This window comes from Emydura macquarii, unplaced genomic scaffold (genome assembly GCF_026122565.2).
Source record: "Emydura macquarii macquarii isolate MOO-44397 ecotype Brisbane River unplaced genomic scaffold, CSIRO-AGI_Emac_v2 contig_2617, whole genome shotgun sequence".
Taxonomy (NCBI): Eukaryota; Metazoa; Chordata; order Testudines; family Chelidae; genus Emydura; species Emydura macquarii.
The window spans coordinates 165,360-226,307 of record NW_027132754.1 but is presented as its reverse complement, the minus strand read 5'-3'; the positions used below and the strand labels follow the sequence as shown (position 1 = coordinate 226,307).

General features: G+C 55.6%; 1 protein-coding gene across 1 annotated transcript; it reads right to left on the bottom strand.

The window, feature by feature from the left end:
* Positions 1 to 7,872: 7,872 nt before the first annotated feature.
* On the bottom strand, positions 7,873 to 15,132 carry ASF1B (anti-silencing function 1B histone chaperone). The gene is made up of 4 exons (XM_067563795.1): positions 14,947 to 15,132; positions 11,140 to 11,255; positions 10,156 to 10,332; positions 7,873 to 9,529 (listed from the first exon to the last, which is right to left on the bottom strand). The coding sequence occupies exons 1-4, from the start codon at positions 15,053 to 15,055 to the stop codon at positions 9,332 to 9,334; spliced, it is 600 nt and encodes a 199-aa protein (XP_067419896.1). The 5' UTR covers positions 15,056 to 15,132; the 3' UTR covers positions 7,873 to 9,331.
* Between the last annotated feature and the right edge of the window lie 45,816 nt (positions 15,133 to 60,948).

Below are 60,948 nucleotides of genomic sequence, written 5' to 3'. Positions count from 1 at the left end.
CTCTGACTCTCCAACATGTGTAAGGAGCAATGTGCCTTTGACATGATGCAGGTGGCACCCACTGGCAGGTATTTCCCAGGACAGGATCACTCCATTTGCCTGACCCCCCACCTCCCCCCATTTCAGATAACACTCGAAATATCCCCCTCCTCCATGAACCAACTAAAAACCTCTAGCTTCATCAAAGAGCCTTTGCCAGGGATCTGCTGGCACCTGTCTGTGTTTTGAGAACGCATCTGTTTAGTTCTTGGGGTTCCCCCCCCCCACAACACCTAGGCATGGAATTTAACACACATTGAGGAAAATACTCTTGGGAGATTCCCTTAATAAAACATCAGCCACACCAGATTAACAGCTGATCTTACCTCCCCTCACCCGCCTCGCTTCAAATCACTATTCAACGCACATAGGTGTCACTGAGGGCAGAAATTTGCACTGCTGATCCAGGAAGCTGATTTACATGGGCAGAGAAGTGACAGTAGCAGCTTGCTGCTACAACTCCCTGTGCAAGGTGCAGTACTTCCACCTAAGCACTGTAGAGCTCTATGCATGCTGCTGCTGAAGTCATTGTAGAATCCAGCTCCCCTTCCCCTCAAGAAAGGCAGGTCCCATCGTCAAAGCATGGGGCTGTGGATTGTCTGGGTGGTTCTCTCTGCCTGTGCTGGGCCCTCGCTCCCAGCTGCAGCTTGGAGGTGCTACTGCAACATTAAATGAATTGCTGAAGTTGGACTATTTCAGTGTCATCAACTCTTATTTTATCATGATGGGCAGGACACAGTGGGTGGTTAAAGCCCCAACTCCTGGACTCATGGGATTATGCACAAATCTCAGCTTTTAGTTTCTAGCCTTCAGAGCTGCAGCGAGGTTGAAAAACATGACCCCTTAAAGACTCAAAAACCATAGGAAAAACAACGAACATCACACACTTTTTATTTTAAAGATGATCTCATGGGGTGTTTCTAAACTAAGCTCACCCTTTTGAATGCTTGTAGTTAGCAATACCATTACCTTCTTGCCGCTTAGTCCCTTGGGCTTTCTAAAAGCAGCTCCTCCATTTAACAGAAGCTGCAGCTTTCCAATAAGGGGGCTGGTCACCCTCCCACATAGGAGAAAGGTTGGGAACAGGCACAAAATAATAATTAAAAGAAAAGTCAGACCACTGAAATATTGTGCTTGATGGTAGACGTGACGTTATGTCCCCGTGGCTCTCTCCCTAACCCCTTCCCCTGCTCGGAGCCTGGGAAAACCATGCCCTGATCTAAAACAAAATTGATTGCACACAGAACAACCTAGGAGGCAAATCGACTTTTAGATCAAGATAGCAAACCTGAGCAGCTGTTGTAAGGCAGCATAGCTCCACTGACTTCAGCAGAGGCACAGCAGTTGAGGATCTGGTCCAACGGCTCCAGTGGAACCATGTCTGATTTACAGCAGCCATGGATTTGGCCCAGACTTTAATAGGAAATGAAGGTAGAAGTTAGACGGTTTAACCTCAAAAGGGGATTTTGCAAAAGCTCTGAATTGATTCAATTTTGAAACATTAAATCAATATGAGATGGGTTTTTATGAAGCCTGCTGGAATGAAAGCAAGCTCACTGTTTTCAGCAGATCCCTGCGGCCGGCGGAGATCCAAACAGAGCCTGCGCTGGTGGAAGGAAGCGAAACAGACAAGAAAGTATGACCTTGTGGGTTACGTTTACTGCCGCAGGGTGAGGGACAAAAGAGTGCAGCAAACTGCACCACCTGTGATAAGAAAGTTTGAGCTAAGAGACACAGGTGCGATTAGCTCAGGGCAGGCCATCTGGGCTTTATAGACATGAACTGTAGCAGTTGAGGTACATAAAGTTTATGCTTTGGGGGCATACATCTCACTCTTCAAAAGAGCTCTTCCCGCCTTTACTGGGAATGGGATAATGCCTAGGAAGCTAGACACACAAAGACCATCCCTAGAACAAGAAGCTTACAGTCGATCATCATCAGCATCGGAATGACACAACAAACCCCACAAAATACCCTCAACAAACCCCATAGCCCAAACAGTGTTTTGACCCCACACTGGAAAAGAGCTAGACTCTATGATGCCCACTAGGGACTTTACATGAAAGGTGCTCAGACCCTACGCTGCTGGGTGGCTAGTGATGTGGTGTGAGATTGAGACAGCGATTTCATGCAATATCCTCACGATGCCTTATTGTATTACGGGGGATTGGGGTCATATGTAACCTCGGGGGGGGTGCGGGGGAGGATGTGACAGAAGCAAGGCCTGGGAGTTCAAGACTATTACAAATGGGCCAGACACATATGGTCTTTGGGGACTAAGTTTTAAATGGATTTCCTGGGGAAAGTTAATGCAAAATTCCCCTACTCCACTTATGCAAAAACCCAGCTTTCTGAAGCTGTGCTGTGGGGAAAGGGGCACTGTCTGCTGATTACCTGTCCCAGAAGGCCAAGACCAAAGGGCCAAGCTGTGAAAAGAACAGCTGATTTGCCCAGCCTGGGTTCTGGATCGACACGATGGATGAAAATGTAACCATTGGGGAAAAAAATCCAGTTGGGGGCTTTGAAGGATTAAAACTTGTCAGTGCCCTCGGCTGGAGCTGGGGTGACCTCGGGTGAGCTTTCTAGCATGCGCGTAGATGCTTTTTTTGTTTTCTCTGTAATGCTTTTACCTGAAGAATAAACATCTTTGCTTAGGAGCTGGATGGTAACTTGCACCTGGGGGCAAGACACTGCTCACCAGCCTGAGAGAGAAAACAAAGCACAAGTGCTGGCCTGCTGGGGCTGTTTGGGTTGCAGTGTAACGCAGGGAGCTGTGAAGCCTTGAAACCTCTGGTCAGGAGGGAGAGACGTGGATCTCCTCCCAAGAGAGGTGATGGCTGAGAGCCAGAAGCCTAAAATGGGGGCCCTTAGTGGGCCATGGAGGGGGAACAAAGCCCCAGTTGCCCTGAAACTGTGACTTGGTGCACGGAAAGCTTGTAATTCCACCAAGTCATCATTTTAACGAGGGGGGCAGGAGGAGGGAGAAGCAGTTCCTGATCCTGCTTGCAGGGTAGCGTGCTCTGCAGGGGAGCAACCTGCTGTGTCTCTCTCTGGTTTTGGCATCTTGTGTGGTACGATTCTGAATGCTAAGACATAAAGTCACGGTAGATTGGAACCTCCCAGCAAGACTATTTAGGTTTTCATCTCATCCGTGTGTGTAAGGTGGGAAGATCAGTGTAAAACTGCAAAGAGAGATAGATGTCTGCATCAAACTATCACCTACATAAAATATCACCCCCTACCTCTGCAATGGCACCTTTCATCCATAGAGCGCAAAGCCCTTCGCAAAGGAAGTTTTCCCCATGTCACAGCGTGGGAAGCGGAGGCACAGAAGGGCAGTGACTTGCCCAAGGTCACCCAGAGGCCAGCAGCAGTGCGGGGAATGGGACCCAGGTCCCCTGTGGGGCAGAGCTGTGTCACACTGCTGGCTACGAAGCAGGTCAGCTTCCATTATAAAATGAGATAGCCCGACACAAAGGCACCCTGCCCGGCAGTTGCTGATTGCCATAGAGCCCTTCAGAGTGTTTTCAGACTGACCCACGGACAGGGAGCTGCCTGCCAGAAAAAACGGGTGATCTCTTTCTATACAATGGAGGAAGCAAGCCTGTAAAGTTGATCCTTTAGGTTGGATTGGGGGGAGGGGTGGTTTCTGCCTGATTTTCACCTTGGGAATATCATTAGTGATATGGCAGGAACAGTTTGAGGCCTCAATTGAGATCAGCACCTCATTGTGCTAGGTGCTGTACAAGCACCTGACCCTAAAAGCTTCCTATCTAAACAGGAAGAACCGAAGGTGGGCAGGGAAACAGGAACACAGAAGTGACATGACCAAGATCACACAGCGGGTCAGTGTCAGAGCTGGGAAGAATCTCCTGCTCTCCCACTCTAGTGACTGCTACTGCTGAGATGAGTCCTCCAGCAAAGACCTGTGGGAGTGTGGCAATTTCACAGCCCTCACTGGGACTGCGTGTTGAATTCTAACAGAGAAGTCTTTTCTCCCAAGTCTTCATATGGTCCTAGAGTCACAGAGGCATTACAAAGTTTTGAGCAAGGGGGGGAAAAGCCACTTCCTCTTCTAACTCGGCTGGTTGCCCTAGCGTGGCTTCTGCCATTTGATGTTCCTGGCTGTTCTCTAGTTGCCCAAGAGCCTTTCAGGAAAAATTAGTCCGACAAGGCCTGCTTTCCTCATGTAAAGAGAAAAAGATCGTTCTGGCTATCTAAAGATCAGGCAGCAGAAACAAAATAGAAGAGGCAGCAAACCCATTCACCTCTGCTGTGTGGTTCAGCTTTAACGCAGCAAAGGGCAACACTAAACGGGCGTTCTGTGGTACTGAAAGGTGGCATGTTCTGAACTGATCAGAGGAAATACTCCATTCCTCCCCACCCAGCCCAAGCGATCCGGGGAACTTCCTGCCACAGGATCCTGTGGCAGGATCTTAGCAGGATTATTACTACCTGAAAGATCAGACATTTATGTGGCTAATGAGACCATCCAGAGAGAGAACAGACGATTTAAGCAGCAAACAAGAGATCTAAATCCTCCCAGAGTCGTGAACCAGCCTCTTAAGTCTTGCAACTTCAGAGGATGCTTTGGTTGTGCCACCAGTGCAGGGTAATTCCACCTTCCTCTTAGGAAGCTTGATGCTGGCCTCTGTCAGACAGGAAACTGGGCTACATGGATGTGGGTCTGCTCCCATGAACGGACTCAGGGAAGGAAGAGATGCAAGCAGAGATCTCGCCAAGAAGGGGAAATGCACTTTCCCTCCCTTGCTGGGAGTTCCTGGCTGCTGCCTGCCAGCCAAGGCACAGACAAAAGAAATTGCAGTGTGGGGGACTAGGCTCCAATTGGTAAACAAGCCTTTGATTAAGGGCTGAGGCCATTCTTCCTGTGCCGGAGGGCTGGTTCAGCCTGATTCCCATTAGACTAGATCAAAACAAACAGCCAACACAACAAAAGGCAGCAATTTTCCTCCTCTGTCAGGGCTTGGTAGCTCCTGGCGGCTGCTCGTTGAGGACCTGCTGCAAAGCACAGCATGGGCAGTACGAAGAACAAACTCCCATTGACTCAGGCCCTCATTGTCTCGATTCATGGACATTCTGGGGCCATGGCTTAAGTGAAAGATTGGTGCAGGGAGGGAGCCGGGCAGAGATCAGAGAGTAGGGATTTGCAGGCAGGGTGCCCCTGCCCATCTGCATCATCCCCCAACCTCAGCTGGGAGAACTACAGCTCAAGTTGCTGTCTCACAAGCCATCGGTGTTCAAATCTCCACTGGCCTTGGTGAGTCCTCTGGCAAAGAGGACCTGCTGTTTCACATGCCCCCCCCAGAGCACAAGAGAGCAGAGGTAAAATATGGCGCCTCTAGCAAAGAGGCTGTTAATACTTGCTTTCCCCTTTGCAATTCACTTGTAAAGGGGCTGCACTCAATATTAGCCAGGCAGGGTGGTAGCTCCTGATCCCGCTTTGCACAGGGAGACTGACAGCCAGGAACTGAATCTCATCTCCTGAGTCCCAGCCTAGTGTCTCAACTGCTAGTCCATCCTTCCTCAGTCCTCACACACGCTTCCCTGGAACGACATCCGGGCAGAAGGATCCCTGCAGAGGATCAAGGCCTTCTTTCAGTCTACAGCAATTGTCCGTCAGGAGCCAGAGTGATTCGTTAGTTCTGACGGCAGAGTAGATAATTAAGCCCATCTCAGCTCCTGCTGCGATATCCGATGCTTCAGAGGAAACAGACTAACCTTTTTAAATACACTCAGCTAGTGATCTGTTGCTGCGTAGATGGTGGTACAAGTCTTCTCCCTTGCTGGAAAACAAGCTTGTTAATTGCAACAGGAAATCCTGGGGGGCGTGGGCGTGAGTGATTGGAAAGATGTACGAGGAGGAAAAAAAAAAAGCATGGAAAAAATCCCTCCCACAGCCACCCAAAATTTTTTTTTTTTTTTTTTAACAGCTCCGGGACTAAAGTAAAGTAGCAGCAAAAGCTCCAAAAATCCTCGAGCACAGAAAGTTGAGTCACATTTACTGGAGTCAGCCAGAGCTTTAATACAAAGGTGACCTTGAAAGGATTTTTATGAAGTCAGGCGTGTTCCTTTTTTTGATGGAGGAGTCAGGCCCGAGATGTTGGAAATTTTACTGCTTGTTTTTTTTAAGCCTTAGTAATAATCAGAAACACTCGGCTGGGACTTCCCCTGGTTTTGACTGAGATCAGAGGAACGTTTGTGACTTAGCCTCTTGAGAAGGAGGCTTCAAAAAGGAACGCTTCCGTCACTGGAAAGTCATTGATCTTCAATAAGTGTTTACAAAACACTGAAGGATTTAACAGTTTAAAGGTCTTGTCTATGCTGGGATCTCATACCCAGGATGAAATGTTGTTCTGACCATGCACTAGAAAGCTGTTTACTGTTCTGTGTTTGTACAGCACCTAGCACGACCGAACAAGATTGTAAGATGTTCAGGACCCAGACCATCTAGATTTAAAAGTAATCTGGTTAAACTGATGCCAACCCCTAATGTAGACACCCTTAAACCAGTTTAAGCCTCGCTCAGGCAGGTTTAGCTGGCACTGGTATGTTGCCAAATTAAGCTGTGCATTTCCATTCGAGGTGTGCCCTGGTTTAATGATCCATTTCAAATCTGGTTACGCTGGTGCACCTTTCTAGCATTGCACCTAGCAATCATGTAAACCAGTGTCATCTGGGGATGGGTCACCGGCACAGTCATTTAGTGAGACGAGGTAGGTGAAGTAATACCTTTTACTGGACCAACTTCTGGTGGTGACAGAGAAGCTTTCAAGTCACACAGAGCTCTCTATATGCTGCGTGACTCAAAGACTTGTCGCTCTCACCAAGAGAAGTTGATCGAAAAAGATATTACCACACCCACCTTGTCTCTCTAATATCCTGGGACCGACATGGCTACCCCACCACTGCATATGTTAAATTTAGTCGCATTTTTAAACTCCCCGTGCACTAGTGACTGCACAAAACCCAGCATTAATCTGCCCCTCAGACATGATTTGCACAACTGTTTTACACCCCTGTACATCACAGCTATACTTGAGGTTTGCACCGGTGGCAGCAATGCCAGTGTGTACCTTCAACTGCTCACCCTTCCCTCTTGTGATGAGCCTTTTGTCAGTTCTCTCATCAATCAGAGTCATCCTGCCTAGGCAGGACCGGAAACTTCAGTTGGGAGACACAGGCAGAACACACTTAACTGCTGATGGATAAAACATATAAGAGGGCATGTGTGCCCAGTCCTCTGCAGGTTGCAATAGTGTGGAGCCTAGCAGCCCCAACAGAGATCGGTGCACAGAGTATGAGACAGCCCCTGCCCCAAAGAGCTCAGTCTAAATAGGCAAAGGGTGGGAGGGGAAACTGAGGCACAGAGGGGGAAAGGGACTTGCTCAAGTTCTCAGAGTCTATGACAGGACTGGGAATAGACCCCCGTGTCCCACTTCTGTGTCCCATCCACCACACCCATTCGTCAAACTCTGCAGGTTGGCAACCCCGTATCTGAAGTCAAAAATGTTCACGACTCCCTTCCTCTCACATTTACGAGAAAGAATAAAAAAAACCCACCCGTGATGATAATGCTAAGTGTGCATGTGTGTGAAGAAGCTGGCAGGATACTTGACCTTGGAAAGGACAGGGCAGTGGGTTGTCAGGGAATGAGATGCTCTTCGCTTAGACTGCAATGAGATTTTCAATGGCTCGTGACCCCCACCCCCAAGGGTCACGACTCACCGGTTGATGCACCGCATTGGACCGCGCTGCCCCTGAAGTACTCTGCTGGCAAAACTCGGCACTGATGCTGCATTGTTTGCGCCAGTGCACGAGCCAGCAATTTTTTCCAAGAGCTTTATTCCTACCTTGAATTAAGAAATTTTCAATAGTTTAAAAAAAAAAAAAAAAAAACACCAAAAAAAACCATGTATGCAAATAACACTCCTACAACATCAGAGGGAAACGGACGAGGTCAGAACAGGGCACTTCGGAACAGGACAACTAGCAATTCCCCCAAATAATCTACAGGGGAGCTTTTCTCCAGGGGAGGCTGGTGGAGGGTTCAAGATCCTGGTTGGACTCGAAACTGGCCATTTACTCCAGAGCACGCGCTATGGTACGCGGAGCAGCATCGCCATCCCACAGCCCGTTACTGGGGGAAGCATGCTCCATCCAGGATCAGGCTGCAGCTGTTGCCATAAGAATGATGGGTCAGTCTAGTGGAACAGACACGGGTTTCCTAGTGCAACACACCAGACCAGCAAGTGAGGCCAGAGGGGTGTTAGCAGAGGCTCTTCTGGAGGGGGAAGGAAGCAAGTTGATCCATCAGGACGGGTCTGATTCTAATGCAGCTGAGACGGCTCTTTGCCATGCAGTGCTCAGGCACTTTGATCACAGGGGCTCTGTATGTTGGCACCCCAGGAAGGGCTGTGTACAAGAGAGGCTGGAGCGAGTTGTTCCCCGGTAGGATCACGATGGCAGCGAGACCTGTGCCAAGGCTAGGATGAGATACTGCCTGATGCCCCCTGGGGGCGATTCAATCCTCCAGCTGGAGGGAGCTGCTTTAGTTACTGGGAGGTTCCCAGGAGGAGGATGCCCCAGGCAGCAGAACCAGACATGCCCACAAGGCAGAGCAGTACAGCAAACCCACAGTGGGCAGCATGGGGCTGGAGGTGAGAGGACGCAATGGCTGCCCAGCTAGAGACAGCAAAGGGGGGGGGGATGATGGGGAGGCGGCGATACCAGGTAGGTGCATGTCATGGCTGCAGCAGCCCAGGAAGGAGCAGGGGCGAGGATGGTTCCCAGAGACAAGCCAACGGAGCTGGCTCACATTCTCCGTGAGCCACTCAAACCCTGCACACCCAAGGGGGCTGGAGGCTCCCTGAGCTGGTGGCCTGATGGCGGGACTAAGAGCTTGTCTAGGGTGATTCCTACCAGCAGAGATTGGTGCAGAGACAGAGGAAGCGGAGATCCAGCTAGGAAATGGCCTGGGGAGAGGACAGCTCCGATTCCTGCCTAGCCCAGCTGCAGAGCAGGTACACCCAGCCTCAACAAAGATCATTCCCTCTCACCCCCCAGCAGGCTACGGGGGAAGGGCTACAGCCAGACTCCATTGGTTAGGGAGAGGCATTAACCCTTTAGTACCGCGCTAGAACATGTCCAGGTTTCCCCACTGACTGTGGTACTTAGTACATGGATGCAGCCCCCTTGAAGCCAGTCAGATCCCCCTTCCCACGCAGTGGCTGTGTCCTTGGGCTCCCGTGTCCGGGTCTGGCCGTGTCCCGGATCACATGCAGTCCATGGAGTTTTCAGGCAGGATACCAAGGGCAGCGCCCGGCCCCTTGGCAGGGGTGCAGCTGGCAGGTAGCACGCCCGCAGGCTCCGGGTCCATATTCTCGATGTCCTCCACCTGGTCGCCGGGGCCGTCCCAGTTGATGTGGAAGCGGGTGACGCGGGGGTTGGAGGCCAGAATGTTCCTCTGCAGCTAAGCAGGGGGAGAAGGGATCAGACAGCTGCACGCGACTACTACTGCGGGGCTTGTTTACCCAGCAATCTGGGGGCTAGAGACATGTAGCAACCCCCCAGCCTGGCTTGGACAACCCTACTGGGAGAGAGAGACAGACTCTGGAAGATTTCCAGTCACCCAGCTGGCTGTAGGGGCCTTTCTTGGGATTTCATGCTATGGGGAGAGAAGCGGGCCACCCCCCGCCCAGGGCGTACCCGGGCCTGAGCCAGCGGAGGTGGGAGGACAGGGCAGTGCTGGGATATAACCAGGACTCTTTCTTAATAAATGTCTAAGTACCAGGAGCCTCACTGTACAGAAGGGGAAACTGAGGCACAGAGAGGGAAGGGAACTCGAGCCTCACCCTTTCCCTAGCCAGGCTGCAGAGACCAAGAGCTTGAAATGCCGCACTAGGACTTGGCGTGTCGGAGAGTTCCCTGATCCCAGCACTCCCCACAGCCATGAGGAGCCAGGTCAGACCAGGGCACTGCTCTAGCAAGAGCCTCTTTGCCCAGAAGGCCCAGGGTTCCCCTTGCAAAGGCCCATGGACAGGCAGGGTGTGAGTCAAGAGCCCCCCTGCCAGCAGGCACCCGAGGCGCTGCTCCTACCTGGGAGAAGTCTGGCTTGAGGGGCGGGTTCTCCCGCAGCTCGGGGTCCGTGTACTCGTTGTTAACGTAGTAGCCCACGCGGATAAACTCCTGGCCAAGGTACGTGCAGGTGATGAGCACCACCGTCACCCCCACCGCATCGCTCTCAGGGATCAGGGAGGGGTTGGGGGCTTCCGCCTGGAAAGGAAGCGATGCCCGAGGGGGAGAGCAGAGAGCAGCGTTAAAGGAGGATCAGAGCTGGTCACTTCTCAGAGTTTAAGGCCAGAAGGGACAACCAGTTCGCCTGGTGTGACCGCCTCTCCACTGTCTCACCCAGCCATGCCCATCACCAAACCTAACAGCCAGGATCAGACCAAACCATTATAGCCCTCCGGAGCCTCAACGGTTGAATGCCACAGGGGGAGACCAGGAGGCACTGAGGTGCCAGTGATGCTCAAGGCCCCCCGCAAAGACTGGGAGTTGATTTATTGAGATCCAACCAGACGATCCTAGCAGGGAACCCTGCTCCACGCCACAGGGGAAGGTGACAAACCACCAATGTCCCTGCCAATCTGATGGGAAAGGGAGAGATTTCTTCCCTACCCTGCACCTGGCAATCAGCATCACCCTGGACACAGGAGCGAGACCCACCAGCCAAGCACCTGAGAACGAATTCTCTGTACCACATCAGGGCACCAGCCCACCCTGTCCACAATCCATTTCCGGCTGTGGTCAAACCAAAAGGCAACCTTAAACACGCTAGGGAAACAAAATTACTTCTGGATCCCCCCAGGTTCCCATTGCTGTCTGGGGACATCACACTCGGAGGGGTCTTCACTACCATAACAAGGTGTTCCCGCCTCCCCAGCCACTCATTTGTGCCCCATACAAAAATGCTGCCACAGACTAAGGATCCCAAACTGCTCTGGTTGCATTTCGCCCATCCAGTCGCTTCCTAGCCTCAGACCAGGCCTACTAGCCCTGCCCACTTCTCCCACTGCTTACCTCAAACACAAACATGTGCCTCCCAGCTGGGACGGGCCCCACCAGCACCGAGTCCAGCACCTGGTCATACTCCTCGCTTTCCGCTGAGCCCACATAGATGATCTTCCACTCCAAGTCTGAAAGGGAAGGGGAGTGCAGTGAGAATCGACAGCAACACACCATGAGGAGCCCTGGGTTAACGCTGGGGGGACCGACACCGCTCTGGATTTATGCCAGCATAGCCGAGCACAAACACCCAGATTTACACCAACACAACCATCTGGCCCCGACTTTTGTGTTCCACGTCAGTTTCACCAACCAGAACTTAAATGATCAGTTACCTCACAACCACCTATAGGCTCCAGCCCCATTGCGGTGGGCACCATCCAAACACGCTAGAGATATCATCACAAAGCAGACAAGACAAAGGAAGGATTATTATGCCCGCTTTTACAGATGGGAAAACCGAGGCACAGCATGATTAAGTGACTTGCCCAAGGTCTAACTGTTTGTGGAATGGCCCAGAACCAGATTCTGATCTCCTGAGTCCCAGACAAACACCTCAAACATGAAACCATCCACTGAACTGCAAATTCCTTCCCTTCCTCCTGCCAACCCATTGCTTCGAGAGATAGGGATCAAAAGGGACTCCCAGAAGGTAAGATCCTGTAGATGGCCAGCAAGAGATGGGAGACTATTTGGCACCAGGCAGAGTCCCCAAGAGGTATAGCCCCAGTGGGAAGGGGGACAGACTATTATGAAGAGCAGATGTTGCTCTTTAAAGCTCACGATAGATTTAATGATGTTGATCCACAGAATTTTAAGCATTTTCTGCACTCAAGGCTGCACCAGTTTACAGCCAGAATGCTTTAGTTGCACGCCCCCCATCTGTCTGCCCGGTTCCACTGGTTGTCTCTCGTCTTCTACTTAGATCAGAAGCTCTTTGGGGCAGTTCTTTTTTGCTGTTTGTACAGCGCCTGACACAGTGGGGTCCTGGGGCATGTAAACTCCCACGGGCGTGCTCTTAATTCCATTTAAATTAAGACTAACTCTGTCTTTAAATCAAATTAATAACCAGTGCTCCTTTGAGTATAGGCACCGGCAATAGGGATGCTAAGCTGTCCATTCAAAGAGATGATTTCAGCTCCGAGCAGGATCCGCCTTCTTTTGTCAAAGCCTGCTACCCAAACCTGAGAGGCGCTCAGGCGTGTCTAAGCTGGAGCCAATGCCAGGCCTATGCCCTCGTGCACAGACATCAAGCTAGAAGCATACATGGGAAGGGGGGAGAAGGTAGTTTGCACTTCCACACCCAAGGGAAGCGTGTCATGTAACATGTAAATACTTCCCAGGAGACTGGATCAGGGCAGCCTTTGCTCGTCAGAGAGATGCCACACAGCACAGGGAATTCAGATTAAGAGGGGCATCCAGTGTGTTCAAAACAAATCAGAAACCGCAGCTTTTCACATACAGAAGCTGTGAAATTTACAAGAGAAGGGATGTGTTAGCCAGAGATTACATAACAGGCTAGAAGCCCTCCTTCTCGAGAAACAAACTGCTGCATATACCCTCAACCCCCAGGAGCTGTAGTCCCCATTCCAGAATAGAGTGGAACGGGGGGGACACGATCCCACGTGAGCCCTAAGAGTGAGGAATTTCAGTCTAGTGGAGAGCCATTCCCCCCTCCCTCCCCACAGTGCGCCAGAAAGCGTATCCGATTGATTCGGCAGACAGATGTCCCAGAGAGGCGTGGCCCTTCCTGTCTGGAGAAAGATCCCCCACCAGGCAAGCTAAAGAGTAAGGCAGGTTATGCAGTGCATGATGCCACCCATATCTGGAGGACAGCCTTGGAGAGGCTGGACAGTCCAACGGCTTGTCAGCGCTACCGCTCCCTCCCACTCAGCAGGGCTGTGCTCAGACTCTACAAACAGCCTATTTTCAAAGCATAAAGCCAGCGAGACGTGCCAATTTCTCAGCCCCAAAGACAGCGGAGAGATTTGGCTGCTGCCACTCCACAGCTTTGATACCCCCTGAAGTTAAGAAGCTCACAGCTTAGGCCATAAAGGGCTTTGGCAAGCTATGCTTTCGTGACAAAACCGCTCTGCAGTTTGATGTCTCATATTCGCATTATCCTAGCGCCCTTTGGAAAGTTTCTCTTCAACCCCTGGCCTCCTTTCTTCGGAGAGAGAGAAATCAGCTTCCCAGAGAGACCTCCGAAGAGCTCAGATCTCTTAATACAATGGTTCTAAAACTGCAATCCAAGGGCCCTTTTCCCTGATGGGCTGTTTTAAGAAGCGGAGGGGGATTAGGGTCTTTTGGATGGGAAATCTTAGTGTGGGAGGGCACACAAAGAACTGGAAACAGCACTGCCAATTTTCTACCTTTCAGAGCCATCACTTCACTGGGTTAAGTGACATCTCATTCACATGTTTAACACTGGAAAACATTCAACCAAGGAAAACTGATCCAGACTAGTTCTGGCTACATTACGATATGCAAAAGGCAAACATTTCTGCCCCCAGGAGTCTCCAAACCAGAAGGATTTGCTGGCCACAGAATCCAGCTGTGTGGGGCCTGATTTTCAGAAATGCTGGGAACATATGATTTTCACTCAGCAGCAGCACCTCTGCTAATCAAGGCTTAATGCTCCATTTAAGCCTTGGTGTTTATACGAAGTGGCACCAACCAAGCAGAACTCCATCCCCCATGGTTTGTTAAAATTCTCATCTCCCCTGTAAGGGGCCTGGCTGCGCCGGCAGAGTTAATCAGGGTTAATCTGCTCGGTCATTTTAATGCCCAAGTGCTCTCTGCAGCCTGCTGAGCCAAGATCTCGAGATCATCAGATGCAGAAGAGGAGGGGGGAGGTTCAGAGCAAAATGTTTCCTTCCCAGGCACTCGCTTTCACCTCCCACCCGCTTCCCCAGAGTGGCCAGGTCAAGTCCTGTCCTGCCTAGGCATTTACACCACTTCTGGTCACTGAGGCCTTGGAATGCAGGACGGCTGCTAGAATCCAGCCCACCTCTTTCCTTTTAGTAGCACCCAGCACTTCTATGGCACCTCACATGCTTCCTGCTTTGCTTTGCAGATGGTAGCCAGTTAATCCTCACCAACTTCTAGGAGGGCCCGGCAGGTATCAGCTCCCGCCATGTTAGGGAGCTGGGGAAGGGACTTGCCCGAGACCACACAGCACGTCAGTAGCAGAGAACAGAACCCAGAAGTCCTGGCTCCTGAGCCACATGTGTATCCACGCTCCCCCCGCACCATTGGGACTGAGGGGGGCAGGCTGGGCCCATGTCTGGGGTGATGGCCTAATCTCAGCACCAACCTCCAGCCAAGCACCTGGGATCTGTCACCAACCCCGGGGCAGCCAGGCAAGGCCCTGCCATGGACCCGCCGCAACCAGGGGGTAGGCAAAAGCCCGTCCCCTACCCGCAGCCAGCGGGGGAACCCCCGATCCCTTCCCTGTGTGCGGGGGGCAGGGCGGGGGTGTCTCCTGGCCAGGGCAGAAGGGGAATGAGGAGAACAAACCCCCCAGGCCCGTGAGGCAGGGGCCGGGCGCTGACGGGGGGGGGGCTCCCAGACCCACTAGTGGTGGCCTCCCCCCCAGGTCTCAGGGCCAGACCCCCCCCCGCCCGAGAGGGGGGAGGCAGCCGGGGGTGCGCAGCTGGCAGGGGCTGGGGGTCGCTGGGCCGTGACTGGGGGAGACCCAGGACTGGGACAGGCCGGGGGGAGGGTCACCGGAGCTGGGGGGGGAGGGGCTGGAGGCTCGCGGGGGGAGCGGGCCAGGATGTCCCGGCGCGGGGGGGGGGTCCCCGGCCGACCCGGACTCACCGTGCGGCAGCGCCTCCCCGCACTCGAACTGCACCTGGAAGCGGAGCGGGCGGCCGAACGGGCTCGGGTTCTCCAGCACCGACACCCCCAGCACCGACACGCGGGACATGCCGCCGCCGGGACCCGAACCCGCCGTTCGGCGCCCACAAAGCCGCCCCGCGCGCCGCGCCTGCCTGCTGCCCCCGCCGCGCGCACCGCCGGCCAATCAGCGCCCGGCATCCGCCCGCCTCCGCCAATCCCCACTTCCGCCCGCCAATCACCGCACTTCGCGCCGGGACCAATCCCGGCTAGGCCCGCCCACTTCCGGCCAATCGCCACGCCCTTCCCCACATTCGCCAATCGCCTTCCCCACTCTGTCCCTGGCGGGATCCGGATGCGGCCAATCGGCGCCCGCCTCACATTCCGCAGTACCAATGAGCGCGGGTGCCAGTTTTTTGAGACGTGACACAGGCCAATCACCAGCAGGGTCCCTCGGCCAAGGAGGTGGGAGGAGAGCGGGACTCGCCAAAAGGGCGGCTGAGGCAGAGGGGGCGGGGCCTGGGTGGGCAGGAGGGGCGGGGCCATGGGGCCGTAGGCTGAAGGACTCCTGGACCAGGGGATCTTCCGGTCCGTTCCCAGGCACGTGGCGGAGAGGAAGGTGAATCGGGGCCAGTCACGTGGAGTCACCCGGGGCCGGTCATTCTTGGTCAGCCTGGCCGGCCTCCTGCGCCGAGCGCCCGGCCCAGCGGGGACGTGACGTACCATGACTTCAGCAACGCCCGGGATCCTCTCCCAGCGTGCTCCCGCCAGCGAGTCACAGACCCGGGCTGGCTGAATGGACAGAGAGCGGGCTGGGTCAGCGGGTGGTGATCAACGACCCCGTGTCTAGCTGGCAGCCGGTCACAGGCGGAGTGCGCCAGGGGCTGGTCCTGGGGCTGGTTTTGTTCAATGTCTTCATCAGTGATCTGCAGGATGGGGTAGATTGCACCCTCAGCAAGTTTGCAGATGACACTAAGCTGGTGGGAGTGGCAGATACCCTGGAAGGCAGGGATAGGATACAGAGAGACCTAGACAAATTGGAGGATTGGGTCAAAAGAGATCTGATGTTGAACAAGGACAAGGGCAGAGTCCTGCACTTAGGACGGAAGAATCCCAAGCACAGCTACAGACTGGGGACGGGCTAGGCAGCAGTTCTGCAGAAAAGGACCTGGGGGTTACAGTGGATAAGAAGCTGGATGTGAGTCAGCAGTGTGCCCTGGTTGTCAAGAAGGCTAATGGCACATTGGGCTGCATTAGTAGGAGCATTGCCAGCAGATGGAGGGAAGTGATTATTCCCCTCTATTTGGCACTGGTGAGGCCACATCTGGAGTATTGTGTCTAGTTTTGAGCTCCCCACTACAGGAAGGATGTGGACAAATTGAAGAGAGTCCAGCGGAGGGCAACGAAAATGATGAGGGGGCTGGAGCACAAGACTTATGAGGAGAGGCTGAGGGAACTGGGCTTGTTTAGTTTGCAGAAGAGAAGAATGAAGGGGGATTTAATAGCAGCCTTTAACTACCTGAAAGGGGTTCCAGGGAGGATGGAGCTAGGCTGTTCTCAGTGGTGGCAGATGACAGAACTAGGAGCAATGGTCTCAGGTTGCAATGAGGGAGGTCTAGGTTGGATATTAGGAAAAAGTTTTTCCCTAGGGGGGTGGTGAAGCACTGGAATGGGTTACCTAGGGAGGTGGTGGAATCTCCATCCTTAGAGGTTTTTAAGGCCCGGCTTGACAAAGCCCTGGCTGGGATGATTTAGTTGGGGTTGACCCTGCTTTGAGCAGGGGGTTGGACTAGATACCTCCTGAGGTCTCTTCCAACCCTCGTCTTCTATTATATGGGATTGGACATTACATTCCTGTGGGGGTTGGTGCAAACCAGGCCAGGAGGGCGCTCTTCACTGGTCCTTAGCACTGGCCCCAGTGCAACATTAGGGGGTGCTGTGCTGCAGGGATTGAGGTGGGGGCTCAGTGGGGGGTATGGATGGCGGCGGAGTTTGGATGAGGTGGGAATGGATGGATGGGACCTGGGGAGGATGGAGAGAGGGGGCGGGGGAGAGGGAGGGATAGACAGAGGGGTTGTGGATGGCTGGATAGAGGGGTGTGGGTGGCTGGGGGTTGGGAAGCTGGAGGGATTGACAGGGGGTGTGGATGGATGGGGTGTGGGGGGATGGATGGACGGCGGGAGGGAGGGCGGGCTATGGATGGGGACAGCTGCACACACTTCAATCAGGCACCATCTAACCCAGACCAGGCCAAACTTCAGGGCTTGGATCAGGCCCAGGGACCCCCAGCGTTGGTGACCCCCACTCCAGCCAGCTGGCATCTGCCCTTCCCCCTTTGCCCCCTCGGAGGCCGCTGTCCAGATCAGATGGACAGAGAGAGACAAACCGACAGACAGGGCAGGAAGTGAGGGGGGCTCATCACGGCCCTGACAGACAGGCACCCGGCAGCCATGAGGGATGAGGGGGGATCAGCACGGCCCCCCCTCCCTCACATGGAGCTGTCAGAGTGAGCAGCCCCGGGGCAGCCGTGATCGATTGGATCCTTCACCAGGCTCCCTCCCCAGCTCCCCTTTGCCCCCTGGCCAGGGGGGAAACAGGCGGCCTGGGATCCCCACGCCCCTGACAGCCTGTCAGGCCTGCCAGTTAGTCTCACTCGGCTGGAGGCAGGAGCTCCCGGCCCCACAGCCCAGCATACGCCTCCCTGACCCCTTGCTCCAGATGCCTGGCGGGGCAGGTTGGAAGGGAAGGAGGGAGAGCCCAGGTACCACCACAATGGGCACATGGTGAGGGGGGGGCATTAGCAGAGCTGCAGGGGGTGCCCAGGCTGGGACAGCAGGGGTTGCGGGTTGGGATTGGGGTATCAGCAGAGCCCCCCCCCCAGCACCATGCAGGGACTCTGGGGTTCTCATTGGCTCACAGGGGCGAGTGCCCCCACTGCCCCCCCTCACTCCCAGCCGCGCTTGGCTTGTGCCCGTGTCTCCCGGCCCAGGCAGTGGAAGGTGCAGGAGAAATCAAAGGGGTTGGACCATTGACGGCCTCAGCTGGCTCCTGGCCGGCCGCCTGCTCCGTCCCAGCGTGGGGCCAGCCCAGGGCAGGGCAGGGAGTTGGGGGGGGACACGGGCTGTGGGAGTTCGGCACCTTCTCATGGCTCCAGGCCCCCACAGGGGCAGGTCCCCCCTCTCGCCAGGGCTCTGGGGCAGGATGCTTCACTGGTGCCCCGCCCCAGCCTGTCACGGACTGGAGCCCAGGGCTCACATCCCACACTCCCACTGCACCCATCCCCCCTCCCATGCACGACCCCCCCCCCCCAGCCAGGAGGCAGTGAAATGGCCACCAATGCAATCCCCCCCGTGACCGGCAGGTGGCGCCCTCGCCTCACCGTCCGGCTGGGGGGTGAGTGGTGGGGGCTGCGGCAGAATGGGGCAGGGAGAGCGGCTGGGGGAGGTAAAGGGGCAGCTGAGGGACATGGCGGGGGGGGGGGGCGCCTCCATCCCCAGCACTGGGGGAGGGGATTTATCGACATCCCCCCTCACCCTTCCATCCATCCCCCCACACCCCTCTGTCCCCCGTACCCCTCCATCCCTCCCTACACACCCCTTCATCCATCCATCCCCACACATCCTCCCCATGCCCATCCATCCCTCCCCGTCCCTCTGCACCCCTCCATCCCCCCATCCCTCTGTCCCCCAAACCCCTCCATCCGTTCATCCCCCGCACCCCTCCATCCATCCCTCCCTGCCCCCCTGCACCCCTTCCCCCCAAGTGCCCATCCCTCCATCCCACTCCCACACCGACCCATCCATCCATCCCTCCCAACCCTCCATTCTCCCCCCCCCCGCCTCCTCCTGTGGTGAGCGTGTTTCTCTGTTGCTACCACATTAGCAGATGGTTCTGAGGACTCCTGACTGGCCCCGGATCACATTAACGGGCAGTGATTTCTGACACGGCAGGAGTCGTGGCCGGGCTGACCCTGCGGCAGAAGGTCACTGTGGCACGTCCACTCGTAAAGGTACCTGTTGGACCCCCCTCCTCCGGGAACCACGGACGGGAGCCAAGGGCCGGGAGTCAAGGACTACTAGCGTTTCCCTTGGGATAGTGCTTGGGGTGTGCTACAGACCACCGGGATCTGATTTACACATGGCTAGAGACCTCCTTAAGGCTTTAACGAAGTCAATACGACTGGGAACTGTGATTAGAGACTTTAACTTACCAGATATAGACTGGAGGACAAGTGCTAGCAGTAATAATAGGGCCCAGGTTTTCCTGGCTGTGACAGCTGACGGATTCCTTCACCAAACAGTTACTGAACCAACACGAGGGGCTGCCATTCTAGATTGGGTATTGGTGAGCAGTGAGGACCTCCGAGAAGAACTGGGTGTAGGGGACAACCTTGGTTCGAGCGACCATGAGCTAATTCAGTTCAAACGAAATGGATGGAGAAACAACAGCAGATCTGTGCCTAGGGTCTGTGAGTTCCAAAGGGCTAACTTTAACAAACGAAGGGAATCAGTTGGGGAAGTGGACTGGACTGAAGAACTCATGGAGCTAACGGCGGAGGAGGCTTGGAATTACTTCAAGTCAAAGTTGCAGGAACTATCTGAAGCCTGCCTCCCAAGGAAGGGGAAAAAATTCATAGGCAAGAGCTGTAGCCCAAGCCGAATGAGTGAGCATCTCAGACAGGTGATTAAGAGACAGCAGAAAGCCTCCAGGAGTGGAAGATGGGAGGGGTCAGAACATGTAGAGAAAAAGTGAGAAAGGCCAAAAGCCAAGTCAAGTCGGACCTTGCAAAGGGAATTAAAACCAATCGTGAAAGGTTCTACAGCCAAATAAATAGGAAGAAAACAAAGAAAGAAGAAGTGGGACAGCTGAGGATGGGGTGGAGGTTAAGGATAATCTAGGCATCACCAAATATCTAAGCAAATACTTTGTCTCCATTTTTAATGAGGCTAATGATGAGTTTGGGGATAGTGGCAGGGTGGTTAATGGGTGTGAGGATATGGAGGTAGAAATTACCACATCCGAGGTAGAAGACAAACTCGAACAGCTTAATGGGACTAACTCAGGGTGGGATGGATAATCTCCATCCCAGAATATTAAAGGAACTAGCACGTGAAATTGCAAGTCCATTAGCAAGGATTCCTAATGAATCTGTAAACTCGGGGGCTGTGCCGTATGACTGGAGAATTGCTAACATAGTTCCTATTTTTAAGAAAGGGGAAAAAAGTGATCCGGGTAATTACAGGCTTGTTAGTTTGACCTCGGTAGCATGCAAGGTCTTGGAAAAAATTTTGAAAGAGAAAATGGTTAAAGACATGGAGGTTAATGGTAGTTGGGATAAAATACAACATGGCTTTACACAAGGTAGATCATCCCAGACCAACCTGATCTCCTTTTCTGAGAACACAGCAGATTTTTTAGACAAAGGGAATGCAGTGGATCTAATCTACCTAGATTTCAGTCAGGCATTTGTTACGGTTCCACATGGGGAATTATTAGTTAAATTGGAAAAGATGGGGATTAATAGGAAAATTGGAAGGTGGATAAAGAATTTGTTAAAGGGGAGACTACAACGGATCATGCTGAAAGGTGAACTGTCAGGCTGGAGGGAGGTTACTGGTGGAGTTCCTCAGAGATCAGTCTTGGGACCAATCCTATTTAACCTTTTTATTACTGACTTTGGCACAAAAAGTGAGAATGTGCTAATAAAGTTTGCGGATGACACAAAGTTGGGAGGTATTGCCAATACGGAGAAGGATCGGGATATCGTACGGGAAGATCTGAATGACCTTGTAAACTGGAGTAATAGAAACAGGATGAAATTTAATAGTGGAAAATGCAAGGTCATGCTTTTAGGGACTAATAACAAGAACTTTTGCTATAAGCTGGGGCTGCATCAGTTGGAAGTGACAGAGGAGAAGGACCTGGGCGTATTGGTTGATCACAGGATGACTATGAGCTGCCAATGAGATGTGGCCATGAAAAAAACTAATGTGGTCCTAGGATGCATCAGGTGAGGTATTTCCAGTAGAGGTAGGGAGGTGTTAGTACTGTTATACAAGGCGCTGGTGAGACCTCATCTGGAATACTGTGTGCAGTGCTGGTCCCCATGTTTAAGAAAGATGAATTCAAACTGGAACAGGTGCAGAGAAGGGCTACTAGGATGATCCGCAGAATGGAAAATCTGCCTTACGAGAGGAGATCCAAAGAGCTTGGCTTGTTTAGCCTGACCAAAAGAAGGCAGAGGGGAGATATGATTGCTCTCTATAAATACATCAGAGGGATAAGTACCAAGGAGGGAGAGGAATTATTTAAGTTCAGCACCAATGTGGACACAAGAACTAATGGATATAAACTGGCCGTCCGGAAGTTCGGACTTGAAATTAGACGCAGGTTTCTGACCATCAGAGGAATGAAGTCCTGGAATAGCCTTCCAAGGAGAGCAGTAGGGGGCAAAAATCTAGCTGGCTTCAAAACTGAGCTTGATAAATGTATGGAGGGGATGGTCTGATGGGACAGCCTCGTTTGGCAATTGACTGATCTGTCACTACTGGTGGTAGATGGGTTCTAAGTTATTACAGAGAATTCTTTCTTGGGTGTCTGGCTGGTGAGTCTTGCCCACATGCTCAGGGTTTAATTAATCGCCATATTTGGTGTCGGGAAGGAATTTTTCCCTAGGGCAGATTGGCAAAGGCTCTGGCTGTTTTTCGCCTTCCTCTGTAGCATGGACACCACTCACTTGCTGGTGGATTCTCCATACTTTAAAGTCTTAAAGTCCCCGAATCATGGTTAAATAACTCACTCGTAGGTTGGGGTCTCTTACAGGAGTGGCTGGGTGAGGTTCTGTGGCCTGCCTTGTGCAGGAGTCAGACTGCATGATCATAATGGTCCCTTCTGACCTTAGCGTCTATGAGACCAGGAGCCGGCGGCCACGGTCAGAGCTGAGAGCCGAGGCTGGGGGCAGGGCTGAGATGGGGCTGGGGACAGAGTGAGGTTGGGTTGTGCTTCCTCCCAGCTACGCCCCCTCATCCCCCTGAATGTTTCTCCATGCCTCCCTGGGGGGCCCACCCCACAGTTTGGGGACACTGGGCTAGGACATAGGGAGCCCCCTAGTGGGGACATGGGGCAGTGCAGGCTGGGGAGCCCGTAGGAACCACAGGGTCTGTCTGCGGCCAGCAGCCTTAAAGGAGAAACTCCTTTGGATTCATGACAGCCCGGGCACAGCTCCACTCTGCCCCCAGGGCCATCTCTGGAGACCTGCAGCACCCACTGCTGGGCGGGGCCAGGGCTGGCGTAGCCGGGAGCTCCCTGTCGTGCCCTCTGGAGGCAGCACATCCCAATTCCCTCGGGGGCTGAGGGCCCCAAGAGCCAGAGCCAAGCCCAGATCTGCCCCCGCGCTGGTTCCAAGAGCCCGACGGGACCCGGATCCCTTGAGATGAGCTGGACTTTCCACAGCCCAGCGCCCAGCTCCCTTCCCTGCCAAGCCTTCGGGGCAAATGTATGGGGGTAAGTTCCAGAGTTGCCCACCCCACTTCTGCCGGTGCCCCTCACTCCTGACCTACTCCCCCTGCTACGCCTGCCCTCATCCCCCACCCAGCGCTGCTGGTGCCCCTCACTCCTGACCCGCAGCCCCTTGCCCTGACTCCACCCAGCCCTGCCAGTGCCCCTCTGTCAGGGGTGGGGAGACCGACCCTGCCTGGGCCCTGGGCCCCAACCCAGAACCACACCCCTCTGTCCCTCCGTCCTTCCCCAGACAGCTCCTCTGTCCATCTGTCCTTCCCTGTACACCCCCTCTGTCCCTCCGTCCTTCCCCAGACACGCTTCTCTGTCCCTCCGTCCTTCCCCAGACACCCTCCTCTGTCCGTCTGTCCTTCCCTGTACACCCCCTCTGTCCCTCCATCCTTCCCCAGACATGATCCTCTGTCCCTCTGTCCTTCCCCAGACACTCTCCTCTGTCCATCTGTCCTTCCCTAGACATCTCCCTCTGTCCCTCCCTGGACACACCCCTCTGTCTGTCCCTGGCTGCGTTTGGCTCTCCAGTGTCTCTCTGTCTCTCTCTGTGCTGAGCCAGGCCTCGCTACGGCCTCTGTTCTGGGCTGGGTTTGGTTCCGGCCACCCAGGACGTACGCCCAATCCCCCGCCACCCTGCTTCACCCCAGCTGTCAAGGGAGGGGCCACCTCTCTGCACCCCCTCCTGGCCAGGTGTGGCCCTGCAGATGCGCCCTTCTCCATGGAGGTGTGATGAGGGGGGGGGAGACTTAGACCAGGGCAAGCAGACCCCAAACACCCAAAGGAAGATGGGTCTCCTTCCAAGGCTGCTTCTTGGGTCCCAGCCTGGGGGGACATGTGGGTCTTTTGGGGCCCGTGCGTGTCGTTATTTAAAGCCCAGCCAGCCCCTCGGGAGGCCAGGCCTCACCCGGCCCTGGGAACTCTTAGCTTTTAAGCGTTTTTAAAAGTCCCATTTGGCTCCTGTGACGAATAAAGTGTCTCCCATCTGCCGCTCTGCCACCGCTTGACACCGGGGTCTGGTGCTTAGGGGCCCCCTCCCTGCACGATCGCGCCCCCTTCTGTTCTCCGTGCCCCCTCCCCCTTGGCTTCCTCTTCCAGTTTGAACTGGGGGGTGCTGGAGCCTCCTTGTTTCACGCCGGGGGTTCGGATCGCAGCTGCTGGCCAGGCTGGTTGCTCCTTTGCACCCACACCCAACAGGGCAGCACCTTTCCAGCCCCCATGGCTGGAGCCTGGCAGTTGGATACTGTGATTTCCCCCCGCAGCAGAAGGAGAACGCCCTGGGACTGGGTTGGAAAATGCCCTGGTCTGTGAGCTGATGGGGGGCTGGGCTCTGCGAATGCCCAGAGCTGGCGATCCTGCCCACAGGAGGGGGGCGGGGAGATTTCCTGACCTGCAGCCCCAGCTCGCTGGAGCTGCCCTGGCATCTGGGGATTGGGTCCCAGCCCAGCCGATGTTCAGCTTCCGGGGGCAGGGGGCTAAGAGCCCCACCCCTGTTCTGGGGGGGCCCCCGGTGATCTGCTCCCTGAAGTGAAAAAAGTGTGTGTGGATGGGGCCTCAGTAGAGCCATAAGAGGGGGATGGTGCTACCCCCCCGCACAGCCTCACACGCAAGAACTCCCATGATCTCCCGGGACCGTGATGCTAAGCGAAACTCCTTGGTGCTGGGAATGATACATTCCCTCCCCCGCTGATCACACCTCAGCTCTAGCCCCCCCTCTGATCCCCTCCCCCTGCTTCCCCCGCTGGTCCCCCAAGGCCATCCCGCAGCAGTCCCAGCTGCCCCAGCCGGGCGTGCGGGAAGCAGCCGCAGAACTGCCAGGCAGGGAAGGAGCCAGCGCGTCTGGCATCGATTAGCTCGGAGTACGTCCGCCCACGTGGGAAGCTTTTAAACCCGAGGTCATTTCCCTGGGCATTTCGAGCAAAGCGAGGAGGGAGGAGGCCGGGGTGTCCAGCTGGGGTCAGGGCCGAGGGTCGGAGACTGGAGCCCTCGAAGGGGGCCTCGCCTTGGAAACGGGAAAGAAAGAAGCAAAGAAAAAAGACGAAAATTGAAAGAGAAAAGGAAAAAAAGCGAATGAAAGAAAGAACGGGAGAGCCGAGTGATGAGTCTGTCTTCTCACCCTGCCCATGCTTAAAGCGGCTCCTGCCAATGAATGGCCACTAGGGGGCGCCAGGGCTGGACCCTTGCTCTAGAACAGTGGTTCTCAGCCGGGGTAGGTGTACCCCTGGGGTACACAGAGGTCTTCCAGGGGGTACATCAACTCATCTAGATACCTGCCTCGTTTTACAACAGGCTACGTAAAAAGCACTAGCTTTTACATGAGGTGAAACTTGGGGTGCGCAAGACAGCTCAGACTCCTGAAAGGGGCGCGGTAGTCTGGAAAGGTTAGACCCACCGCTTGAGAACGCCTACACATTTTGGACCGGTGCTCCAGCCCTGAGAGCACTTGGGATCCCTGCTCCAGAACCTGGCAACCTTTTGGACTCACGTTCTAGCACCCGAGAGCGCCTGGCTCATTGATCTAGACCAGTGGTTTTCCATTTGCGGATCCCTACACACTTTGAACGAAGGGCCAGTGGACCACAGATTGAAAGCCAGTGCTCTCCACTATTGTAGCTTTTGCCCCAATACTGTAGGTTTCGGCGTTGTTCTGTCATCCAAATCTAGAACACCACACCATTCTGGAGCATTGCTCTAGAATGCAGCAGCATTTGTTGTTTGTGTTTCCAGTGGGGCTGTGGGCAGGGATCAGCTGGCACTGCACATACCCGGCATGAAATGACGCCGGAGACGACCAGCGTAGCCTTTGGGACCTTGGCGGCAGACAGCAGTAGGGGCAACGCAGCCCAGGGCCCAGCACTTGGCTCTGGGACTCAGACACTGTCGGTTCCAGTCCTGGGGCTACCAGAGCCCTTGGCTGAGCAGGTGCCACCCATAGCCCGGGTATTACCACTTCAGAGACTGTCGAACTTCCATCTAAAACCCCTCCAGGGAAAGGGACCCCGGCTGGTGGTGGAATGAAAGCCCAGCTGGATACTTCACTTTTCAGAGGCAGAACCTGGTCTGCCTTCTCTTCTTCAGCTTCGCTCAAAGGTTTGAAGGGTTTTGAATGGGGTGTTTGCCATAGGACCGAGCAGGCTGAGGTCTCTGGATGCCAGCCCCGAACCTTGTTTAACTCTGTTTAATGTGGGCCGGGGCCCGGGTTACATTAACACCTCTGGGGCCCTGTATTCCAGCTAAATTAATCCAGAACTCCGACTAGACAATCAGAGCGGCCCCTTCCGGCCAGGCAGCCTAGACAGACTGTAGTGTTTCCGGCAGCCACTCTAGAACGCCGCAGGATTTGGGGCAAATGCTCAGGAGTACCAGTGTTTGGGGGCACCGCTCTGGAAGAGTGCGTCGTGTGGTGCCATGGTCTAGAACGCCACGTCACTGTGGGCTGCGACTCTAGAATAACGCCACATTTGGACCGTGACTCTAGACCCACCACGTTATTTGAGCCACGTATCTAGAAAGCTGCAGGGCTTGGTGTGGCCACTCTAGACTGCCACTGTGTTTCTGGACATGACTCTAGAACTTCGCAGCACGCAGGGAGATCGTTGCAGAAAGCCACGGTGCTGTGGGCCATGACTCCAGAACACAGCAGCACTTCTGGGGTGCGGCTCTAGAACATGATTTGAAGCCCTGCCTCTAGAACACCATGGCATGTGAGGGCCTGTGACTAGAACTCTGCAGTGTCTGGGCCTGTGGCTCTAGAACCCAGCCATATCTCGCTCTGTGGCTCTAGAACACCACCATAAATGGGCTCGTGGCTCTAGAATGCTGTCCATGCCCGTTTATGTGAGATTTGCGTATTTGATTCTCATCCTGCTTTCCTGTCTCTGTCCTACAAACTGTTCCCACCTTGACTGTTTAAATCAAGACCGGATGTTTGTCTAAGAGATCTGCTCTAGGAATCGGTGGGGGGAAGTCCAGGTGTTATCCAGGGGGTCAGATCGGTTGCTCACAACGGGCCCTTCTGGCCTTGGAAGCTAGGACGCTATTTTGTCTTGCTCTCACTGACCAGTGCCCATCTCTCCCCGCCCCGCCCGATCCGCAAGGCCATTTATATGCATCCCAGAAGCCCTGAATCTCCTGAATCGATCCCAATTTGAATTCTCCAGTTTGCTTTAAAGTGCCGTCAATTGCTCCGAGGGTGACTCTTGGAGGAGCGCAGCACCCTGGGCTCTTGGAAAGGGGCGAGGGGGGGAATATCTCCATTGGGGAGCTAATCACAGCGACGATGTGTCCGTGACAAGCTGGGTGAGCGGGGAGAGGCGCCAGCCCTTTAAGACAGAAAAAAATGCATTTTCTACAGATGCTGGCGAAATTCTGGGCTTGATCCTTGGTGCCGAACTACTGACACAAGTCGGGGAATTAGCAGGGACGGGGGCTTTCCCCGGCGGTGAGATGGCTGGGCTCCTGCTCTGAATCGCTCCTGAGCCGCACAGCCCCCTTCCTCAGCAGCAGTTTGGGACAGGAAGTGAAGGAGGAGCCTGCATCCTGTCCAAAGGGCTGACTGGAGTCATTCTGATCAAGCCCCAGCCAGGACTGATGTCGCCCAGTGTGGTAGGAGTCAGGACACTGGGATTCTAGTCCCAGCTCTGTGGCTGGCCTCCTGTGTGACCCTGTGCAAGCCACCTACTTTCTCTGTGCCTCAGTTTCCCCTCCCAAACCGAAGATTGTAATTTCAGTTAGGGCCTCTAGATTTCTGGGGTGATGTTAATAACTCCCCATTTGGGAACGAGCGACAGAGGGAGAATTATTTGGAAAAGGGTTTGGAATCATGACTGAATTTCTGTGCTCTAGCTCAACCATCAGATATGGGCTGGAAGCAGGAATGGCTGGGCAGATTGTCCGGCCTGTGCTTTACAGGGGTCTGGCTGGAGGGCCTGAAAATCTAGGACTCTGTGAAGGTTACAAAGAGAAAGAGAAGGAAAATTCCTCCCGTCCAACTAGCATGGGCTCTGGGGTTAATCCCCCCGCCCTGACCGCCCCATCTCTGTGAGCTGGGTGTCAGTGTTATGACTCCTGTAAAAGGCAGCTGGGGTCAGTGCTGACTGAGCGGGGACAGCGCCCCTGCTAAGCCTGCCGCCCCTCCCTGCAGCACAGTGCCCGCCCAATTCTTTTCCCCATCCGGGTGTCCCCTGTGGCCGGGCATCCCCCGTGAAATGGCCGATCACTTGGTGCCGGTGGCTCTGCTTGTTCGGGTCCCCTCCTCCACCCTCGATCTGTCTCATCTTCCCTCTGTTTCGTCTTCCTCTTTCTTTTCCCCCTCGAGAGAAAAAAACGTTGCTCTCAGCATGAGAAAAAATAAATAACAGCGAGCAGCATCTGAGACGGACGCAGGGAGTGGGGCAGCTGCAGAACAGCCCGTGGAAGAGCTTAATGATATGCTGCTTCCTTGCTAATGAACTCCTTGCATTCACACACAGCCTGCTGTTCTGGTTCACCTCGTCCCGCCAACGCCCCCGAGCAGACAGACTGCCCCGCAGGTTTGCCTGGCGGCTGTGGGGATGCCTGGAGATTTGCCTTCAGTTCCTAGCCCTACCACCACCTCCCTGCTTCTCCTCGGGCATGTCACTGCAGCCCTCTGTGCCTCAGTTTCCCCAGCCATATCATGGGACTAAGGAGCCTTCCTGCTTCGCCCTTTGGGGCCTGATGTCTCTCGCTACAGCCAGATCTGCACTAGACATTTTGTCGCTGTAGCTCTAATGGCAAACTCCCCGTGACAGGGTCGGCTTGCCGCTGGCACCTCCCCATGGCCGGGTGTGGCATGGCAGCTCTCTACCAGGGTCTGCTGCTGCTGCTGGCTGCTCCGCCTCTGTGGTGGTTGGCTGGTCAGTGCTGGCTGGAAACAGGGCCCAATAGTTAATGGGTTGCACCCTCTTGAATGTGGAGGGGGGTTGGTAGAGGAGCCGGAGCCCCCCCACTCCACCGGGCAGCCCTCCCTGGCCCAGATCCTTCCCCTGCTTGGTCAACCTTCTCCTGAGCTGCCTGGCTTCCCTTAAGGGCCACCTCGGTCTGCATGGGACACGGTCGGTCGTCTGAGGCCAGAACTGCTCTTTCAGCACTTCAGTCCAGCCCATCACACCCCCCAGGTGGAGATCCAGAGACTTCTTGTGCTGCTCTCGCTCATGTCAGACCCCCCCAGACGCTCAAAGCCTGGCTCTGAATCAAGCAGAGCAAAGAGGGGACCTAGGTGAGCGTCCCGAGCGCTGGGCTGGGAGGGGGCACCTGTCTCCCATGCTCTTGGGTGAAATATCGCCAGAGAGTCCAGAACAAGGGGGCGCTGATCTCGGTCGGGGGCGGGGCAGGGCCTGGCACAAGGGGGCGCTGATCTCGGTCGGGGGCGGGGCAGGGCCTGGCACAAGGGGGCGCTGATCTCGGTCGGGGGCGGGGCAGGGCCTGGCACAAGGGGGCGCTGATCTCGGTCGGGGGCGGGGCAGGGCCTGGCACAAGGGGGCGCTGATCTCGGTCGGGGGCGGGGCAGGGCCTGGCACAAGGGGGCGCTGATCTCGGTCGAGGGCTCTAGGTGCTTCTGTAAAACAGCGAATAAAGTGATGGTTCCTCTTATTCACAAATCCCCCCCCGCGGGGAGGCAATCCGCTGCTGTTCTGCACCTGTTGGATCACGGCTGCCAGCGCAAAGCGAGTACGAACTGCTCTGAAATCCGCGGAGTTAGGCCGGACACCGGCTGTGACTGGCGTAAATGAGAGCACAGAGGTAGGAGTGCAGGGAGTCGGGGCCGGAGCCTCCCAGAGCCACACGCGCTGTGTGCTCTGCTAACACACACACTGTGCTAACACACAGCTCTACACACACACACACACACGCTCTGCTAACACACAGCTCTACACACACACACACTCTGCTAACACACAGCTCTACACACACACACACGCTGTGCTAACATACAGCTCTACACACACACACTATGCTAACACACACACACATACACACACACACACACACACACACACGCTCTGCTAACACATAGCTCTACACACACACACTGTGCTAACACGCACAGCTCTACACACACACACACACGCTGTGCTAACACACATAGCTCTACACACACGCTGTGTGCTCTGCTAACACACAGCTCCACACACACACATGCTGTGCTAACACACACAGCTCTACACACACACACTGTGCTAACACGCACAGCTCTACACACACACATGCTGTGCTAACACACATAGCTCTACACACACGCTGTGTGCTCTGCTAACACACAACTCCACACACACACATGCTGTGCTAACACACACAGCTCTACACACACACACACACACTCTGCTCACACACACAGCTCTACACACACACACTGTGCTAACACACAGCTCTACACATGCTGTGTGCACTGCTAACACACAGCTCTACACACACACATGCTGTGCTAACACACACAGCTCTACACACACACACTGTGCTAACACACAGCTCTACACACATGCTATATGCTCTGCTAACACACAGCTCTACACACACACACATGCTGCTGCTCTACACACACACACTGTGCTAACACACAGCTCTACACACACACATGCTCTGCTAACACACACAGCTCTACACTCACACATGCTGTGCTAACACACACAGCTCTACACACACATGCTGTGCTAACACAGCTCTACACACATGCTGTATGCTGTGCTAACGCACACAGACACACACGCTGTACTGTGTGCTAACACACATAGCACCCCCCACACACAACGTTTGCTATGCACACACAGCTCTGTACACGCACATGCTGTGCAGTGTGCTAACACAGCTCAACACACACCCTGTATGCTGTGCTAACACACACAGACACCTGGTGCTAACACACACAGCTCTGCACATACACAGAGCGGGACCCCTGTACACCTTCCCTCGGGGTACATTCCCTGAGCCTACCCAGATCCTGGCACTTCACGCCGGCTCTGCCCGGCCATGCCCAGCCCCCCAGCAGAGCCCGTTGGGGGGGGGGAGGAGGGGGCGCTGGCACGGGGCCCATGAATAGCTGGCGCCGCGCTCCGCTCTCATTGTTTCGCAGCTGAGGTGGAATTTGTCAGAGCTGAAATTTTAATATGAAAATAATAACCTGCAACGCAGCTAATTAAGGCCTGATTAAGGGACGGCGCTATGGGCTGCTCCACGCTCTGGAGCAGGGAGGGGGGCTCTGGCTGGGGGAGGGGGAGCCGGGAACATCTCCCCTCCTCCGCCTCCCAGCCTGGATTTCGGTTGCCCCAGGCCAGAGCCATGGAGCCGCTCTGCAGTGGAGTTGGGACGTCCCATCTCGACTGCTCAAATCACCCCCCAGCCCCTAGGTTAGGATCTGGGGCCAAACAAGGCCAAGTTCAGGGACCCTTGGGGGCCAGGTTTGGGCTCAGGCTGATCCATAGATGGGGATGGGGCCCAGGAGTCCTGGCTCCCAGGGTTTTGAGCCATCCTATTACGGAAGCGCCAGTTGCAAGCCGCGTTACCCCACAACTTCCAGCAGCTGCAGCCCCCCCGCTCTGCTCTCCCGCTTAGAAGGGTCCTGGGAACACATCCCAGGTCCTCAGTGCTCCATGAGCTGAACCACCGAGGAAGCCTTTCCCTGGGGATTGTGGGAGAACTCCTCTGTCCTTTCTAGTCTGGGTCCACATTGCAGAACAGGTGTGTTAGCAGCTGGCGGACCACAGGCTGGCCCATACTGGAGCTGTGTGTGTGGATGGGACCCAAGTTCAGGGCCACACTCAAGGTAACTCCGCAGTGAATCCACGCCCCTAAAACCGCCGGGCTACATCAGACAAAAACAAGCGTTTCTGTCCCCAAGTCACCGAGCATCTTTTCCAAGCATGGAGTGAATTTTCTGAGCCTTCACAAGCAAATTGGCTAATTAGTTTATGAGCAAAACAAAATGCAAGATGAGTCCTGTAGGAAATCTAACACCATTGCTTTTGCTCCAAATTATCTTAATATCGGAATGACACAGATAAGTGTAACTTTCCATGGAGTTAAATCTCACAGACAAGCTCAGGCAGCCAGAGAAAGCATTTTAGAATGAAATATCGGTGCAAGTTATGGCACCCAAGCAACCTTAACTGTGCCCTGACAACCTTAACTACCTTACATTTGCTCTGACAACCGTAACTGTGCCCTGACAATCTTAACTAGCTTAAATTTACTCTGACAACCTTAACTGTGCCCTGGAAAACTTAACTATTTTAAATTGACTCTGACAACCTTAACTGTGCCCTGAAAACCTTAACTACTTTAAATTTACTCTGACAGCCTTAACTGTGCCCCAACCAACCTTAAATTTGCCCTTCACCAATCTTAACTCTGAAAACATGTGAATGTGGTTTTAAAAGTCATGCCCAGCTACACTTGAGCCCACAACAGGGCAGAGTTAAGGTTGGTGAAGGGCAATGTCTGGTTATGGAACCACTTAAGGGGAGATGGCACACCTTGATCTATCCTTCCCCACCTATGACCCTGCCAGCACCACCAAGATGGCCCAGTGCTTGGATGAGATAAGCTCTGGGATGAAGAACAAGGGGCTGAAGCTGAAGCTGATCCAAACAGAGGTGATGGTGGTGGGCGGAGGAAAGTAATCGGGTGAGTTTGTAGCTGCAGGGAATTCTCCTGGGACTGCAGGTTCCTGTTCACAACAGGGTAATTCAGCCCGTAGTCCAGGAGGACACTTGGATTCCTCGCTGACACTCAGCTCTCGCCTCACAACAGCCACAGGTGATGTCTTCCGCCATCGCCGGCTGGCTCGCAGATCCCAACCCCTCCCGGCGGACGATGGCCCGGCTCCAGCAATTTGTGCCTTTGTCCGCCCTCGGCTGGATTACTGCAGCGTGCTGGTGGCGGGGCCGTGCTCCGCTCCTGCCTCTTGCCAGACAGACAAACGATCCGGAGACCCGCAGGTAAAACACCCGATGATTTAAAGACAAGGTTCGTTCCCGCCCCCTTCCCGGATCGCGCAGCCTGTGTCCTGAGCCCGGCAGGGGCAAGACCCCTTGCCCTGTTTCACACATCCCTCCTGTGCCTGTGCGCCCTTGGCGGGCTGCAGCTTTTCACTCCTGCCAGCCGACCCTCACGCAAGCCGTTCCACCCAGCCGCCCGCCCCTGGTGTGCACGGGGCGACGCACTGCAGTTAGCAGCAATCCAAGTGGGGATCAGCGGCCTGACTTCAGAGCTTGGGTGTAGCACCAGACTGGCCACCCACCCTTCCGCCCTTGGAGAACGCCAACTGGCCCGACCATCCCGGCTCCTCCGCAGCGCCGGCTGCAGCCAGCCCATTGCCCTTTCCTCCGTGCATGCTGCGCTGGCTGCCCGGCGCATTTCACATCAAGGGGAAGGGCTCAGGCGTGATCGTCAAAACCTCGATGATCTAAAACTCTGGGAGGAAGCCCGTGATGGTCGACGTGGGCCCATTGGACTCACGACAAGAGTAAAGCTGATCTGGGCAGGAGATCAACTTTCTCGGGGCCTGGATCCAGCTGTGGAATGAACCTCCCAGGAACTAAGGACCAGTGCAAACTTCCCGTTTTCCCTTGTATAAACCCAGAGCAGCAGGTAGATCTATTTAATAAACGGACAGAGAAACCTCCCACCAAAACACGACACTCCACTGCTGACAATTCTCCCTCTGGGGCCAGGGTGGGTGAACAAATGCCACGTGACAAGAAGTGCGGTCCCATTGCTTAATGCCTGACCGGAGGGCGCTTGGATGCTCTGGGGACGAGCGCGGTGTGATATCCCCTAGGGATAGGGCAGGCTGGAGCTAAGATCGTGCCCTAGCTGCATTTCCAGAGCAGAATCCATCTGGGTTTCAGTTTCATCTGTATTCCCAGGGTTTGTGACGTTTGGTTTGGGGGAGAATAACAACACCCCCAGAGGGTTTGTTACCCCTAAATTACCAATGGGCAAACTTCACTTCATGTTAACATGGTGTGTAAATGGGGGCTAGAACCCAGGAGGCCTGACTCCCAGCCTGCTCTAACCACTAGAGACCACTCCCCTCCTAGAGCCAGGGACAGAACCCAGGAGTCCTGACTCGCAGCCCTCCCTGCTCTAACCACTAGCCCCCCAGACACAGAGCCTCTAGCCCAGCCAGGGACTGCTCTCCGCCGTCCCACTCCTGCACAGCCTGTGCCTGTAACTCCTCGGCTGGTTGCTCATTCTCCTTGGCTCGGGTCAGTTCAGCACCAGGGTGGGGAAGTGGGGAATGGGAAACAGAGGCTGAGTGCCCCCATTTACAGATGGGGAAACTGAGGCATAGAGAGGCACCATGACTTGGCCATGGTCACATGCAGCACAGCCAGGGCTAAAACCCAGGTGTGCAATATCGCAGCACTGCACCATACCCACTAGGCCATGCTGCCTCTGTGCCACACCTGCGCCTGCACATTATCAATAACCCAGATGTAGCTGCTACTTTTCAGGAGGCTTCTGGAGAGGACAAAGTGGACAGAGCAAAATCGTTTCACTCCCTGCTGAGATGCAGCCACTTCTGAGGGGTGGGGACCACAGTAGTTGTTTATATAAGATCCCTTGTTCAGCGCCGGGATACAGCTGCCTCTGGGATGAGACGTGGGGTCTGTTCATATAGGGAATCCCTTGAGATGCAGCCACTTCTGGGGTGGGGCACAGCAGGTGTTTATACAGGGCTCTCTTGCCTAGATACAACTGCCTATAGGGTGAGCATGCAACATGGGGGCTGTTTATACAGGGATCCTTTGTCCGGTGCTGAGATGCAGCCGCCTCTGGGGTGGGGCACTGCCTGCCCATTAAGGAGCCAACCACTAACAGAAAAAATGAACCCCCCATGCCAGGCTCTTTGTCAGGCCCTGCTGGGAAGAGACATGATTAATCCACAGTGGTAGATGACGGACAGCCGAGCGTGCGTCTCAGGACACCCGGCACTCCCCTCCCCAGCTTGTCCACGCTCCGGCTCCACGGGGGCTCCTCTGAATATTTCACCACCCTCCTGAATTATTAACCACACGTCACTGACTTAATAGACCAGGGAGCAGCCGAGGCCACTGGGGGCTGCCAGGGAGCTAATGTCGGGGGACCCTGGGACTAGGCAGAGACGCACAAATAAGGGATGGCGACATGGCGTGGAGGGATGGCGCCTTCCCTGCCTGCTTCTGGGGGTGGGGGGCGGTGGGGCATGGGACGGGGGCGAGGAAAAGGATCAGAGCTATTTAAAGCCATCTGCCGCCTCGTGTTTATATTTGGTCTAGGGCTGGGGGCGGGGTATTGAATATTTTAACATCTGAATTTGCGGCTGGAGACGTCTGTCCTCCCATTCAACTTTCGTACATCGGTTCACGGCGCGGTCACGCTCAGTCGGGGGCCGCGTCGCCCGCGTCTTCTCCTTCTGGAGAGCGGCCCAGCCGGGAAGCTTGGTTTGCTGTGTCCATCTCACCCCATCGGGTGGAGGGGGGGGCAGGCAGGGTGTGTGTGAATTAAACCCTCCCCCTCCTTGGCGTGTGCCCTTGTCAGTTTCATCCTTCACCTGGCATTGAGATGCGGCTGCCTCTGGGGTGTGATATCAGAGTCCAAGTTCCCTGGATGCAAGGGCTCACCGGGCATTGCGGTTAAGGCACATCAGTGTCCAAATCAACAGTACCGAGGGAGTGTTCAACTTCCTTCGGCTGCCCTAATTGACAGATCCGGTCCCCATTGTGCAGCTGGATGAACGGGAGGGTGATGGGGGGGGGGGTGGTTCAAACCCTGTCTCCCCCTCGTCCTTTGCGATTGTAGCCAAGCGCTTTAACCACTCAGCCACCCCATCGCAGCCATGTGGTCACTGTATATACAGGGATCTGTCATCTGGCGCTGTGATGCAGTCACCTCTGGGGTGGGATGGCATGGCAGCTGTTTATACAGGGATTATCCATCTGGTGCTGAGATGCAGCCATCTCTGGGGTGGGGTAATGGGGCTGTTTATACAGGGATCCCTCACCTGGGGCTGAGATGCCACTGACTGTGAGGTACGGGGTGTTTATACAAGGATTTCTTGCCTGGAATTGAAATACAACCACTTCTGAGACCCAGTAGATGATTACAGAAATCTGTTGGTTGGTGTTGAGTTGCAGCCACTTCTGGGGGGGGACATGACAGCTGTTTGTACAAGGATCTTACATCCAGTGCTCAGAAGCAGCTGACTCAGGGGCGGAATTCTGCCTGCCCATTAAGGGGCCAATCACCCTGGGAAACTTCTGTGCTATAGGGAAACTGAGGCATAGAGCGGGGAAGGTCACCCAGCAAGGGCAGAAAGAGAAACTAGGTCTCCTGAGCCCCAGTCCCTTGCTCTCTCCACTAGGCCACGCTGCTGGGGAGTCCACAGGCTGATCACAGCCCAGCTGCATGGCTGGGATTCAGACTCTCCTGCGTCCAAATTGCCGACCTTCTGAGCTATAAGGCAGGCTCGCGGGGCGGTGCAGGCCCCGTGCTACGCAGCTGAGCAGTTCGGTAGGTTTTTCAGAGCCGCGGGGCTGCTCTGGTTTATACTCTGCCCTGTTATACTCTACCCTCCCATGGGCCCTGGGGGGGGGCCAGAGCACAGCCACAGCACAGGGCGCCCCGGCCATGCCCCTGATCCGCCCCTATGGGCCCAGGGGAGCAAAGAACAACCACAGCGCAGGGCATACCAGCTGCGTATCCAATCTATGCGTGGGCAGGGAGCTCAGAGCCACAGCAGCTGGGGAGGGCCCTGCACAATGAGGGGTTTTGAGGGGGGAGGACATTTTCACCCCATTTAGGCTGCCTGAGAGGCCTTCGCTCCACAGAGAAATGGGGCTGATCAAACCGGTAGAAGGCGCCCCAGATATGGACCAGCATGGTGCGGGGGGAACGCGCCACAGCTGGGTTTTGTCCTCCTTTCTCCGGTTACTTTCTTTCCGGCCTCAGCGGCTGGCTGCGCGGGGCTCTGGAAAGGCAGGTGTTAATGACAAGTCATCTCAGTAGCCTCCAAACAGGGAAAATTGGGCGGTTAATATGCAATAAGGCTGCCCAGGGAAACGTCATTAAAAGCTGGTTAAGTCTGCCGCCCTGCACTGGAGCGAGAGATCTCCAGGGACCCAGCGGGCACACGCTCACTCACTCCGCACGCTCAGCTCCGTGGATGGACCCCAGCACCCCCCTCACTTCCACTGCCCGTGGGCCCTGGGTGTCTCCAGCCTCGGCCCCCCCACCTGAACCCGGGCTTGGGAAAGTTCATCTGAGCGGAAAGACGAATTCATCTTCTTTACTGCAGCACCTGGATATCCTGACCGAGGTCAGGGCCCCGTTGCGCCAGGCGCTGCACAGACCCCGACTCAGATCAGTGCCCCCGTTGTGCCAGGGGATCACCATGGGCATCAATCTGGGGCACACCCGGGGGGTCACCGAAAGCATCGTCTGTGGAGGCCCGAGATGGGGGGGGTCACCGAGGACATCACCTGCAAGCAATGGGGTCCCTTTTTTTGCTGGCGATGCTGCAGATCAACAGCTGAGCCCAGCCTGCGCCCGGGCCCTGGCGGTGGAGGCAGCTGGGAAATCAAAATCTCATTCCTTGTCCCGCCACCTGGCAAGCTCCGAGAGGTGCCAGGCGCGGGCGGGGCCCCGGTGCCAGGCTCAGGGCAGAGAGGTGCTAGCGACTGCGAGTTGTGCTTGGCACAGGTGCCAGGCTGTGCTAGGGCCCTCGCGGAGCTGGGTGCTAAGGCGAGCGGCTGGGCGTGTTCGTATAGGGCTGGGAGCTGTCGGGGCTGCGTGGGGCTGAGGCCTCTCTCTGCCCCCAGGATGCTGCTGTCAGGGTTCAACAGCCAGGAAACTGGAGGGTGAGCTCCTGGCCAGGTGGGAAGGGCATGGCAGTGGCAAGTGACAAGGTGAGGGGGGGTGCTGTATATGAAACAACAGGGCCAAAGGTGAAGCTGGGTGTGTGTGTGAAGGTGTAGGAGATACAAGTGACTGTGTGTTTATTTGAGGTTGCAGGAGATACAAGCGTGTGTGGGTGTGGGTGTAATAGATATGAGCAAATGTGTGTGTGTTTGCAGGTGTAGGAGACATAGAGTGTGTGTGTGTAGAAGATACAGAATGAGTGAGTGTGTGTGTGAGATACTAGCATGTGAGTGTGTGTGTTTGAGGGTGTAGGAGATACACGTGTTTGTTAATGTCTGGGGCGCTCCTGGGTGAATTTGGCCGGTTTGTAGATTTTCTGCGTGGCTGATCGCTGAGCGGGCGTTGCTGCGGCTGAGCGTGGTGTGTGAATGGGTGTGTCATGTCTGGGAGTCAGGCGGGTCAAAGGGCCTTGACGCTGTCTGGATTAGGGAGACCAGAATATGATTTATTATCAATATTGCAAAATTACAATAATTCGTCCGGGACAGGCCATGTCAGGTACCACTAGAAAGGTTAGAATTTGCTAAGTCTGATGATATTATTTCTGTGTATGGGTTATATTTGTATTGGGAGTTAGGGATATGTTTGATGTGTCTGTATTTCAACTTGTGCTGTGTTTCTGGGCGACACCCCAGACAGGATGGCAGCAGCAATAAGCCTGCTGAATGGCTCATTAAGGGAACTCAAAGACACAATGGGCCCAGGGAAAGAAGGAGTTGCCAACAATTCTGTAAATTTACGGACAGTCGGTAAAAAAATGTACAATTTCAACACTGTCCGTAAACCCGCAAATATAAGAAAACGTCCGTGACATTGGGTAGAAATACAACATTGTATTTTGACATTGATTGTCGTTCAGAATCACTTCTTATATCATAAAACGACGCTGACCATGACTATCAATTTCCTGTTTTCTGTTATTGCATGTCCAAAGAACCTGACTGATCAATTAACTGCAGCTAAAACAATTGCGGAATTCTGATTTCCTGTGTACAGAATACCGGGAGCGCAGAGTTTATATTTGTAATAATACCATGGGTAATTTGTTCGTGAAAATGGCCAAGTCGAGCAAATAATGTGGCAGAGGAGGAAACGTTATTATATTGTATTGACAGGATTGTATTGTTTATGATATTTTCAGTGATGCCAGTAAAAAGTTTACCGTGTTAGTGAAAAAAAATCAACTTCCAATCTTCATGTCAGTAAAAACTAAAATGCAAGGTTGGTAATCCCAGGGGCTACACCTTATGAGACACCAGGACTTGCCTAGATGATCCTGGATTCCACCTTGTCTCTGTGAATTTCCACCAGCCGCATGGCAAAGGGACATAAAAGGCAGCTTGTCTTCATTCCTGCTTCCTACCTCTGGATCTACTCATCTACAACTGAAGCTGTGAAACAAAGGACTGAGACCCATCCAGGGACTGGATGTGCACCTGAGGAACTGTACAAGCCTGCAGACTCCACAATTCTGCTGAGAACCGGATATATATGGACTTTCAAATCTTTTCCACGCATCTGATTGCTTTAGTCATATAACACCTCTCACCTTACTTGTTTCTTTCCTTTTACAATAAACCTTTTCGTTTTAGTTACTAAAGGATTGGCTGGCAGCGTGGGATTTTGGGTAAGATCCAAACTTATATTAATCTGGCAACGTGGCTGACCCTTTGGGGATAAGGAGAACCTTTCTGTAAAGGGACTAGAGTTTTAATAACTTATCCCTTTATGGACCTAGTGGCTGACTGGGGGAGCCAGAGACTGAAATGCAATAAGGGGGCTGAGTAGCTTCTTGATAACCAGTGGCGGGGGGGTGTCAGACGCCCTGTCTGTGATGGGTTGGTGAATTTACTGCAGCGGGAGGCATTAGCCTGGGAGAATCTGCTCTCCTTTTGCAGCCTGCCCTGCCCTTGGCATTTTCGGGTGGGCTACCCTAGGGATGGGTGAGTCACAGGGCCGTCCCAGGGTTTCACAGGGAGATCCAAGCCAAGTGGGAGGCATAGCGCGGCAGCTGGTGTGCTGAGGGTGGGGATGGGGTCAGGTGGCGTGACAAGGCCGGGGCGGGTGGGTCCAAGTAGGAAGTATCAGGCGCTGCAGCTCGTGGCTCACGAGGCCAGAAGGGAAGCAGGAAGTTTATATATAGTCACCAGTCAATCAGGGTCAGGACCGTGAGGCCAATCAGGAAGGGGGTCGCAGAGCCCAGGCCCGCCCGGTCTGTAAACTCCCCAGTGATCCGTGGATGGGGCCGATGGCCAAGGCTGCTTCCCGAAAGCCCCGGGGAACCCGGTCCTGATATCACACAGCCAGCAGGGCGACCTCAGAGCCCCTAAGGCAGTGGTTCTTAACCTTTCCAAACTACTGTACCCCTGAAGCCTGAGTCCCACCCTCACGGGGCTGAGGCATGTAACTTAGTTTCATGGCGCCCCTGTGGCTCCAGACAATTGCCTTTCTTGCCACCCCCAATACCAGCTCTGCACTTGCGACCCCTCTAAACCTCCAGGTTGAGAAACACTGCCCTAAGGTCTGGGTTTGTCTGGGGCTGCCCCATGGAAGGGGCGTGTGAGCTGGGTCCCAGATCCGCCCCTCGAGCCCATCCCTGTCCCATTCAGTCAGGCACCACAGCTTCCCTCTGCACACCCGAGCGTCTAGGATCTGGGACAAGACCGAGCTTGATAAGTCTATGGAGGGGATGGGACGAGGAGACAGCCTACGATGGCATGTAGCTGCTCTGCGATTGCTAGCAGCAAATGTCTCCGCCGGCTGATGATGGGACACTAGATGGGGAGGGCTCTGAGTTACTACAGCAAATTATTTCCCAGGTGTGTCTGGCTGCGTTGTCGTGCCCACATGTTCAGGGTCTAACTGAGCCAGATTTGGGGCCAGGAAGGAATTTTTTCTGCAGGTCAGATTGGCAGAGACCCTGGGGTTTTTGTCTTCATCTGCAGCACGGGGCACGGGTCCATGATCTGAGGACTTCAATAACTCAGTCAGAAGTCAGGGGCCTATTACAGGAGTGGGTGGGTGAGGTTCTGTGGCCTGCGTTGTGCAGGAGGTCAGACTGGATGCTCATATCGGTCCCTTCTGACCTTAAAGTCTATGAAATACAGGATGCGCCTTGATGGATCAGAGAAGCCAAAGCTCAAAGGTTGCTGGGTTGATTTCTTTGCTGATCTGTAATGATGAATGTATTGGGGTGGTCTAGTTTGCAGACGGGTTGGTCTGTCTTGAGGCTTTTGGCCAACAACCACACCTTCTGTCCACGACTTTCCTGTCAGTGGCGGTCAGCAGAATGCTTATATGCTTCCTTGGCCGCATGAAAATGTCGCCTCAGCTCTCTTGGGTTTATTGGATGTGGTGGATCAGATCTGGGACAGTGGGTGCCATGGGAAATGCAGGATGGGGTGAAACTGGGGATGAAAACCATGGTTAGCAAAATATGGGTTCATCTGGGTCGAAGTGTGGGCCGCATTATTTTATACAAATTCTGCGTGTGGGGCCCAGTCATTGTGGTGGAAATTTGTGAAGCATCGTAGGTACAGTCCCAGTACTTGGTTCACTCTTTCTGACTGGCTGTCTGTTTGTGGATGATAAGCAGTAGAGATATGGAGTACTGCCGTCCACTGGGAATCCCTGGTCTGCAGTAATGTGGTCTGGGAAGCCAGGGAGGTGGAAAACGTGGGCGATGAGGAGGGGGCAGTGTCCTCAGGATTTACGCACCGGGAATGAAGCGCACCATCTGTATAAGCTGGTCCACCACTCTCAAGACAGTACGGCAACTTCTGGATTTGGGGAGCTCGACAGTGAACTCCATGGTGATCTGGGCCCAGGGCCTTGTGGGGGTCTCGGCGGGTAGTTCAAGGTAGTTTTGTACAGGCACAGGTGTCACACGAGCTGACGTAAGCCTGAAAGTCAGACCGCAGTTTTGGCTACCAGAATGATCAGCGTGCCAGGTGTGTGATGCCTGGCTGAAGTGGCTTGCCCAAGGGACAGAATGGTATAGGTATAAAGCTTCCAGACAAGGGATCCCCTCGGGAACATAAATACGCCTGTGGACATGAAAGAGTCTGTCCAATTGCGTGATGTCATCCTGGCATTTGGGATCAGCGGTTAGGAGCTTCTGGGCGAAAGGGTCATCTCAAAGAGCAGAATGTTCTCATTAAAGCTGAGAGCAATGACCCTCCAAGGAAATGATGCCATTCTGCAGGAGACAGGGTGGCTCTGCATCACATTCCCTGGAGTACTCTTCTTTTCTGCAGAGGGTGTCTGCCTTTCCAGTCTTACAGCCAAGGAGGTATGTGATGGGAAAACTCAAACCTCGAGAAGAAGAGTCCAGTGTAATTGTTACTGATTCAAGGCTTTAGCAGAGTGCACGTACTGCAGATGTTTATGATCGGTATATACCTGCAAGGGGCATTTATCCCTTTCCAGGTATTGCCTCTAGGTTTACGAAAGCCACCTCAATGGCAAGCAGTTCCTTCTCCACAATCTCCCAATTACGCTCAGCAGTGGAGAGTTTTCAAAAGAAATAGGAGCCAGGATGGAGCTCTCAGAATTCCTGAGATTCCTTCTCTGGCACAACACTGCCCCGATACCAACACTAGAGGCAAAATGTCAGGCTTGGCTTGTGCACGGGGACGGGAACAATGGTGAACATCTCTTTCAGGTATTTGAAAGCATGCTAGGCTTTTGACGGCCAGGTGGGTTTGCGAAGCAAGGAAGTGACTGGAGCCAGAATTTGAGGCTAACCCCGTATAAAGTGCCTGTAAAAATTTGCAAACCCAATGTGGAGTTGGATTTCCCAAATGCTTCAGGATATCATCCAGTCATGAATCACTTCTAACATATAGGGATCCATGGGCATTCCTTCAGGGACAGTATATATCTGAGGAAATCTATGGTGGGTTGTTCCAAGATACATTTTTCCAGTTTCACATAGAGTCCCTGTTGGCAAAGCCGTCCCAATATGTTGTGCATATGCTGCTTGTGTGTGGGTTGATCCTCAGAATAGATTAAAATGTCATCTAGGTAGGTGACCGCATAGTGCGCCAACATATCCCGCAACACATCACTGATCAGGTGCTGAAAGGTGGCAGGCGCATTGGAAAGGCCCACAGGCATCACCTGGTATTCGACGTGGCCATATCGTGTACGAAACAGTTTTCCACTTGTCCCCTGGCTGGATCCTGACCAGACTGTAGGCCCCTCCATGGTCAATGAATATCTGGGCTGTTCTTACTCGGTCTAGGAGCTGCAGGGTCGGGATGGTGAGTACCAATTTCACATGGATCCATCCTTCTTTCTAAGGAAGTGGCCGGGAGCCCCAGCTGGAAAGGTGGACTGTCGGATGAAACCTTTTTTTAGATCCTCGTGAATCTGTTCCTTACCAGACGCCAGTTCAGGCTCAGAGGGAGTATATTCGCCCAAACGGGATCTTGGCGCCGGGTCGTGAGTTGACTGGGCAGTCATAGTCAGGAGAGGAGCGAGGTGTATGTGTTCTGTCTTACAAACATGTCCGCAAACCCTTGGTCTCTCACGGGGAGAGACACTGCTGACCCTAGAACAGGAGTCCCCGAACTTTCAGCTGCCAGGACCACATTCCTCCCTCTTGCTCTTATGGTGGGCCGGAGCGCTGGGCCCATGTCATGGGGGAGAGCGATGGGGCCGGGAGGGGGGAGTGTCTGCCGTGCAGCGCTGCTTGGGGCCAGGAGCGGCTCACGCGGGAGAGGGGCGGGGCCAGGAGGGGGGGAGCGGGCCAATCAAAATGTGTCAGCGGGCCGGATGTGGCCCGCCGGCCATAGTTTGGGGACCCATGTCCTAAAAGTAAGGAACCCCACCCTGCTGCTTGACCTTGTACACCCCCCCATCCCGAGCCCGGGTGGGGAGTCTGGCCGGGGACTCTGTGAACTTAGACCAGGGTGTTCGGCTTAAACGTTAGTTTCCCTAATTCGTTTACCTGATTACCGGATCTGTCACCGGGTGAACTGACAGACTGAGACCCAGCAAGGTGCAACCAAACAGCTTTTGTTTTCCGGGCGTGTCAGAAACACAATTCCCCCTTTACACAACTATAACACTAATTGGATAAACACTGGTGTCGAGGCAGGGTGGGGGAGTGAACCCCAGGCCCAATACCTTAAAACACAACCCCTTCGGTCCCCTCAGTCTGCAACAGTATTAACAGTTTCTCTTCTCTCCCTCCCAGGGAGTGCTGGTCACGATCTCCTTCGCTGGAACCGGATCTTCCCAGGTACGTCTGTCTCATCTGTTTCTCATCCTCGATCCGTAGCCGTGCAAAACACCGGTACCTAGCCACGCTACCACTCAGACGGGCAGCTCCGTGCTCCGGCACTCGCTGCCTTAAATAACTTCCTAGGGGCCGACCTTAGCCAATCAACTGCTGGGATTTTCCTGCCATGCTCGGCCTTCGCACCCGGCACCGATTCTTAGGTTTTCCCGCCTTTCGCTGTCACTGGGCGGACTTCGCCTGCTGGCCAAGCGTCAGCATCCTGCCGATTCAAAATGGATTCTAAATCCAAGATGGAGTTTTCCCTCGTTATTTTCTATTTACAACCGAGGAAGGATACATAAACTATTATTTTCACCTAACAAGGGGGGGGCCAAAAGGCAGCTGGTTCGGCCGTATGCTGAGCTAAACGTCACGATGTGCCACTGCCAGGAGAGGCTCGGGTCATGCTTGGCCAACCAAGTATCAGAGGAAAGGGTAGGGATCGCATTAGGCTGAACTGAAGGAGCTCAGCGTGTTCCCCGATCTTCCAGAACCGTGGTTTCCTGACTGACGGGACCAGAAGCGAGCACTGAGCCGTCAGCTGGCTCGACTGAGTCAGGGCTGGCCTGGGGCTGTATGGGGAGACCAAGCACTTGGCATCCATGAAATTGTTCCCTGCCCTGGAGTCAGTCAAAGCCCACTGGAGGGGAACAGCTCGTCCGCAGTCCTGAAGTCGGAGTTATAACTGATGAGGGGATGATCTTGCCCAGTGGGGCTCGACCTCTTTACAGAGGCTGGGTGGGGGCGTTTCCCGAGGCTGTGCAGTTCGGGGTCTTGGCCGGGCTGACAGACGCCACGTGGCCCACACAGCCACAGCTAAAGGACAAATTCTCTCGCCGCCGGCATTTCCATTCAGAAGCGTCCAGCTGGATTCTTGCCAAGTCCACCTGCATGAACTTGGGCTGGGGGGTTGCCGGTGGAGCCTGGGCGTGACGTGGGCACTCTCCCCGCTCACTAAGCCGGGCGCCCATCCGAACGCAAGGGTTAAGGAAGGCGTCGAGTCCTGCGGGGGGCTCCACACGGGCCAGTTCGTCTTTTATCTCATTGCTCAAGCGTAGCCAAAACCGATGCAGCCGGGCTGGCTCGTTCCAAGCCGTATTTGCCGCCAGAGATCAGAAGTGGCCCACATAGGATGTGGCTGATCCCGAGGCCTGACGGCGCCTCTGCAGGCCGCCTCCAAGGTGCGAACCCTGTGTGGAACATCGACAATTGTTGCAAAAGCCCGCAGGAAGGAGTCCCCGCTAGCCAGTGCAGGGTAATCCTGTTCGAACAGAGCAGAAACCCAGCCTACGGCTTCGCCAGCGAGGAGGCTCCGCCATGTAGACAGGAAGGCAAAACATAAACTGATTTACGAAACCACAAACCTCGCTGCAGGTACCACCGTAACGCTCTGTGATAGGGCGAAGACAGAAGGCAGCAGAAGAGTGGTGGATGGAAGATATGTGAGCACCAGAATGCTCCGGGCCTTATTCCCTGCTGACTAACTCAGAGCCACTGGGGGCAATTAGGAGCAGCTGAGGCTGATTAAGGTTCAGCCAGGTGCTCCATAAAAGGGCTCTGCCCCAAACTCAGAGGGCACAAGCTGGAGGAAGCAGGAGTGCTGAGCCGAGCCGAGCCGAGCCGCGCCGCGGAGCGGACTGAAGAGCAGAGCCCGGGGGTCGAACAGTGAGGAGGAAGGTACCGGCTCTAGAGGCCAGAAAGACTGAAGGAGGGGGAGAATTAGACCAGGGGAAGAGTGTGCCGGCTGGAAAGCAGTACCAGCAGCACATAGCTGCTTCTCATAGGGCCCCTGGGCTGGGACCCGGAGGAGCGGGTGGGCCCGGGTCCCTACCCCCTCCCCTGGGAAGACGGAGTGACGGGCAACTTCCTGGCCCACTACAAGCAGGAAGGTGCGAGGCACAAACTGGAGGGAAGCCGGCCATCAGCCACAGCTCCCATAAAGGCACCCTGAGCTCGGATGCCGAGGGGGCCGTGGGGCTGGGGTAGGTGGTCCCCTTTGCAGCCCTGTAATCCAGTCCTGATGCATGCGGGTTTCTGCCCAGAGCTGGTCCACTCTGGCCCGTAGGGCCTGGTTTTCCACTTGTAGGAGGCGATCTGCTCCGGGGGACTTGCTGTGCTGCTGCCCCGGCAGGTTTCCGGCCCCTCCTTGGCGCAGGGGCGAGACCAGGAGGCGATGGAAGGGTGGTCGGAGCAAACCACAATTCCCAGGAGGCAGGAGAGCCAAAGGGCAGTCCTGGCCAGTGGTCAGACCTCACGCTGGGGGCCGGATCACCAGGAGATCCAGTCCAAGGGGGGAGGTCCAGCGAGGCAGCTGCGGCTGGTGGGCTCAGCTGAATCCAAGCAGCCACAGCCAGACAAGGGTTGTGGCTCAGAGACAAGGCCAGACTTAACAGCAGGAAGTTTATATATAGAGTCTCCAGCCAATCAGGGTCAAGGCTGTGTGGCCAATCAGGAAGCGGGTTGCAGAACCCTGGAACCACCCACGTCTGTGAGTTGTTCCGTGGTCCTCAGCTTGGTGGTATGGCAGGATGGTCAAGAGTGTGTGTGTGTGTGTGTGTGTGCGCATGCGTGCGTGCGAGAGAGAGCGAGAGAGAGAGAACTGTGGGGACCTGTCCTGACTCTGTGTGTGTGTGTGTGTGTGTGTGTGTGTGTGTGTGTGTGTGAAAACCTGGGGTCCTGTCCTGACTCTGTGTGTGTGTGTGTGTGTGTGTGTGTGTGTGAGCACATATGTGAACATGTGTGGTGGAGCAGGCGTGTTGATGCGTACCTGTGTGAAGGGAGAATGGGTCTGTGGGAAGGGTGGCGTGTGGGTGTGAACGTGTGTGGGGAGTGTCCCAGTGCACAGCTTGGAGTTAACGCTTGGGAAGTGTGTCTGTGTGTGGGGGCGTATGAGTGTGAATCGGAGGGGTGTGTGTTTAGCCCCCCCCATCAGCCCACGGGCGCTGCATCCCTGTAGGGGGTCTCCTAGCTACACAGCACCCAGTTACTCCAGGTGATACTCGCTGTTGCTGCACACAATATTCACAGTTACTCAGCCAATCCCCCAGTTACTCCACATGATACTCATCGTTACCCAGTCCCGTTCACACCACGTAAATCAGCTCTGAAGGCAATGGAGCGACACCGATTTCCACCCATGGGGACCCTGCCCGCCGGCTTGGGCTGTATCCTCACCACGCTGTGTCCTCAGCGCCTGACGTGCAGGATCGTTCCCCAGGGATGCCTGGCCACCTCCACCCTCCAGGCCATCACCAGCCCAGAGCAACCAGGAACTGGCTCAAGTCACAGCCCCTGGTTCCCCGGCCTCTGGGTGGTGCCATAGAGCCAAGGGGCGGGGAGGAAGACGTCAGAGACAGGTCAAAGCCGGTGGGAGAAGTCAGAATCCTCCCACCACCCCAGAGCCACCCGCCTTTTGCTACTAACATATTTATGAGGCTCATTCGCGCGTGAGCAGCTTAACCCGTGGTCGACCTCCCACAATGCACCGTCCTGTACCTTCCCCGGCTAGGATGTAATGAGATATTCATGAGCCTGCCTCGTCCCCAGCCTGGTGCTGTTTGCTTAATTCTGTCGGGCACAGAGGGATGTTTTATTAATGCTTCGTCTGGAGTGCACAGCCTGCACTCACAAACGCATTCGATCTTACAGCAGGAGACACACACACAATGGGCGCATGCATTGACATACACGCAACAGAGAGACACAGCACACCAGCACTCACACATGCACACAAACACGGACACCCAGCGTGCACGCACACAGACACACAATATGTCCACACACACGCACGCACCTGTGCATGCACACAGATGCACACACCACACAGTGTGCACATGCATGCACAAACCAGTGCACACACACTGACGTACAGTATGTCCACACACATGCACCCACGGTTTTGCATATGCACACGTGCACACACCAACATGCACAAATGCACACAAACACACACATACAGACACAGAGACCGGCACACACATACACACACATGCCCACACACACACACCATGTATACTCACACAATGTTTGCACTCACACCAGCATATACAAACACACACATGTACACAGCCACACCACACGCAGACCTACAGACACACATGCAGATAGGGAAAATTTAAGGCAGCAGAAAATTCCTCCTTCTGCATTTGGACTGTTACCAGCACCCCCCTAAGTGAATCCCCCCCAGCGTTGTCTAGATGAGGCTCTGAAGGTGTGATGTTACCACGTGTTAACGGACACACGTGACAAGTTTGGAGCAGACGCGGGTCCCTCCCTGCCTTCCCCCAGGCTGGGCCAGCTCAGGACAAGGGTTCACAGGTGTTAGCTGAATTCCAGGCTAGATGAGGCTTCACCTTGCCCCGTCTAATGCTAGCCCCAGACCTGTCGTGATCCCGAACACCAGCTTCGGCTCGCCAGCTGATTCCCACAGCCCAGCTTTCAGCACTGGACTGGGTGAAAGGAGCAGGGCTTGGACACCCCTTCTCCTCAGCGCCCCCCGCTGGTGAGTGAAGGCAGCTCTCCTCCTAGTGCGCTCGTGGGTCCCACTCACAGACGCTGTCTCTCCCGTTCAGCGTATCAGGAGTCCAGGGAACCAAACTCAGCATTCTGACTTGTAGTGATTTTCTGGGCACTGCAGGGCCTCGGTCGCTCTGTGCCTCAGTTTCCCCATCTGTAAAATGGGGCTACTGACCCTTGACCTCCTCTGCAAAGCGCTTTGAGATCTATGGATGAAAAGCACAACCGAAGGGCTTAATTTCAGTCTTAATAATGGTATTAATTAGTGCTAATTATTAATCTCATTGATTTGCCTTAATATCAGTAATTATTATTCTTAGCCATTTGCTCTCATCAATCATCAATGTCATGGCTCACGATTAATTAGAACAGTTAAGAGTCATTATTGCAAGGGGGGCAAATATTTACGCTCAGTTCTAGTAAGTATCAAAGTTATTATGCACCATTGTTCTTACCGGCTCTGGTTATGGATTATGATCGTTAATTAGTGGCAAGCGCTGCCATTGCTACAGATATTTATTGCCGGTATTAGTAATTACCTTCATGACTGTTAATCATCTGTAACCTCAATTAATGACTAATTATCGTTAGGCCCTTTCTGATTATTCATTATAATAATTAGTAATTAGTAGGCTCATTATTATTCGCTCGAATTCTCATTATTAGCCACTTTATTCTCATAATTCTTTCTAATTAAAATTATTTGCACCCTTGACTATTATTTTAATTGTTTTTTATTATTGATTATGAATCTGTAGTATTGATTATCACCATTGGTGTCACTATTTTTCACTATGATTCCTATTATTAATAATAATTATTATTCTAATGATTAGCCTGATTATTAATCACTATATTTTAGCACCAGTATTATTCTTTATGGTGCTAATTACTAGCATTATCACCATTATTCCAACGATAATTATTTGCATCTCTTGTTATTAATAATAATTCTAATGATCAGCACCATCCTTCTCCGTTCTATTTAATATCATTATCCTTTATTACAGTTCTAATTATTAGCGTGGTTATTATCTACCCTAATTATTAGAATCCTTATTATTTATTATAATGACCATTATTAGCATATTTATTAATAGTACTCATTAGCATCATAATTATTTGTTAACATGATAATTATTGGCATCCTAATGAGCGATTATTGCTATTGCTCCCGCCGTCCGTCATTAGGGCCGATTGTTTCACTCCTACGTTCCGGTTCTTTGTGATGCTGGACAATTAATAAAAACTCTAGCACGCAGCTGCCTGCTTTGCCGTTGCATAGCTGAGTTGAAAACCCTCATTAAGAAGGCCCGGTTCTTTTTCTAGATCCTGGGCGTTTTTCCGGCTGAGTTTTTAGTTTCTTCCCCAGTTTTGATGGCGTCAGGGCCATAACAGCGCCCAGGGGGGTGCAACCATTTCCCAGCCAAAGCAATACCCTGGGATTCAATCCAGCGCAGGTCAAAACTGGTGCCAGCCCGAGATGTCTGTGCCCTTAGGATGCAGGCTGGTTTAACCTGAAAGGGGGCTGTGTGGCCCTATATAGCCGGGGTTCACACCCTAGATCAACCCTCTGTGACCCTGGGGGAGTCACAATGGGCTCCTAGGGATACCGTAATACACCTAATATATGATGTACAGTGCCTAGCACAATGCAGGAATGGGCCACCACTGGGCTCCTTGTGCTACCATCGAACAACTAATAAATAATGTACAGCACCTAGCACAATGAGCTCTTAGGTCATGGCTGGGCTTCTAGTTTTACCGTAATACACCTAGTATATAATGTACAGGACCTAGCACAACAGGCTCCAAGTGTATGGCTGGGGCTCCTAGGTGCTACCGTAACACAGATTTAGCATGTGTTTGACTTTCAGGCAGACTTCCGCGGGGAGGGTCCAGCTCCCAGCTGTGTGCTGGGGGTCAGAGTGCTCAGCACCGGGCCAGAGTGAGTCCCTGGGGACTTTGGCACCAATGTCACTGCCCAAATGCGGTGCCCAGTGTACGGGACCCACCTGGCAGCGCCCAGCTGGCAGCGCAGTCTGTGCAGCCGGAGCCCGAGGGAACCGCAGGGTCAGACAGCGTCCAACAGCCTCACCGGAGAATCCTCCCGAGAGTGAGCCCAGCCCCAGCTCAGCTCTGCCACCAGGGAACCCTTGTGATCCATCCCTGTCCACCGTCTTCTATCCCTCCCTCCATCCATCTGTCCATTCATCCGTGCATCCCCATCCATCCCTCCATCTGTCCATCTATCCATCCCCCTCCACACCCTTCCATCTCTCCATGTGTCTGTCCATCCGTCCGTCCATTCCCTTCCATCCCTCCATCCCCATCCCCCCCACTCCGTCCCTCCCTGCAGTTATCCATCCATCTGTCCCCATTACCTCCATCCCCCTCTGTCCATCCGTCCATCTCTATCCATCTTTAAGTCCATCCCCTTCTCTCTCCCTGTCCCTGCCCTGCCCCGGCTATGCCCTGCCCCGGCTGTGCCCCTAGGATTGGGGCTGTGGACATCTGCCCTCCCCCCCTCAGGGCAGGTGTTTTGTGTTGCTGGAGGTAACTTGGGCTGTGACACTGATTCTGCTCCCCCGCCCCGGCACCTTCCCTTCGCACCTTCCTCTTCCTCTGCTTTTTCTTTCCCTTCCCTCCCCGTCTAATCCTCACCCCCTTCCCTCCCTTTTGCCCTGCTCTGGGGGGCAGAAGGGCTCCTCCCTCACCCCAGCACAGGGGGGGGGATGTTGCCAGGAGAGGCCCTGGGGTGGCTCTGTCCTACTCTCCCCGGTCCAGCCCAGCCCCACAGGGTCCCTGGAGCTCAGCGGGAGGCGGAGACCGTAGGAGGGGGTTTCCAGGCCCCAGTCCCTCCCCCCTCCCCACAGCCCCTGCTGTCCCAGCACTAGAGGGGGCATGCGCTGCATCTGAAGGGGGTGAATTAAAACAGGGTGAAGGTGGAGCCCCCCCCAGCCCCAGGGAAAGCAGGGCCAGGCCCCCCCCCTGCCATTCTCCCCTTTGGGCCCCGGGGGTCACCCTGGCACCACACACGCCCGAGGTCCAGGCCCCTCCCCGGCAGCGGGAAACACCTCAGAACCCCAAGAGAACCTTTAAAGGGTCTGGAGGAGGGTGGGATACCCCAGGAGGGGGCAGGACGGGGCGGGGGGGCACTTAGAAAACTCCCTGTCCCCATCTCTGCAGAGTCCCCCCCCGCCTCCCTGCAGCCCGGGCTGCTTCATCAGCTCCCACCCACTGCAGACGCCTCCCCCCCCCAAAACCCACCACCACATCCCCACAATGCGCCTCACCCTCCCACCCCCACCGCCAACCACTGCGCAGGGGTCCTAGCCCAGCTCTGGGAGGGGAGTGGGGGCTAGTGGTTAAAGCGGGGGTGGGCGGGCAGGACTCCTGGGTTCTATCCCGAGACCTCCCACTGATGCGCCATGTGCCCTGGGGAACATCCTGGCCCTGCTCCGTGCCTCAGTTTCCATTTCTCACAGTTTGTGGGTTCATCCCCCCACTCACCTGGTTCTGAGACCTTGTGCTCGGTCCGCTGCTGCGGGGTGCGGAGGGGACACTGACACCCACCAACCATGGCAGAATCCCTGGCACAGCCCCTGGCGCCCCTCCCGCCGCCTCCCCCTCCCCCCAGCCTCTTGGCACCTTGGGAGACTGTGGCTCTTTTCCCGAGCCCTGCCCATTCGCCATGGCCCTGCCCCCCGCCCCACTGGAGTGGACATGGAAGATGGGCCCCTGTGACTTCACCCCCATAGTCCTGTTCCTGCCACACAGCCCCAGCCCCCTCCACCCCCGGGACGTGGCAGGGGGAACGTCCCTTTTTGGGGGAGGGGTGGGGAAGAAGTGCAGTGGGGCTGGGACTTCACCCCACCCTGAGCTGCACGAGGCAGCTCCCCCCAGGGCGAGGGGCTCAGGCTCTCTGCAGACCCAGGCAGTGTTGCTGCCCGAGTGACACTCACAGTCTCACCCGCCTTAAATATTCAAAAATCCCATGTCAGCCTCCTTCCCCCGCCCCAAATCCTGGGGGTTTTAATAACCCCCAGTCCTGGGGTTTGGTTGATTCGTCTTCTGGGATCCCAGCTTTTTAGGATTGCATCTTCCAGCTTTTCTCTGCACCTCTGTGGCTAGAAACATTCTCTTTTTAGCAGGATTCTCCTCTGAACACCCTGATTCCAGGAACCGAGGGTTGACGTGACGGGCCCGTGTGATGGGACTCGGCAGCCCGCGTGTGTCGGCCGGGGCGGCTCCCCCACCGCCAGGCTCAGAAACGTAGGAACATGTTTGGTTTTTTTCCCCTCTTTTATGAAAGCTGTGAGCCGGCCACATTCCCATGACTCCGGGAGCTGGGGCTTTCGGGACAGGCCTGGCCAGCTCGTGCCTCTGCCCAGTCGTGGGGCAGCCATGTCGAGGGCAGACTAACAGCAGAAAGAAAGAGAGACTCTGCCCGCTGCCAAGATCAGCCCCTCCCTGGTACCCCCGTCCCGCTCCCCACCCCAAATCGAGCCCGTTCCCCACCCATGAGCGGCTGCTGCTGACTCACCACCAACCCCCGCCCTTCAGACAGAGCACACACGTGTGTGTGCGGTGGGGGGAAGGATCTTTGGCAGCATGTGCTCCCCCAGGCCATCTGTTCCCCTGAGTCACCCCCCCCACCCTACCCTCCCAGCCCTGATCCGCGGACCTGGCTGGGGATGGTGTGGGGGGGGACGGGACGATTCGATGGGAGGGGGGTTTTCTGGGCTGCAGGCCAAGATCTGCGTCTCCTCCAACTCCCCCACAGCCAGCAACCATGACGCTTTGACCCAGCTGCAAGCGCCCATGGGAGGGGCTGTAAAGGGGGGGGGGGGAACTGATGAGAAGGGGTTCAGGGCCTAGCCCCGGTGGAGGGAGGGCTGTTAAAAGCAGCTCTTCTCACACTCCTTGTGCATATGTCTGTGCGTGTAGCCGTGGACACGTGTGCGTGCTGACGTGTGCGTGTGCTTGTGTGAATGTTTCTGCGCATGCAGATGTGTTTGGGTCGGGGGGGGGGGGGTTAAGGCCTGTCTCTCCCCCCCCGCCCCCGGTCTGGAGGCTCCTGGGGAGGAAGCAGCTGTCAGATAATGACCCTAAGCTGGTCCCTAAAGCTGCTTCCAGCCTCCCCCGGTGTGTGTTGGGGGGGGGGGGGGTGAGGAAGACGACACAATTAGGGCAAACAGCAGAGAGGCGGGGCTCCGAGTGTGAGACAGACGTGTGTGTGTGGGGGGGGAATCCACTGCCACTGAGCAGGGCGGGTTTGCAAACGCATGGGGGGGGGTATTGCCGAGAGATGGGGGGGGGGGGGGAGCCTGGTGTGTCTGATTGTGTAGGTGCAAGGTGAGCGAGTGTTAGAGCAGCAGGGGCTGGAATCCGGACACCTGGGTTCTACTCTCAGCTCTGGGAGGGGAGGGGAGTCTAGTGGTTAGAGGTGGCGAGGCAAGACCTGGAAACCAGGACTCCAGGGGTCTATTCTGGGTCCTGAGCACTAATGTGTGTGGGGGTGTTTGTCCTACGCTCTGCACCGCACATGCACGCGTGCACACACACACACACACACACGCAGCGCAGGGCTTGTCCCCTCCAGCAGGGGGCGGCAGAGACACACACACACACACTCTTTGATGGGACCCGGCTGTGCGGAGCTGCCCGGGTGCCAGGCCCTGCAGAGCTGCCCGTGGCCGGGCAGGAAGGCTGCGGCCAGCCTGCCCGAGCGGTTTGCTCGACGTGCCATCTGGGCACGTGTGTGGCGCTGGCTCTCCTGGAGGAAGAGCTGCCCACGCCGTGCGGGGTCAAGGCAGCCGGGGAGGGGTGAGCTGCGGGGTGCCTGGGGCCAGCTGGAGCCGTGGGGATGGCCAGCCGTCAGGGTGCAGCCTGGTCCCCCGGGAGGAAGAGAGAGACAAGCCCCTGCTGAACCGGGGGTGGGTAGGAGGGGGGGCTGCACAGGGCTGTCCCCCCAGGTGCCGGCAGCTGGGCCCTGGCTGAGTGGGAACAGGCTGAGCTAGTGGGCTGCCCAAGGATCTCCCGCCTCCCGTCAATGACGATGGATGGGGGAAACTGAGGCACAGAAAGTATACGGCTGGCTCTGGGGCTGCGAGGAAGAGATGTCAAACGCGGCCTGGCTGTGTCCTGAGAGGAGGCCAAGGAAGAGAAGCCAACAGCAATGCGCCTGGTAAGAAATGGCCTGATTTTTAAGCCGATCTGGGGCACCTGGCTCCGTGTGGGAGATGAATCACTGCCCCCTCCCCTTAGCGACGCCCAAAGGCTATATCCCTTAGCCCCTCTCCCCCACCTCACACCCCCAAACTGCCTTCCCATCAGCCGCCGGACTCAGCACCATGCCACTGAATCTGGTCAGGGAAGGGTTAAAAGGTGGACCTCCCCCCACCAACTCCAGAGCAGCAAGCGCTGTGTGTGGGGGAGGGGGAGGTAGGCAGTCCTGGGTTCAAATCCCACCGGAGTTGGGCAGATCTTCGAGCTCTTAACGAATCACTTATTATTCTTTCATTCTCTCAAGGCCCAACCCCACGCCAGAGCCAGTCGGATGCTCCTGAGCGCTTGGGAGTGGGGCTGAATTATCACAATTAATAATTGATCATTAATAACCCGCTCCTGCCCCCGTGCCGGGCTGGGAATGGCTTGACCAGGGCGGGGCTGGGCCTGGGCCATACAGCCACTGATTATGCTCCCCCCTGAATCTGGGCCGGCTCGGAGTTGTCCAGGCAATAAGACCACGATTTATTAATTAAGAACCCATAATTACAATAATTACCACCCACCCCGTCATTAATAAACCCCTCACCCGCAATTCGAGCCTCCGGCTCTGGCTTTGTCAATAAAGACGCCCATTAATCATAAGTAATCACCAATTAGCATAATTAACACCCACTAATTAATCTTTCAGGCCACGCACCCTCTGGCGCAAGGGGGGCACAGTCCCTGTGGGCAGGGGTTGTGTGCCAGGCGGAGGGACTGGCCCTGGGTTTTGACGAACAGCTTGCAGCTGGCCCAGGGTCACCGCGGAGGGCTGGGAACTGAATCCCGCGCTCCTGAAGCCCAGCCGTCGGTGCCCGCTGGGGGACCCCCAGAAGTTTGGGGGTTCGCTGAGGCTCCCGCAGAGCTGAGCGGCTCCCCCAAACCAGGAGCCGGGTCCTGCTCTCAAGTACGGATGTGTCACCCGCCCGGCAACCCTCCCGGCCACCACCGACTCCAGCGATGGAGGGGGAGCCTGGGGGAGAGGGGGATTAGAGACGGGGAAAGGGGGAGGGGGAAAAAGAAAGAGAAGGGGGGAGTGTGAACAAGAGAGAGAAAAGGGGGGGCGAAAGAAAGACAGAGCCCAGCCATGTCTGTGCAAGGGGGTGGTGTGCTGCGGGGGAGGGGGAGGGTCACTGGACCCTTTTCAGCAGAGTGAGGGCTTGGGGGGCATCTCGCCCCCCACATCTCGCCCCCCCATTGTCCGTGCGCTCAAGCACTTCCAGCCGCCTCCTGAGATATTTGAGCAGCACCCAGAGGTTCCCCTCCCACTCCCCGCCCCACCAGCGCAGCGGCCCCGGCCCTGGGTGGTGGGGGGTCGCTTGGCTCCCCTGCACAGCTGCTTTTGGGGGGCAGCGCCCCCGATCTGGCGCATCATGCAGCGCCCCCTGTGGGTGAGCAGGGCTGGGCCCGACCCGTGACAGATCGACTCGGGATTCCCCACCCCGGTGGTGGGACCCAGACAAACCCTGCGGGTCCCACCGGCTCCCCAGCTTGCGCTGCTCGATATCGCCACTAGGGGGCTCCCTAACTCGCTCCTGTCTCCGCAGCCATGGGTGGGTCCTTACGCTTCAGTGTCCCCCGCCCCCCAAAGCACTGCCTGACCCGGAGATTAGGGGAAAAGTGTCTGGTGCACCCAGCCCCCTGGGGCTCTGTATTTCACTTTCCAATTCCCAGCCTGGAGCCTGTTTTGCATTTTGCCCCATAACATTTACTGATCACAGCTCACGGCCTTCGGGAACGGCTAAAGGATCCCAAAGCACCTTCCACCCCAGGAACACGTCACCCTCTGCTGAAATGCAGCTGCTTCTGGGGTGGGGTGTGCGGATTCCCATGCCTGATGCTGAGATGCAGCTGCTGCTGGGGTGAGGTATGTTAGCTGCCTAGCAGCCACCCGGTCATTCTGCTCAGCAGTTTAGGACAGGAAGTGATGGACAGTCCCGCATCTGTCTGAAACTGCAGAGAGGATGGAGCACATTAGATCCAGGGATCCCTCGGACAGCACAGAAATGCAGCTGCTTCTGGGGTGGGGCAGGGCAGCTGTTTATATAAGGATCCTTTGGCCGGTGCTGAAATTCACACATGCAGAGACTGATAGGTTTAAAGGCCAGGAGGGGCCATTTGACGACTTAGTCTGGCCCCCAGCATAACCCAGGCCAGAGAATTCACCCAGTTCCCCCTGCACTGAGCCCAGTAACTTGTCTGCCTCTTCCAGGAAGGCAGCCGGGCCGGATTTGAAGCCATCAAGAGGTGGCGCTGCAGGAGCCTTCCCTGGGGAGTTTGTCCCAGTGGTCAGCTGCCCTCCCTGTTAAACATCTGGGCCGTCTTTCCGACCTGTTTGTCTGGCTTCAGCTGCCAGCCACTGGCTCTTTCTTGGCCTCTCTCCGCTAGCCTGAAGTGCCTGGCAGGACCCGCTGTTTCTCCCCGGGAAGGTCCTTCTCTGCTCTGAGCAAATCTCCTCTCCAGCTTTTTGATCCGCTAAACAGGCCAGAGTCTTTGAGTCTCTCAAGTCCTCACTGTGACTCGTCTCCGCCTCCGACCCAGTTTGCCAGCAGCCTTTTCACAATGTGAACTCCAGAACCGGAGGCTGCGTTCCCGCCCTGCTCTCGCCGAAGGAAAATCGCTTCTCTGCTCCTGATCCCGGCTCCCCCGTTTACACAGCACAGTACAGGGAGCTCACGTGCCACTGTGTGTCCGCCATGACCCCGGATCTTTTCCAAAGTCACTGCTGGCTGCGAGGCAGCTGCCTCTTCAATGAGAGCTGGCTAGCAAGATGGGCTGTGATGTTCAGGGGACAGACAGACAGACAGATAGATAGATAGAGGGGTGTAGGGGATGGATAGAGGGGTGTAGGGGATGGATGGGGGGTGTAGGGGACGGATAAAAGGGTGTAGGGGATGGATATGGGGGTGTAGGGGATGGATAGAGGGACGTAGGGGGATGTATAAATGGGTGTAGGGGGATGGATGGGGGGATGGATAGAGGGGTGTACAGGGATGGATAAAGGGGTGTAGGGGAATGGATAGAGAGGTGTACAGGGATGGATAAAGGGGTGTAGGGGGATGGATAGAGGTGAGCAGGGAGAGGTCGGTAGCTTCGGCTCAAAGCGGGGCCCTTGGTGCAGGGACGGTGGAGATTGTTCTTAGATTTCCATTTTCCCCCAATCGGGGTATGGGAGGAGCTGCCATATTCAGCCCCTGGCACCTCGAGAGTTAATCTCCCCCCCCCGCCCCCCCAGTTAATCACCCCATGCAGACAGTGCCATCCCCAAGCCAGAGCAGCAGGCGAGTTTCACACACAAAGTCTCCGGCCAGCTGAGAAATCCACGAACTGCTGCTGATTTCGCCCCTTATCTTGATACCAACCACCCGGTAACACAGAGGACGGGTACCGGTGACTAAACAACCCAGGAGCAGAGTTAAGGGGAGGGGGGGGTGTGAAATTCTCAGCCCTGCATTTATAACCCAGAGGCAGAGTTAACAGGCATGTCTTCACGCCTGCTAAGATCCCCAAGGGTCAGATTGGGCAGGACCAGTCCTGTCCCATTTGCTGTCATGGGGCAGGTCCATCTCGGTTCCAGGGAGCTGACTGGGAAGCGCATCCCGGGCTGTCCTCGCCCGCCCCCCAATTTCACCCCGGTGCTGCGGGAGGAAGGCCCCGTGGGGTGGAATGGAGCATTCTCTGCTCACAGCGCAGCCATGGCTGGGCTACAGCACGGGTAACCCAGCCTAGCCAGGCCAGCGCTTTCGAATCCGGAGATGGCTGAGCGAACGGGATGTGACAAGGACATCCTGGCGGGGAGAGGGGCCCCTTCCTTCTGGTTCTGCAGCCTTTTTTGTCTGTCTTTCCTTCCGTCCCTGCATCGCTTCCTCCCCCCCAGGATTTCCCACCACGGCAGTGTGGCCAGAGAACCATCGCCCGAAGCCCCGAAATCCCCACAAGTGCTAACGCCCTGCCCCCATCTCGCCGTGCTGTGAATCTCCCCTGGGAGGCTGCAGCCAGGGGGGAGGAATCGATAGTGACCAGCTGCATGTCCCTGAGGCAGTGCCAGCCGCCTCCCCCTTGGGACATCACCCCACTGAGATGCCCCACTCGCCCCAAAGCCCAGCCCCCGGGGGCTAGACAATCTCCATCAGCCATATGGGGGTCATGACACACAGTAGGGCAGTTTTGATCCCAGCCAGCAGGAGGCAGCAGCCACGTTGCACGTTTTCAAGGGCTGGGGAGGGCGATGAGGGGTGCTGTTGTGTGAAAGCTCATTCATGGGCAATTATTTAATGAGCTAATTTGCATCTAGCTGTGAAGTTGAAAGGTGAGGGCCAGGTGGAGATCTCCAAAGAGGGCCCGTCTGGGGCTTCATGTGAGCGGGTAATTCTTCCCCCGCCCTTCTCCACCCTCCACCTCCGATTTTTTCCGAATTGGCAGCAAATCAAAAGTCTGTGATTCGCCCAGCTCCGAGGGTAGGCATCCCGGCCGACCCGGGTGTGGTTATTAGAATCACCGTCCTCCTCCCTAGCTCGTCTGTTTGTGACACTCTTCATCCGCAGCTCAAAACAGACTTTACCAAGGAGATCAGTAGCACTCGATGGATGGGGGAAACTGAGGCACGGAGTGGGGTTGGGGTGGGCTTGCCGTCACCCGGCAGCGGAGGCGGGGGTAGAGCCCGGGCCAGGGCTGTACCCGCTAGAAGGGGCCGAGGCAGCCTGCCGGAAGTGGGGTAGTTAAGATGCAGCCGCAGAGTCCCAGCTTCAGAGGAACTGCAGCTCTTCTCAGCAGGGTGAACGGCTGGGCTCTGAGACGCCAAATCCGTGTGTGTGGATGGATGCTAAAGTGACTCAGCTGTCACGTCCCCATGTAGACGAACCTGCAGTGTCTATTCTGTGGGGCGGGGTCATGAAACCCCCATTGCCTCCGATCCCTGCCCCCATCTCGGCCCATGTCTCCTCCCCCAACCCCGGAGCGTCAGCATGGAAGTTGGACAGCGGTCCCACCTATGTGGGGGCCCAGCTGGCACGGGGTCCCTGCCCTGGCTGCTGTGGGGTTCACCGGGTGGGAGGGGGCTGTGGGGTGCACACAGAAACTGTGGGGGTGCACAGGGCAGGGCATGCTGTGGGGGCTGTGAGGTGCACAGGGTGGGAGGGGGCTGTGGGGGTGAACAGGAGGGCTGCGGGGTGCAGGGGGATGCACAGGGCGGGAGGGCTGTGAAGTGCACAGGGCAGGGGGCTGAGGTGCACGGGATGGGAGGGGCTGTGAGGTGCACGGGGGGGCTATGGGGTGCATGGAGCAGGCGGGTGCACAGGGCAGGGGGCTATTGGGTGCACAGGGAGCTGTGGGGTGCACAGGGAGCTATGGGGTGCACAGGGGGTCTGTGGAGTGCACAGGGAGGCTGTGGGGTGCACAGGGGGGCTGTGGGGTGACCGGGTGGGGAGGCTGTGGGTCCGTACAGCTGCCGCTCGCACTACGCCTGTCTCCTTGGCGCGGAGGCTGCCGGGCGGCGCGGCTCAGCTGGCAGGGCGCCTGCCCGTGGGCTGCCAGGGCAGCGGGTCAGATGCCCCCCCCTCCCCTCCCCACGATTCCTGCACAGGCTGCAGTGGGGATGGGGGGAGGGGAATGATGCGGGGGGGGGGGGAGCTGCCCTCTTAAAGGGGCAGCGAATTAAGGCCCTTGAGAAGCTGTGGTAGAGGTTAAAGACCCTGGGGTGCTGAGGAAAGGGTGGGAGATCCTGCCAGAGCGGGGAGAGAACCCAGGAGTCCCAGCTCTGTGGGGGAGGGGAGAGCAGGGCCAGGCTCCCCCCCCCCCGGGCACAGCTGTGCTCTCTCAGTGGCTGGCCATGGCGCGTGGCTCGGGGGCCGCGCGGTGCCAGGGTGGATCAGGGCAGCTGTCCATGTGCCCGCACCCTGCTGGGCTAATCTGACGCTGAGGCATCCCTGGGGCACCTGGCCTGGCAGGAGCCCCCCCCCCCTCATCCCCCCACCACGCGGAGCGGAGGGCTGCTCTTTCCAGGAGCTCTCAGGAACCCAGGCTGCGGGAGGGGGAGCCCTGTGTCCCCCCCCATGGCCCCCAGCCTCGTGCGCCAGGCCCCGGGTGGGACAGAGGGCTGGCGGGAGGGGACGGGGCCTCTGCAAAGTGACTGGGTGGGTGAATCCTGGCTCTGATGTCCCAGGGTGCAGAGCCTGGATTTCAGGTCCGGGGGGGGGGGGGAGGGTCATGTCGGTAGCTGGGTAGGAGAATGGAGGGATACAGGAGTGTGTAGGGAGGAGGACGGGGGGGAGGGCGGGGGGCGGAGGCGCATATGGAGAGGGAAAACGGACCGTGAAAAAGGGAGGCAGAGAGAGGACGGGCGGCGCGGTGTTGGAGAAGGGGGAGGCGATGGGGTGGAGCAGAAGGAGGAGGGAGGTGGGAGGGGGCAGACTGTGCCAGCACTGCCCTCCCCTCCCCTGCATGGCCTCTGCGTGCTGCCCCAGCTGGGTGCGGAGTCAGTCCTACCA

Excerpts from the sequence above, each read along its gene's own strand:
- ASF1B (XM_067563795.1), bottom strand. The coding sequence starts at position 15,055 with ATGTCCCGCGTGTCGGTGCTGGGGGTGTCGGTGCTGGAGAACCCGAGC. Across the intron at positions 11,256-14,946 it reads CGGGGAGGCGCTGCCGCACG|ACTTGGAGTGGAAGATCATC; the intron begins GTGAGTCCGGGT and ends CTTCCCTTTCAG. Across the intron at positions 9,530-10,155 it reads TCAAGCCAGACTTCTCCCAG|CTGCAGAGGAACATTCTGGC; the intron begins GTAGGAGCAGCG and ends CCCCCTGCTTAG.